This window comes from Lactuca saligna, chromosome 2, assembly GCF_052625555.1.
Source record: "Lactuca saligna cultivar CGN05327 chromosome 2, ASM5262555v1, whole genome shotgun sequence".
NCBI classification, from domain to species: domain Eukaryota; kingdom Viridiplantae; phylum Streptophyta; class Magnoliopsida; order Asterales; family Asteraceae; genus Lactuca; species Lactuca saligna.
The window spans coordinates 93,146,858-93,218,946 of record NC_136418.1 but is presented as its reverse complement, the minus strand read 5'-3'; the positions used below and the strand labels follow the sequence as shown (position 1 = coordinate 93,218,946).

Here is a 72,089-nt window from a genome sequence, read left to right as displayed (position 1 = left end):
ACTCGCCAAGTTACTACATGAGTGAGTCTGGCTTCCGACCCACTGAGTCACACCCTATGACTCACTACTCCAACCCGCAAACACAAAAAGGGGAAACACTTGGGGACTCGCGACTCGACTCGCTAAGTCTGCGGCATGCAAATACTATACACGCAATTCTGCTTGAATCCAGCTCATGCCATTCATAGATCTGGGTTTCTAGGGCATGGTTTACACGTAAAGTTTCCAACTTTACGTGTAAATAAACACCCATGAGGGTTTAGGGCTCAAAATGCACCAAAAGATTATATTTAGGGCTTTCATGCACTATGGCTCCATAATGGCAGTAGATCCAAGCTCCTGGAGCTCAATCATGCCTACATCTAGAGGCTAAACAACTTATTATCAACTCTAATACACAAACAAGCTTGGGGAAAATCTCAATAAGGAATTTCATGGAGATACAAGGGACAATAAGCATGAAAACAAAGGGAAACTGAGTTATACCTCAAGGAAATCACTAAGATAACACAAGGATGCCTGGCCTCCTTCTTCTCTTCTTGATCTACTCTCTTTCCCCCTCCAAATCTTCAAGAAAACACACCAAAAATGCTTCAATCTCACAAGGAACAAGGCTTAAACAAAGTAGAGAGCTCTGAGGGTGAAGGGGGTGAGCTTGGGGGTGGACAAGAGGGTTTAAATAGGGTGCAAACCCTTGAAATTTAGGGTTTTATCAGACAGCGGGGACTTGCTGAGTCAAGAATATCGACTCGTAGAGTCGCCAACTTAAACGTGTTCTGGATCCTGTCTCTACTCGGCGAGTCGGACCTATAACTCGCCGAGTCCAGGGCTAAAAATGAAAAGTACTAAGATAAATTTTACGTACCAGGAACCAGGTGCTACAAGAGAGTTTTCCATAAACTACTTTTTAGCCTTAGTGATCTAAATGAAAGTTGTAGTATTCCTAAAACCAAGAATTTTCATAAAGAGAACGTCCAAATCTAACTTCGTATGAGGAAGTTATGATTTTTCTATGTTTCGGAATAGTAGTAGACAGCTAAAAACTCGAAATAAAGACCGAGTGATTTTAGCCGACACAACCTAAATGAGAATCGAAGGTCTCATCAATAGTAGTACAATGGTAAAAAGACAGACGAAAACGAACATCAGATGAAGAAGTTATCAATTTTTCACAGACTTTTCCTATCTCGACCTGTTAAAAATAGAATAATAAAAATAAAGTCAAAATTAGCCAATAGAGTCTAAACGAAAGTTGTAGAGCATAATTTCACATACACGTATATATAAAGAACGTCTAAAATGGAGCTCGTATACGAAAGTTATGGATTTTTAAAGTTTGGGACACAAAAACCGAGAAAATGACAAAATCTAAGGAATTTCGCATGGCCAATGTTCAGCCACGTACCCTCACATGCAGATGCCCCATGTCCGACTGGTGTCGCACCTTCCTCGGATCGAAGGCGCGGTACAGCAGGCTTCCGACACGTGTGTTGCGTTGGAAGCGTCCAAAGCAAGACGCGTATGCGGCCACGCATCCGATGTCTAGCCCTCGCATCTAATGTCGTGTGTCTTCTTTTCGGCCATAGATCCAAACCTCGCACCCTATAAAACGGTGGTGCGAGATCTCCTGGCTAAGGTTAGAAATTCTCACATTTTTCACCCTTATGCCCTCTTTTAAGCTACTTAGCATCCCCCAAAGCCCCGGGATCATACCCAACACCCGAAATACGTTCCAAAGTGCCCGAAGAGCCTAAAAATTTCATCTTTTCGGTTTGATACTCAACCCTCGCAATGCTAAATTTTCAATAAAGCTCTCGGTTTTCATCGAAGAAAGTTAATTATAGTAACGAAGTCCTGCCAAAATTACTATTTTAACCTCAAGTTAATTCACGATGAGTTCAATATATAGGAACAGTTGTATGTTACGTGTTATATGTGCTATGTGCTCTTCCATGTTATTATCTCGTGTTATTATTTAATGATATTCTGGTAGCAAAGTTGTACCCTTTCTATGTGATCTGTGAAAGGACTAGTATCACAGTAGTATTGGTATGTAGCCTCTGGCCATGTAGAGCATGTCTCATAAGAGAATGACTTCTACCCTATGGCATTGGCAGAAGGTTAGATTGGGCTGAAAGCCTAAAATCTACCAAAACTTTTAATCAGAAAATGTTTGTCTTCTATGCCATTTTGGCTGAAGCTTTATTGATGTATATCAAGTATTGAAATTGTTATGTCTCATTGATTGTATATCTTTGAATCAAATCATTGATTGATATGGAAAGCTTGTCACATGATTCGCATATGTCTTTGTTGTTCCTTGTTCCTCTTTGCTTCTTCCTTATTGAAGTATATATATATATATATATATATATATATATATATATATATATGACATAACGTTATATTATATCTATTAATGAACATAGTAAGCGTGACCACTTATCCATCTTAGTGTTTAACTGTTGCAGGTAATAAGGATCCAGTATAGTCATTTAGTGTTGGAAGATTTAGAATAGTTTATATTATTACTTTGGTATTTAGTGATCGTGTATGTATAAAAATTATAACACCCTGGGTAGTTTTGTAATATATATAAAAACTTAGTCGGTTTTAACCAGTCTTTTGTAATCAAATTATCAATGTAAAATATTATTCATAAATATGCATGTAGCATGTTTCGGAGTAATATGATGTAGTTTTAAGTATTAATGAAAGTGGTTCTCTCAATCATATGAAAGTGTGGGTCTTTCATGTTAAATGTTCTTTCAAGCTTTTTTAACTTTCCTACAAGTAAGGAGAGGAGAGATATACGCATATGAGTGCCATAAATTCGAGTTGAAGCTACAACTATTCATTATCATTGCATCAAAAATTAGGCTCCCTCACCCAAGAATTGAAAAATCAAAATGGAGATGGCCCAAAGTCAAAATGATTGGAAGATATAATTACAGAATAGTTATATGAATGTAACCGTGGGAGAGCAGTGACGTTTAGGTGTGGCCAGAAATTGAGAAAATTTCGAGACATTAGATATATGTCAAGCTTGCTATGATTATTACCAGAAAAGCTCATGTAAGTAAAACGACGTCCACCCATTTTTAGGTCCAATAAATCAACAGAATGAATGAACTTATTAAAATATTAGTATGTGCTGGGATGGAAATTAGAACCTAGTCTTTCTTCTGGAAAAGGATCAACATTGAAATCTCCAACAACGAACTGATGGTAATCACGATCAGAGGTTATAGGATCATACAAATTATTCTAGAGAATGCTTTTCTTAGATGGGTCCTGTGGTTCATACATTAACCAGACATGATGTTTTATTTAGCCTCAGCCACATACTTGTAATGGCAAGAAAACCAACACCTTTAATTGGATCAAAAACTCTAAAAAGGGTAGGATCCCATAAGTAGGCAATAATAACCCTAAGGGACCGAGAGCTTCACATTGAAAACACGTAGAACCCCAAATGTACTTATCTAGACCTCCCTTAACATCCGTTGATTTGGCATCCTACAAACCAACAAAGAAAGAACGATTCTGAAAGCATAAAATTAAAAATTATAATGTAGTCATTGCTTGTCTAAAAATGTAAGACCTCTTGGGTAATGTAAAAAGTTTAAGAAAGGCTTTCATGACTTCTCATTTGTGATGGTAAAAAAATGTAAGATGCATGGTGCATCTTATATATCTCTTTTTTTATTCATCACTCAAAGAAGAACACTTGCTTATGCTCTCCTAGATCAAATACTTTGGTATTTGCTTCAAGCTTAAGATTTAAGTGTTTTATACAAAAGAACTAGCATTCTACATCAAGTTGAATCATTGTTGGTGTCTCTAAAGTTCATCATTCTTCATCAACTTCCAAACCTCCAAACAGGACTTAAAGACCAAAAAAGGTTGTGATTCTTTTATCATTTCCTTGGTTGGTGTTTAATATTTCTACAAATTACAAGATGATCCTTGTTCAGTATAAACTTGTTTTATGTTATTTATAATTTCTAAGTAGTCTGCTTCCAAATCTTCTTTTTTTAAAACTAACTTTTGAATAAAACCCATCAAATGATATTAAGAGCCACCTTGCAAGTTTGGTTAGGTTTTTTGATTTTTGGAAATCTTAGTTTTCGGAGAATATGGATAACTTGGTTTTGTATAAAAACAAGTTCATATATATTTTCGATGACAACTTTATAACTTGTATTTTTTTGTGCCAAAAGTTTCATGTATCTTTTTTCATTTCAAGTTGTCTTAGAAAAACAAAGGTTGCTTAATGTGCATGTTGATATGTATGATGTACATAAACTAGTTAACGACTATTGTGTTTGTTGTGTTGTTTTGTTTGTTGTTTTTATTATAAGAATGTTGTAATAATTAATTTATTCATATGGTATGTAATAAATTAAATAGATTAGTTTCTTGGTTAATCTTTGTAAATAATAGATTAGTTGTTAAAAATAATTTATTTGTATCAAAATGTAACAAGAAATGAATTTGGAGCCATTTTTTGAAGACCGAAAAGCAATTTTTGAAATTAAGAAGCATGGTGAGACTTAGTGACAGTTTTTGAAAAATGTCACTAATGCTATTTCTTAAGAGATTTTGGACTTTTAGCAATAGTTGCTGAAAAATTTCTTTCGATAAGCTTTTCCAATCTTTTGCAAAAATGGGTGGTTCCTCAAGTGAGAGCTTCTACAACAATCTTACAAGAATATTTTTTGGTCCCTTAAAATGTCCCTTTAATAATGGACTTGACATTTTGTGTGTTGGTTCACAAAAAATGTCATTAGTTGGTTATGTTTATGCACATATATTTTTATGCATGTTTGTGTTGTTTATTTTATGCAATTACTACGTGTGGTTGATAAATTAGTATTTCACATGCTAAAATAATTTTGAACAAAATAAAAATCACATGGAGTTTGGTTTTCAAAATTTATATGTGTGATGAAATATAATGATGAGAGGCGTCGATGTTGACGATGTTCCAGTCATCTAGTAGAGTATAGATGACGACCACAGACTTTTCTAGACAGTCCAGTGGAATGCTAGTAGGCTCGAAACCTGTAGGTGTTTGTGAACGATGTTTTCAGGGGTGTACTCCATACCCCTCATGGTTGCCTTACGGGCATATATGGCTGAGGAATCCCCTTAGCAGTAGTGTCCACCCCAATGAAATTCTTTAGGATAGATCCCTTACAATAGATGCTTTAGGGACGTAAAAGGAGGATAACGAGAAAGGTTAATCGGTTTGAAAGATTGTTGAAAGTAATAAACATATTTATTGTGGGTTAAAAGACCTATATACTCACTAGGCTCCCCAGCCTTACCCACTCAATTTCTTGTATTACAGGTAGTGGCAAAGGCATTGTTGGATGATCTAACGCAAGATTATGGATTATAGGCCAGTAGAAAATAAATAATATGTTATAAGGCATATGTGGTTTTTTTAGGCCAATTTAGATTAGTGGCCTATGATGTTTTGTTTATGCTTTTGATCTGTATTGACAATGACTTCCCAAAGTTTGTAATGTAATGAAAATACGTTTCCTCGGAAATTCATTGGTAAAACTTTATCATATTTTCTTTTGGTAACAAATTCCGCAACACTTTCTTTAAAAAAAGTTACTCGCATTTTATTTTAAAGCATAAACGAAATTGGTCTTTTATGGCCGTGAAATTGGGGATGTCACAGTTGGTATCAGAGCATTAGTTTAAGCGAACTAGGAATTTGTAGGATTTCAATACTTAAACATAGAATGCTAAGTGATGATTGTAAGATGAGTGTCTACTATATTTTAGACACGAGCACTAGTTTATTTTAGGAAAGATTCCTAAAATGCTTTTATGTGCTAAATGCATTATATTTTCGCATTTTCTATTATTTGTTCGGATCTAAGGTTTGGTGTCGACTGGATCTGGAAACCTTATGTGTTTAGGATTCTAAGCTTACGACTACAATACTAGAACTAGCATGTAACGTTTCGGAGTGATAATTTGTCACACCCCGAAAATCAAAGGCGGAAACATTTCCGGGGTGGACTCCACGTTGTGTATCAAGTCCAATCTACATAGTAATCACAGTAAACAACCATTACATTACATGTATATGAAAGTTTACATTTGTTTAAAAAGTAAAGTTATACAAGATATACATATGCATCATATTAACAAAAGTTGAGACGAGTCTTCTGAGCACTCCGTCTTCACCAAAAGATATCACCGGGTACCTGTCTAACTTGGACCTGAGAATACAAGCGGTTTGAAAATCAGCATAAAGCTGGTGAGTTCATAAGATGTTTGTTATTCTAAAAATGTACGAATTTCCTTTAGTTTTCCGAAAAGGTTTGTTATCCAATAAAATCCCATATTTTCTTACGTAAAGTTAGTTTAGTTATCATTTGTTACCAATTTGATTACGTGTTGTATTTTACCCCAGGAAAATCCCATATTTTCCTAATTGTAAGACCAGTTGTATATCACAAAGTATAGTTTAATACACAAAAGTATATGTTGAAAATCATGGGATTACTATCCCGAAAGAGATATAAGATAGTTTGATACATATGGAAATACAGATTTAAGACCATGGGACTACTATCCCGGACTAGACACAAGATAATTTGATGTATATGAAAATATAGATTGGGAACCATGGGATTACTATCCCGGACAAGATATAGATTGAAAACCATGGGGTCACTATCCCGGACAAGATATGGGTATAAACCATGGGATTACTATCCCGTAATAGTTATAGATCCAAAACCATGGGATTACTATCCCGTATAAGATATAGTTAAAAAACATGGGACAAACATCCCGTACAAGTTATAGATACCATGTAAAAAGTAGATACGGAATCGAAACAAAGTCAAAACCAAACCCAAAACAATGCTGTCAATAAACTTATATTAATACATATTGTGAGTCGGGTAACCATGCTAATACGACAACGAGACCTCCTTGACGCTTGTCAGACGTCGAATGATATCCAGAAATTTGTCACCCCAGGCGTGCCCGCCTAACTGTGGCTAGCAGTTAAGGTGTGGGATTGTCAGTCCTGAATATATCTATTCACAAATTCCTCGCTCTCCCTCCAGGAGACTCTGGTTACACTTCCGGGGAGGATTTACTGATCATCCATAAAGGGTAGTGACTAACTCACAGACTAGTACTAAACTATTCACAGGGTTCTCATACAATATCAAACATACAAAATATTATGAAACATAATAGAGCGAATATAGATATATACAATGAAACTATCTGGAAATACATTCAAATGATACGGAGATAAACTGAATTAGACATAGTTTATCTAATAACTTTATATACATATTAGTACATGATAAAACGAACAATAAAGAACCCCAAATTATTCCTATAATAATTTGATTAGTTTGGTTATTTTCTTAACTAAAATCCATTTAGTTGTAGTTGATAAATCATCCCTTATGCTCAACATAATACATAAGGGGTAAAAGTGTTTATAAATTTGCCAGATATTATTTGAAACACATCAATGTTAAGTTTTGAAAACAGTTATAGTTTGCTTGTATTCCCCCCCTGAAAACATTGAAAAACACGGAAAAAGCGTAGGGGTATGAACTCACCGAACGAGAAACGTGACGATTTCGGATACTAAACGTTGGTCCGGGGCTTGCAAATGCACGAGGTTCCTAAGTATAATGTAAAGATACACATTTGCATTTAATTAGGACTTAGATTGATTATTTGATAGGGACAATTACGTCTAGTCACGAAAACACCCCGATACAAGTGTTTGGAGGGACTCGGGTGACATTTGGGGACACATATAGCTAGGATATTGAAATGGGACTCCAAAAGTAAACTCCTTAGGGAGTTTACGGCCCTAATGACCCCCTCCCCATGAGTTTACAGCCGTAAACTCATGGTGGGGTAGTTTATGGTGCAAAATGGCTTCAAACACTTAGGGAATAATTTCTAGGTTTGGTTTAAGGGCTTGGAATAATTTTTAAACACCAAATAGACACATTTAAGGGAGTTTACGGCCTAGCATAGGACTCATGGCCGTAAACTCTCAAATCCCCATGAATGAGTGTGTTATTGGTTCCAAACAAATCACATGTGATTGCTAAAATTGTTCCAAGGCCTTTCATGAATTTTTATGGGACTTTTGAGGGGTTTTTGGAGTTTACGGCCCATGATACCCCCCTCATGGCCATAAACTCTCCTAGGGTAAGTTTGGCTGTGTTTAAAGCCCCTAAACTATTTTTGGTTGGTTGTATGATTTATTCCAAGGCTTTTCGTGGTGTTGGATGGCTTTCTAACACCTTAGATGTGAGTTTAAACCATGTTCCAAGGAGTTTACAGCCCAAGCACAAGCCTTGGCTGTAAACTCATATAAATCCCTCAAAATTGATGTTTAAAGTGTTCTAAGGCTAAAGCAATTATTCTAGAATTCATATCCATGTCTTGTTAAGGTTTTGGAAGGGTTTAAGGTCATAAAAACCCCATATACATGAGTTTACGGCCCAAGCATGTGCCTTGGCCATAAACTCCTTCAAATCACTCAAAATCCATGTTTAAAATGTTATAAGTCCATTCCATGAAGTCATTTAGCTATATCTAAAGTCTAGTTGTGATTTGGAAGGGTTTTAGGGCTTAAAAACCCCTTAACTATGTGTTTACGGCCTAAGCTTCAACCAAGGCCGTAAAATCACATTCAAGACCTTAAATCATGTTTAAATCCCGAATTTGGAAGCCAAATATGCTATACATTAAGGTTAGGAAGGTACCTTAGGGATTTGAGGCCTTAAAATTGAGTTATGGACCCTTAAAATTTGGATTTAGGAGAGAGGTTAGAGAGAGAGTAGAGAGAGGAAGAAAAAGCTTCAAATGAATGTTTAAACATGTTTATATAGATCCTAAAACTTGGACACGGAGGAATTCTACCCGATACCGACATTAAACGAGGCTTTAGGTCGCACCCGATTAAGTTTCCGTCACCCGGCGGGGACGTTTCTAAACTTTTTGGAATAAACATTTTGGGCTAAATTCATGAGTTCCTAAGAGGTTTGGACACTCATTATCATTAATTAAACACATATGTTTGATTAACTAAACCCAAAAACGACATTGGAACATTTCGATATACGGTGAGTTATACGGGTAGAATGGGTTTTCGGCGATGAACAACTTCGGGTTGTTACATAAGTAGGATTTAAACATCTATCATAAATAAAGATCTAAATTGACCTACTTTGGTGTATAGATCAACATGGTGGGAACCCAAAGTGGAGCTGGAAACGCGAATGAAAACAGGAATCAGCGGCCTCATCCCCAAGTGATTAAGCAGGTGCCAATAGTAGAAGTTGCATCGGAGCCAGTCACGATGGTTGGAATACAAGCCATGAATTAGGCTATGACAGCTGAAGAGGGGGAAGAAATAGTGCAACTATTCTGAATAATAGGGATGAACCTGCGATTCATGTTGAACAGCTAGAACTTAATGATAAATAGTTAGAGGAAGGGAATACAGCCGCACTATCAGTCAAGTGGAACCCCCAGTGGCAGAAAGGAATGACCCGGAGAGGGGAAAGGATAGAGATAGACATATGTATAAGAACTTCTTGGGCGCCAAACCACCAAGTCTTTCTCAAAGCCCAAAGCCAATAGAGATTATAGACTTGATCTCCGAAATGGAGATGGTATTTTAAAGTTGCAACTGTAGCGACAAGCAGAAAACTGTCTTTGCGGTCAGACAACTGAAGAACGGAGTTTTAAGCTGGTGGAAGTTATTAGTGGATACGATGCCACGAGGAGGAGCTCTAAATATGTCTTGGGAAGCGTTCATAGAGTAGTTGAAAATGCAGTTTTACTCCGAAATAGATCAGATAGATCTAAACAATGAGTTCCATATATTGAAGAAGGGGAAAATAAGCATTGATGACTATGCTACTGCATTCATCGAGAAGATGAAGTTATTTCGATAACTGGTGCTGACTGAACTCGCCAAGATAGAGAAATTTGCTAATGGATTGCCATCAGACTTTGGCCCAATAGTCAAAATGGAAAGCACGTTGAAGGCAGTCGTCAGAACAGCCAATAATGTTGAGACTCAGTTAAGAGAAAGGGGTCTAGAGAGAACTGAGGTTGATGAGAATAGAAAGTTCAATGGATCTTCAAGATCTAAGAAGAAAAGTAAATCCTCGAAGTCTAGTTCGAGAGGAGGATAAGGCAAAACGAAATGGTGTGAAAAGTGAAAAAAGAAGCTCCATGGGAAATGTGATGGGGGGTCACTTGTTTTAAGCATGGAAAGCCTGGGCATTATGCCAATGAGTGCACCTTTAACAAAAAAAAATTTTGTTATGGGTGAAATAAGGAAAGGCACATCTCGAGGGACTGTTCGAAGAAGAAAGAGCCCCAATATCCCACCGAAGTTGAAGGCGAGAGATTTCCAGATGACCCTGGAAGTCGTGAAATAAGGAAAGGCACATCTCGAGCGGACGTTGCTTCAGGTACCTTTCTTGTAAATGGATTGCCTGCCAATATATTGTTTGATTCCGGAGAAAACTACTCCTTTATGTCACATAAATTTGGTGGAAGACTAGCATTTCCTATAGAAAAACTTGATAATACCCTATTTGTAGAAGTTGCCGGTGGTAAATTCATACCTATGAGCGATTGCATTAAGAATATCGTCATCAACTTGAACGGAAAAGAATTCCACGAGGAGCTGTTACCCATTGAGTTGAATGGTTTTGACACCGTACTAGGAATGGATTGGCTTAGCGCTAATGATGCTGAGATATTGTGCAAGAAGAAAATAGTGATGGTAAACCCTCCTAGAAAAGAGTCATTTATGGTGTATGGGAACAAGCACATAGTAAATTCTAGAATCATTCTCCTGATGAAGGCCATGAAATGTTTGTCTAAAGGATGCACATCGTACTTGGCATTCATAATCGATGCTAAGAAGGAGAAGAATGAGATGTAAAGTATACCAAAGGTGTGTGACTATCCGAAAGTCTTTCCTGAAGATCTTCCCAGATTACCCCTTGATAGACAAGTAGAGTTTCGAATAGACTTGTAACCTGGAATGACACCAATAGCAAAAGCACCATATTGACTAGAATGAACAGAGATGAAGGAGCTTATGATGCAACCTCATGAATTGTTGGATGTGCATAGATGAAGGAGCTCTGGTGTTATTCGTGAAAAAAAGGATGGAAGCATGAGGATGTGCAAAGACTACAGAGAGCTGAATAAGGAAACAATGAAGAACAAGTACCCATTGTCAATGATTGACGACCTATTCGATCAACTGCAAGGTTCGAGCTATTTGTCAAAGATCAATCTTAGGTGAGGATATCATCAGCTGAAGCTGAGAGAGCATGATATTGAGAAAACCGCATTCAAAACAAGATACGGAAACTATGACTTCTTGGTTATATCATTTGGACTAATCAATTCCCCAGCAGCATTCATAGATTTGATGAACAAGGTTTCTAAAGCATTCCTCGATAAATCCATGATAGTGTTCATAGATGACATTCTAGTTTACTCAAAGAGCCAGCAGGAGCATGGCAAGCACCTGCGAGAAGTGTTGGAAGTATTGAAAAAGGAGAAGTTGTACACAAAGTTTTCCAAATGTGATTTCTGGATTTGAGAATTCAAATTTTCGAGTCATGTGGTTAACCAAGAAGGTATCACGGTTGACTCAGCTAAGATTGAAGTTGTGATGAAGTAGGAACGACCAAAGAGTCCCTCGGAGATTCGAAGCTTTCTGGGATTGGCCAGATATTACTGAAGGTTTATCCAAGACTTTTCTTCGATAGCTTCTCCATTGACATCTTTGACATAAACGAGCTACTTATACTTGGAGTGAGAAACATAAAGAAACATTCGAGAAACTAAAGAAGAAGTTGTCTGAAGCACCAATTCTTCCTTTACCTGATGGAGTTAAAGACTTTGCGGTTTATAGCAATGCATCTGGAATTGGGTTAGGTTGTGCTCTGACCTAAAGGGATAAGGTGATAGCATATGAAATGAGAAAATTGAAAGAACATGAAAAGAGCTACCCCATTCAAGATTTAGAGTTGGTAGCAGTAGTATTCGCACTTAAGATATGGAGGCATTATCTTTACGGCACAAAGTGCAAACTCTTCACTGGTCAAAAAAGTCTTCAATATCTCCTTGATAAAAAAGAATTTAATATGAGGCAATGATGTTGGCTAGAGTTGCTTAAGGATTACGACTGTGAGATACTTTACCACCCTGGTAAAGCAAATGTTGTAGCTGATGCTTTAAGCCGAAAAGTGAGCCTTGAAAGGAGAAGGCCAAGATCGTTAAGGATTGAAGTTGTCTTAATGATTTTGGAAAGCATCAAGAAAGCTCAGTAAGAAGCTTTAGAGAAAAATTACTGAAAAGGAAGAACGTTTGGACAAAACGTTAGTGTTCGGTACAAACAATCAAGGGTTAAAGGTATTCCAAGATAAGATTTAGATACCTAAGACAGGAGGGATAAGATATCTTCTGGTGGAAGAAGCTCACAAGACCATGTACTCAATTCATCCTGGTAGCACAAAAATGTATAGGGATATGAAAACCTACTACTGGTGGCCGACGATGAAGCTCGATGTCGCAAAGTATGTGGCCGAGTATGTGACCTGTGCGAGAGTTAAGGCACAACATCAGAAAGCATAGGGGAGTTTAGAACCTTTACCTGTACCCATGGGTAAATAGAAAGACATCACCATGGATTTTGTCACTAAACTGCCCAGAACGAAGGATGATCATTACATGATTTTAGTGGTCGTTGATCGGTTCACTAAAAGTGCACACTTCATAGCAGCCAATGAAAGATGGTCTATGAATAAGCATGAAAATGCTTACGTGAAGGAAGTAGTAAGACTTTATGGTGTTCCTTTAACGATTGTATCAGATTGTGATAGTCGTTTCATGTCAAGGTTGTGGAGGAGTCTACAAGAGGTATTGGGTACAAAGTTTTGTTTAAGTACAACCTACCATCCGCAAACCGATGGTCAGAGAGAAAGGACGATTCAAACACTAGATGATATGCTAAGAGCGTGTACCCTGGAATTCCAAGGTAACTGGGATGAACACTTACCTCTGGTAGAGTTTTTGTATAATAATACTTTCCACTCGAGCATCAAGATGGCACCTTATCAAACTTTATACGGACATAAGTGTCGTACGAATAAACATGTAATTATATATATAAAAACCATAATTTTTTGGAAAAACACGTCATTATACAATTAAAAAAGAAGAATACGAGATGATAGTATTGGTACTTGGAAACACGATGATAAAAGAATTAAAAAGGCTTTGTTAAACTTATTTGTATTGAGTGAACTATCCTTTAAGTTTGTAGAGAATTAAGCTTTTGTTGAGTACATTAACACATTAAACGAGAAGTTGGTTTTTCCAAGTAGAACTATAATTTCAAAAATTGTTGTCGATTATTTTCTTGAAGAAATGACTTAGTTTATTAAAATTGTATTTAATACCTTAAATATGATACATTTAAGCATTGACACTTGGACAAGCTCATGACAAAGCGTGAGTTATATGGTGATCATGACACACTTTATTGACTAGGGTTGGGTTTATACAAAAGGATAATTAACTTTAGACCATTGGATAATTATGAGGTAGATAACAATGCAAGTTATTAAATTGCATTAAAGGGTGGGGTACTAATAATGTCATGAGCATAACGATACATAATCTAAGTGCAAAGGACAAAACAATAGGTTTTTTTAATAAAATAACTACAAAGTTCGTACATCGGGGGAAAACACTTACACATAGGGTGTATGGCCCACAAACTACATATTATTGTTAGAGATGGGTTAGATCAACACTAAAGTAGTGTTAAATCCATGCAAAGGGTCATATGCTACATTAGAAACACGACTCAACGTGTTCCAAGCTTTAAAGACTGCATAAACGAACTTAAAGTGGAATCAAAGAAGTTTATGTGCAATGATTGCCCCATGTAATGGAACATGAAATACACATTATCGAATTGTGGTGGAATTGGAACCTATGACAACATTGAAGTTAAAGGTAATTCTCGGTTTTATTCCATTGTTTTTTTTAATCATTGGGTGGAATTATCACTCCACCTTAAACTACCATAGCATCTTTGTTATTAGTCTAATCAACCATTAATGCTTTTCATAATCTAGTTCATTGTCTTATCTAACTTTGAAATTCTTTAAACTTTTTTTTATATATTCATTGAGTTCCAAGCCCCTAAAAAAGGATTATTAAAGTTTTTTTTTGTTTCAGTATTTAGAACAATATCACTCCAATTTAAAATCGCGATAACTTCTTTTTTATTGTTCTGATTAACCTAGATTTTTTTCCGTAGTTCACTATTTAATGTACATTTTAGATTGTGTAAATGTCTTTTGTTTATATAGTAACTAAGTCGCATGCCCTTAAACTTAGGTATTAAATCTATTTTTAAACAAACATTTTGTTTATCTTGCTAGATGATACCTTTTCACAAGATGTTATTCCTCCTGCAGGAATAAGATTTCAAAGTTTGAGAGGTTATAATTGGGTTTCTTGAGAACTTCAAGGTGAAAACTGACCTAGTATCAATGACAACAAAACCAATCACTCATCAGTTTTTTGGGGAAATACATGATGTGTATAAACATATAAGGGAATAGTCGGTAAGTCTCCTATTTTGTGTTGTATGGGACGATATGATAAGCTAATACGACAAATAGAGGGGAAACATAAAAAAACTGAACGTCTTTATGTACTTTAAGAATGTGTTGCATATGGAGCTGAAATTTGAAAGGTTGGTTAGGTTCAAGATAACATAAAATAATCACATGTCCAACTCGGATGTCACTTTGAAGGTTATGTCTTAAATACACAGTCTTGAAAGGATATTTGAGATTTTTTTTAATGGGTACAAAATTACAAATAAAGAATCCTCTCAATGTAGTGTATGTTGATGATGAGAGTGACCTCATGGGAGATTTCTTAGTAGAAGCAAAGAACCCAAAGACTTCAACGGAAGTAGAGTTGATGCGATACTTAAACAAGCAGACAATTCAATACAATAAGGAGTTTGATATTCTACTTTGGTGAAAACAAAACACATTCTGTTACATGATTATATCTCTAATGGTATAAATTATAATTTTAAATATTTATTTAATTTTTATTGCATTTATTATATTTTAACACTTTGTTGTTTATGCTGGTAGATGTTTCGGTAATTCAAATTTCTATTGTGGCGTCTAAGGCAGATTTTTGTATAAGCAGTCAAATATTAGATGGGTGCCAAACAAACTTGCCCACAAACATAATAGAGGTTTTCGTTTGCACCAATGATTGAGCAATAAAATCAAAAATTCCGATTGTACATTGAAGACGTTTTTTAAGATGATGTTACCAAAGGTAACAATTTTTTGTTATTACTTAATTACCAAATCTATGATTATGTACTAGCTTCCTACTTCTTTTTATTTATGGTTTATATTAGAATTGGAAGATGCGATTAACAATGGATGTGGAAATGTGGTAGAGTTGATAGATATTATCGAGTAGTTATTTGGTATTTGCTTTTATTGGTTAATGGTTATGACTTATAAGTGAAGGTCGAAACTGAACTTGGTTATGGTTAATGTCTAGTTGGCATTTATACTTGGAAATTGGAATTATATGAAAATCATCTTGATATGATTAACGTTTAGTTGGTATTGTGTAGCACCCGATTCCTAGTATGTATCTTATTCAAGTATTTTTCACATTTTGGAATGCACTCGGCGAGTTAAAGGCCCAACTCATCGACTAGAAGTGACTAGGACCCGGGGGATAAGTGGCGGACTCATCGAATCGGCAGCAAGATTCGATGAGTAGACCCTGTCTGGACAAAACCCTATTCCAAGGGTTTGCACCCTATTTAAACATCTTATTCAGCCTCCTTCGTCCCCTATGCTCTCAGAACACCTCACATTAAACCCTAATTGTCTTTGATGAAAATATAAGGCCTCTTTGGTGGATTTTGGTGATTGGTGATCATAAGAAGGAAAGAAAAGCTTGAAGAACCAAGAGGAATTCAGAAGATCCCGAGTTTATGTTGCATCTACAGGTCTTTGGAGGTATAAAGTTTATACCTTGCTCATTCATGTTATAGATCCCTTTTTGGAGTAAATTAGGGCTTTAAGGAGCAATTTTTGGTGACCATTTATGAGTGCAACCATGGTTGAGGCAAAGACTCCAGATCCAAGGTCCTTAGGGGACTACAAGGCATAAACTGGCTGACTTTGGGGCCTTAGAAAGCCCCATGCATTTTAAGAGTTTATTTTAGAACCTTTTGAGCTTATTCTCCCATGCATGCGCGTAAAGTTTGTAACTTTACGTGCTAGATCGATCTTAGGAGCCTAGATCTATCTTTTGGACAAGAATTGTACATCAGAAATCGAGAAACAAAACTTGAACAACCTCGACTCTCCGAGTTGTTCTTGGGACTCGACGAGTCCGAGGCCTGACTCCCCTTTTCTGTTAGGGTTCAAAGGAACCCAGTAAGTCTTAGAATGGCCTTAGAGGGTCCATCGGAGTGACCCAACGCATTGGAATTAGCCATAAACCTGGAGTTCATAGGACTCGACGAGTGCTTGAGTAGACTCGGCGAGTCCAAGGAAATCTCTCAACTTTTAAAGATGAACTTAACGAGTTGTTCATACAACTCGGTGAGTCAAGGATACGACTTGTTTGTAGGATGACGATGAACTCGATGAGTTGTTCATACAACTCGGTGAGTCGGATGAAGGTTCATTGAGGTTGTTTTAGAAGAACTCGTCAAGTCATTGCTAAAATCGATGAGTAGAAGCGTGAAGAAGAACATATGAAGGGTAGTGACTTGACGAGTTAGAGGCCCAACTTAGCAAGTCAGGTTAACTGGAAGTTGACTTCGACTTTGACTTGGTCAGGGGTAAAATGGTCATGTTACCCTACGAGTAGTTATCAGTTTCTGACTAAGTGTATTATGTGAATTATATAGACGAAGGACCACTGGAGCAACAGTCTGACATCTGCAGATCAACTTTTCAGCAGTCAGCCTTAAGAGGTGAGTTACCTTCCAGTAACGGTGGGTCTACGGCCACAATGCCAGCCCACCAGTAGGAGTTGTATGTTAGATGATTGTCTTTGTGATATCATCTAGGTTTGATACTACCTAATATGTTATATGCTGGCATGATATGTTATATGTGATAGTAGTAGAGTTCGGTTGTTATAACCGAACGGTAGGTCAGGCACCCCAAATACGTCTGAGGGTATGTGATGATGTGTTTATATGCTAGCATGATATGTTATATGTGATAGTGGTAGTAGGAAGGGAATAGTCCCCCTATTCGGTTGTTAGGACCGAAGGGTAGTTCGGACACCCCATATATGTCTGATTGTATGTTTATGTTATGATATATGTGATAGTAGCAGTAGGGGTGGAATAGTCCCCGAGGATCGGTTGTTAGGACCGACGGGTAGGTCAACACCCCAGAATGGCTTGACACGGGTAGGTCGGCACCCCAGAATGGCCGTACCGGGTAGGTCGGCACCCCAGAATGGTCGGACCGGGTAGGTCGAGCACCACAGAATTGGCCGGCAGTATGTATGCTATGTGATTGTATGGTATGTGGTATAAAAGGGGAATTCACTAAGCTTCATGCTTACAGTTTTTCAATTTTGTTTCAGGTACCTCTTCAGCGAAGGGGAAGGAGTCAGCGCGGCAGCTGCACATAATACATACACACGTTGGATTTCCGTATTATGAGATTATTGGGAATGTACTCTGATTCATTTTACTTTTGAAAAAAGTGGTTTTTATGGTGGCATGTTTTAGATTATTGACATATTGGTTGTGGCATGAGTTATCATTATGAATGTTTATATCTATGGTTTTTATGTTATAATTTATTTAAAAAAAATGGCTTTGAATTTTGGGATGTTACAAGTTGGTATCAGAGCCATGGTTTAAGGGATTCAGACACACCGTCGGGGATGTCTGGACTCAAACCGAGGGATTAAAAGATTTTTACAAGGAAAATGGTTTTATAAAAGTTAAGTTCAAAAGTTTTAAGAAAGAACAACGTATGATGTGCGCAACCGGCCGAGCTCAAGTAAATTTTTCCCCAAAGTACCCATACAATTTTATGTTATGATTATCAGTTTCAGTAGAAAAACATGCTAGATTATGACTAAGGATTGTGGAAGGATACCTTATGTGCCTGCTATATGTGCTTTTGAGCTGCATGATAGTGTTGACTAGACAGAGATAGGATAGCCTGCTTAGGTTATGCCTGATTACATGAGCTTATATCGCATGCTAGTACAGATTCCTGTTATATGGATATAATTTCTTGAGCTTGATCCTTTTTGTCTGAATGATGCTTGCTTTGTGCTATGTGGGGCTCAGAGTGATGGGAGTTAGCTATTAGGTGGGTACGTTAGGTCACATGCTACTAGGGTCGAATAACCTTAGAGTGTTGGACTTGACCCTACAGTTTAGCTCTTGTTTGAGTCCTAACCATTGTTGGGATGAGCCCCTTACTCGAAGGATTATCTGAGCCTCGCGGCATGTGACTGTATCCATATGGTGGCTAATTGGCATTGCAAAGAGCCCTTCAGCAGCTAAGTACTGGCTTCGATGGAGTTAGAGGTACCCCAGGGCAAGTCTGGAATGAGAGTAGCAGAGAACAGCAGTAGTAGAAGGGACTTGGTGGAGTCGAGGCAGTTCTTGAGGAACATATGGATAGATGTGGAAGGTACTATGGGCCCGTACTACTGAAAGCAGAGGATCTGTACTTGAGTCGAGGAAGGCTGAGACGAGACCGGGAAACTTGAAATAGATATGATCCCTCTAGATGTATTGCAGAATGGTGGTACTACATCCGAGGCAAGCAGTTGGTAGTTCAGGAGAGGGATTGGGTTCGGGTTCAGGTTCAGGTTCCGAGACAGTGGATGAGAGGCTGCACGAGTTCATCGCGTCCAAGATCACTAGAGGCATCCTTGATGCGACCCTAGTCATCTTTGGGTCGATCAAGGAAGGGATTATCAAGCTGATGGAGGATCGCCTCAGGGCGTTCAGGAGTGACATGGTGACCAGCCAGCCAGGATCACACATGCTATCCTTCAAGGACTTCATGGGCAGTGGTGCGCCGGATTTCCATGCAGCGAAGACCCCATTGTGGCCAGGCGGTGGATTGTAGACATTGAGTCTGCACAGTTGACCAGCTTCTACCCTGAGGGGTTGAAGGTGAGATATGCATTAGGGTGATTGAGAGACGGGGCAAAGATTGGTGGGAGTCAGTTGGTGACTCTTTGGGAGCCTCGGCTATTGAGGCTATGACATGGCCAAATTTTGTGACCCAGTTCAGGGCTAAGTTCGCACCTGCGATGGAACTCCAGCAGTTGGCCCGGGAGTTCCTTTATATGAGGCAGACGACTGAGATAGTAGCGGAGATCACCACCAAGTTCCGAGAGAGGGTGTTACTGGTGCCCCAGTATGTGGGAGATAAGGAGATACGGAGGACCCGCTATCATGACATGTTGCAAGCCGACATTCGGAAGCATGTTAGTTTTTTAGCTTGCCCTACCCTGGATTCCATGATTGCCAGACCAAGGGAGGGGGAGATTGATCTAGAGCACATCCGGAAGAGGAAGATGGAGGAGGGGCAGATGACTGGGGCTTCAGGAAAGAAGCCAAAGGGATCAAATGGTAGGACGAAAGGCCAGTCAGGATAGGGCCGCTGCAGGAAATGTGGTAGGCCGCACGAGGGAGCGTGTAGGTTGGGATCATCGGGCTACTACAAGTGCGGCAAGATGGGGCATTTCATCAGGGATTGTACCACCCCTGCACCAACTATTCAGACATCCGAGTTGTTGTGTTTCCACTGCAACCATAAGGGCCATAAGAAGGCCAATTGCCCCCAGTTGACAACAGCAGCGCCAGTGAAAGCGCTAGCTCCAGCGACCCTATGGATTACTAATGGCCAGCAAGGCAAGGTAGAGGCTCCAGTGCTGAGGACTCGGGCCTTCTAGTTGACTACCGAGGAGGTACGTGTTGCACCCAATGTGGTGACGGGTATGATTCTTCCCCTCTGAACTATTTATATGATGTTCATGATATTGATATATATATATATATATATATATATATATATATATATATATATATATTTGTGTGTGTGTGTGTGTTTAGGATCGTTCCATGTGAGCGGTATACCGGTTCAGGTGTTGTTTGATTCGGGCGATACTCGATCATTTGTTTCTCTTATGCTTAGCAAGAAGTTTCTTGAGACTTCGGGCATGTTGGATTCCCCTCTAGAGGTCGAGATTGCGGACGATCGGTCTGTGCGAGCATCAGAGGTCTTCCGAGATTGTGTTTTGAGGTTGTTCGAAGAGCGTTATCTAGTGGATTTTGTTCCTATATCGTTGAGGGGGAACAAAGTTATTATTGATATGGATTGACTAAGCCCCAATGGGGCGGTGATTGACTACACGCGGCAGTTGGTGCGGATCAGGACCCCAAGGGGGGGAGAGCTGGTGATCCAGGGCGAGAGGCGACAACGAGGACCATCTTTATGTTCAACAGTGAGAGCGAGTTGCTACCTTCAGCAGGGTTGCACAGGATTTGTTGCCTATGTTACGGATACACGGGAGGCGGGTAAGGAGACGGTGGGCGATGTGCCCGTGGTACGAGAATTTGCGGATGTATTCCCCAAGGAGTTGCTTGGGATACCTCTGGAGAGGCAGGTGGAGTTCAGGATCGACCTCGTCCCTGGTGTGCCTCTGATAGCCAAGACACCATATCGGTTGGCTCCTCCTAAGATTTAGGAGTTGTCTACACAGTTGTAGGAGCTGTTAGACTAGGGATTCATCAGACCGAGCAGTTCACCCTCGGGAGCCCTGATTCTATTTGTGAAAAAGAAGGATGGGTCGTATCGGATGTGTATAGCTTATCGGGAGGTAAATAAGGTAACGGTGAAGAACCATTACCCACTCCCAAGGATTGATGACCTCTTTGACCAGCTACAGGGAGTATCTTGGTTCTCCAAGATTGATTTGCGTTCGGGGTATCATCAGATGAGGGTCAGAGAGGAAGATGTGCAGAAGACTGCTTTTTGGACGCGTTATGGTCACTATCAGTTTGCGGTGATGCCTTTTAGGCTCACCAATGCCCTTGTCGCGTTCATGGATCTCATGAACCGCGTGTGCAGACCGATGTTGGATCGGTCTATTATAGTTTTCATCGATGACATCTTGGTTTATTCCAAGACTCGAGAGCTACACGATGAGCACTTGCGAGAGGTTTTGGATACTTTAAGGAGGGAGAGCTTGTATGCTAAGTTCTCTAAGTGTGAGTTCTGGTTGCGCAAGGTACAGTTTCTTGGGCACCTTGTCATCCAGAATGGGATATCAGTTGATCCGGCCAAGTTGGAGGCCGTGATGAGGTGGGACGTCCCGAGTTCTCTATCTAAGATTCGGAGCTTCCTGGGACTAGCAGGCTACTATCGGAGATTCATTCAGGACTTCTCCAAGATAGACGTACCTTTGAACAGGCTGACAAGGAAAGTCGTGGTCTTTTGCTGGGTGCCTAAGCAGCAGGCTGCGTTTGAGACGTTGAGACAGAGATTGTGCGAGGCGCCAATCTTAGCCCTTCCAGAGGGCATGGAGGATTTTATGGTGTACTGCGATGTGTCCATCTCGGGTTTGGGCACGGTATTGATGCAGAGAGGGCATGTTATTGCTTATGCTTCAAGGCAGCTGAAGCCTCACGAGCCGAACTACCCGATGCATGATTTAGAGCTGGGGGTGGTTGTTTTTGCACTCAAGATTTGGCGTCATTAACTCTATGGGGTTCTTTGTACTGTCTACACGGACCACAAAAGCCTGAGGTATCTCATGGACCAACCAAACCTGAACATGAGGCAGCGTTGGTTGTTAGATGTGGTGAAGGATTATGATTGTGAGATCCTTTACCACCCGGGGAAGGCTAATATGGTGATCGATGCGCTTAACCGCAAGGCAGCGCCGATCAGGGATATCTGCATCCAGATGACCGTGGTGACTCCGCTATTGGAGTAGATCCGATGGGCCCAACAGGAGGCTATGAGGGTGGAACATCGGAAGAGCGATCGTATTGTGGGTCAGGTTTCCTCCTTCGACTGTGATAGCCGAGGATTATTGACCCTTCACCATAGGGTGTGGTTCCCCTATCATAGACGTGTGCGTCAGACATTGATAGAGGAGGCGCACAAATCCAGGTTTTCTATCCATCTCGGGGCGATAAAGATGCATAGGGATCTTCGTCTTGACTATTGGTGGCCCTGTATGAAGCGGGACGTAGCATGGTATGTGGAGTGGTGCTTGACCTACAAGAAGGTCAAAGCTGAACATCAGAGGCCACAGGGCAAGATGCAGTCGTTGGATATTCCCATGTGGAAATAGGAAGATATCACCATGGACTTCATCACCAAACTTCCCAGGACCACACGGGGAGTGGATTCTATATGGGTTATTGTGGATCGGTTGACCAAGAGCGCCCATTTTATACTGATCCAGGAGAGTATATCGGCCGAAAAGTTGGCCGACATTTACATTCGAGAGGTGGTGGCTCGGCGTGGAGTCCCGTTCTCCGTGATTTTCGACAGATATTACGGTTTACTTCCAGGTTTTGGAAGAAATTCCATGACGAGTTGGGTACTCATCTGTACTTTAGCATTGCATTTCACCCACAGACGGATGGGCAGAGCGAGCGGACCATCCAGACTTTGGAGGAAATGATGTGGGCGTGCGTGGTAGACTTCGGTGGTAGCTGGGACACTTACCTCTCATTGGCTGAATTCTCCTACAACAACAGCTACCACACGAGTATCGATCATCCTCCCTTTAAGATGTTATACGGGAGGAAGCGCAAGACCCCGATATGTTGGGGTGAAGTTGGATAGAGGGTCATGGGAAGCACCGAAATGGTGCTCAAGATGTCAGAAAGGATTTAGCAGGTGAGGCGCAGGCTCCAGACTGCACAAAGTCGGAAGAAAAGCTATGCCCACAAACGCCGTTCAGACCTGGAGTTTCAGGTCGGGGACATGGTTTTCCTGAAAGTGTCACCTTGGAAAGGCGTCATCCGATTCAGGAAGCGAGGCAAGCTGGGCCTTAGGTATATCAAGCCTTTCAGGGTTTTATCCCGGGTGGGCAAGGTAGCATGTCGGCTGGATCTGCCCGCCGAACTCAGTCAGATCCACAATACTTTCCACGTCTCCCAGTTGTAGAAGTGTCTGGTGGACGACTCGTTGGTGGTGCCCCTAGAGGATATTCAGGATGATGACAGCCTGAACAACATTGAGTGGCCTGTGGCGATCCTCGACCGAAAGTCGAAGGATCTGAGGAACAAGAAGGTCGAGCTAGTGAAGGTGCAATGGTAGTACCGGAAGGGCTCGGAGTAGACGTGGGAGCCGGTGGAAGAGATGATGGAGCACTATCCGGAGCTTTTTCAGGGTTGAGCAGCAGACTTCAAGGACGGAGTCTAAAATAAGTGGGGTAGATTTGTAGCACCCGATTCCTAGTATGTATTTTATTCAAGTATTTTTCACATTTTGGAATGGACTCAGTGAGTTGAAGGCCCAATTCGTCGAGTAGAAACGAATTGGACCCGGGGGATAAGTGGAAGACTCGTCGAGTCGGCAGTAGGACTCGACGAGTAGACCCTGTCTGGACAAAACACTAATCCAAGGGTTTTTACCCTATTTAAACATCTTATTCAGCCTCCCTCGTCCCCTATGCTCTCAGAACACTGCACATTAAACCTTAATCGTCTTTGGTGAAGATCTGAGGCCTCTTTGGTGGATTTTGGTGGTTGGTGATCATAAGAAGGAAGGAAAAGCTTGAAGAACCAAGAGGAAATCAGAAGATCCTGAGTTTGTGTTGCATCTATAGTTATTTGGAGGTATAAAGTTTATACCTTGCTCATTCATGTTATAGATCCCTTTTTGGAGTAAATTAGGGCTTTAAGGAGCCATTTTTGGTGACCAACTATGAGTGCAACCACGATAGAGGCTAAGACTCTAGATCCAAGGTCCTTAGGGGACTACAAGGCATAAAGTGGCTGACTTTGGGGCCTTAGAAAGCCCCATGCATTTTAAGAGTTTCTTTTAGAAACTTTTGAGCTTATTCTCCCATGCATGCACGTAAAGTTTGTAACTTTACGTGCTAGATCGATCTTAGGAGCCTAGATCTATCTTTTGGACAAGAATTGTACATCAGAAATCGAGAAACAAAACTTGAACAGCCCGACTCGGTGAGTTGTTCTTGGGACTTGACGATTCCGAGGCTTGACTCCCCTTTTCTGTTAGGATTCAAAGGAACCCAGTAAGTCTTAGAATGCCTTAGAGGGGTCCGGGGGAGTTACCTAACGCATTGGACTTAGCCATAGACCTGGAGTTCATAGGACTCGACGAGTGCTTGAGCAGAATCGGCGAGTCCAAGGCAATCTCCCAACTTTTAAATATAAACTCGATGAGTTGTTCATACAACTTGGTGAGTCAAGGATAGGACTTGTTTGTAGGACGAGGATGAACTCGACAAGTTGTTCATACAACTCGGCTAGTCGGATGAAGGTTCATTGAGGTTGTTTTAGAAGGAGAACTCGTCAAGTCATAGCTAAACTCGACGAGTAGATGCATGAAGAATGATAGATGAAGGGTAGGAACTTGATGAGTTGGAGGCGCAACTCGGAAAGTCAAGTCAACTGGAAGTTGACTTTGACTTTGACTTTGACTTGGTCAGGGGTAAAATAGTCATTTTACCCTAAATACAGTTATCAATGTCTGACTAAGTGTTTTATGAGAGTTATAGCCGGAGGACCACGAGAGCAGTAATCCGACATCTGCAGATCAGCTTTTCAGCAGTCAGCCTTATGAGGTGAGTTACCTTCCAGTAGCGGTGGGACTACGGCCACAATGCCGACCCATCAGTAGGAGTTGTATGTTAGATGATTGTTTTTGTGATGTCATCTAGGTTTTTTACGACCTGATATGTTATATGCTGGCATGATATGTTATATGTGATAGTAGTAGAGTTCGATTGTTAGGACCGAAGGGTAGGTCAGGCACCCCAGATACGTCTGACACTAGGTGATGATGTGTTTATATGTTGGCATGATATGTTATATGTGATAGTGGTAGTAGGAAGGGAATAGTCCCCAAGTTCGGTTGTTAGGACCGAATGGTAGTTCGGACACCCCAGATATGTCTGATAGTATGTTTATGTTATGATATTCGTGATAGTAGCAGTAGGGGTGGAATAGTCCCCGAGGGTCGGTTGTTAAGACTGACGGGTAGGTCAGCACCCCAGAATGGCTTGACACGGGTAGGTCGGCACCCTAGAATGGCCGTACCGGGTAGGTCGGGCACCTCAGAATTGCCCGACAGTATATATGCTATGTGATTGTATGGTATGTGGTATGAAGGGGGAACTCACTAAGCTTCGTGCTTACAGTTTTCCATTTTGTTTTAGGTACCTCTTCAGCGAAAGGGAAGGAATCGACGCGGTAGCTTCACATCATACACACACGTTGGATTTCCGTATTATGAGATTCTTAGGAATGTACTCTGATTCATTTTACTTTTGACAAAAATGGTTTTTATGGTGGCATGTTTTAGATTATTGACATATTGGTTGTTATATGAGTTATCATTATGAATGTTTATATCGATGGTTTTAGATTATTGACATATTGGTTGTTATATGAGTTTCCAAAACACGCTTTTTTCGGGTCATTACGGTCCAATTTCACATTCTCCCCATTGACCAGAGACAAATCTAGATCAACAATTGGACATTAGCAAACATCCAGTGGTTCATATTCAATGAATTGAGCTTGGGACTAATTACATTTGATTAATACCCAAACTTTTTTGCATCACATGGACTTTCTCTCAATCTCTCATCTATGTAAGACAAATACTCCTCTCATCCTTGTTATCGAAAATAACCTAAAAATTTGTTGTCATGTTCATTGTAGTAAAGTGCCATATGTAACAAACACATCATAAAGAACTTTTTACAATTTAAGTTAAATGCAGTCAAGTGCCATATGTAACAAGCACATCATAAAGCACTTTTTACGCTTCAAATATATAGACTTCTTTTCTAATCTTGATGGGGATTTGGATAGTTAAATAGTTACTCTTCCCGCTAAAAAAAAAAGAAAGAAAAAAAAAACCTAATCTCATAGAACAAATTAATAAAGTTACCATGGGTCAAAATGCATCACTCCCCTTCTATACTCTACCTGAAAAGACCTACGGATTTTACAGATCTAACCTAAAATTAAGGATGCTTTACACCCAGGGCAGTGGATGCTTAAACAATAAAGAATAATCTACCTACATCTATGAAAAAAAAAATTGAGCAATAGGTGGATGTACATTATGGCAGCATTACTCCACTAAAAATTTGAATTCTGGATTTTCTACGAGGGGAATAGTAGGTTTAATCTCTGCAAAATCCTTCTCATGGAAGAAGCCCATAAGATCATCAACTGAAAACGGTATGCTGCATACATGAAAAACAGCAGTTCAATCATACTTGTTAAACATTATCATATAAAATTTTCCATAAAATCCCAGTGCACATATCCTAATGCACATTGGAATTGGAATTCGAATTAGGTCCCAATCTATATTTGAATTGAAACTCCAGAACCCTCCTTTGTTTTTTAACCCTTGCTGCATAATGTGTTCAACAATATGAGTATCTACAGTTTAGTGTGTTTTATTGCTTACCTGGGATCATCATTCAGCAAAAAGGAGTTATGTTCATTTGAGTCATCATAGGAGTTACTTTTATCATGTGACATTTTCTTTTGCTTTTCCTCTTCCTCTTCTATTTTATTATGTAAGGCAGTAATAACCTGTATACAGGTAACAGGGTGATAAAGGGTCATCAAGAACAAAACATAAAAGCAAAATGATAAGCGAGTTTTATAGTTTTGTTCTTACTGAGGCATCTACGCCTGGAGTATGGTAATTGTCATCCCAGTAGTGTGTGCAAATTCTGTGAATTTGATAAATATTTAAAACCTGAAACAAAATGCGTCACTTGTTTATTCCCGAAAAATAAAGAAAATGTCATATAGATACTGAGTCAACTCATACATGAACATATAATCAGCAACAAGATCAAGGGGAGACTTACAGAGCATAGATCATTTGTGAGGTCATTGTAGGTAATTCTGGACTTTTGGTGTATGACCTGCACAATGTAAATGGTAAACTTCCAAATACAATGATAAGTTGCGTAAACATCAAAGACGATGTTTTTCATATTCACTATGCCAGAATTTTGATACGTCGTACTGGACTCAGTCTTGTACTGATTTTGGCATGCATTGGACTAGGACTAAAATTAATGTCAATAGGACAAAAGATACAACTATTTTTCCCACCCAAAAAGATAAGGTGGGATAGGGACTCTCGTTTGTGAAAATGACATGAATGTCCTCCTCATCCTCATCATGAAAAATAGACCTAGAAAACTTTTCCAATCCCGTCATGTACTTATTATGGCAATTTTCCATGACGAAGATGATGAGGGCATTCACGTCATTTGCACAAACGAGAGACCAACAGAGAGTCCCTATCAAACCAAAAAAGTTGCAGTTTTTGTCCCTTTGACACCAATCGCAGACTCAGTTCAATGTACATTGAACACAGGACAACTTTTTGTTATGTCCTCTAGTTACAAATGGGGCCTAAAGGAATTTATACGACCTATCATAATAAGGATTAAAAAGCATACCGATAATAAGAAAGTTTAAATTCACAGAATTATGATAGGAAGGAAATTTAAATTTAGAAAAGGTGTACATATCATTAAGGTTGCATTTGTAGTAGTTTCTAAGAAACAATATATAGAAAGTTAGAAACATACCAAGAATCCAACTGCCTGCCTTACATGCTTAAGTTCATCCCATGCCGAGTCTGAGTACTGATTTAGTGGAATTAGTTAGTTAGGACCACGAACTCTATATTCAACAAATATAGAAAGTGTCTAAACTAATGAATACCTCTTCTGTGACATGATTACACCAAAGCTCTAACTCAGCTAACCCTGCTTTCACATATTCCCCATGACTGAAGGTGCATTTTTCTTTACGTAGAAGAAGGCTAAGGTTCCATAGAAAAAACAATTATAAACTACTAGTTGATAAAATAGGTTAACTTGGATACTTAGATTCATAGTATTCATAGATGACAGAATTTTAAAGATAATAAAATTGGAAGATGAACGAGTTGCTATCAAGAGCAGGTAAACTATCAGCTCTACCTGTTGAATAGTTGTACATTGATGTAAAAGAAAACTTGAGCGAAGATCTTCTGATCAAGAACACTTGGAACCTGAGATAATCATGTTTGATGGGATCAAAACATGAATAATAACATTATTAAAAAAAAAAAAAGAAATAAGATCACATACGTTGTATTCTTCCAAAGTATGTAACATGCCATTTAGGCATTCAATGATGTTTTGCCAACGAAGAGATGGAGGAATGTGTTCATCTGACGATTTTCCTGTCTGTTATGTTAGAAACATATAAAATCAGCACTATCACTTGCCATTTAATACAAAAACGCATTATAATTTCAAACAATTGATCCACAATTTAAACAAAAAAAAAAAACTAAGTTTACCTCGATAAAATATCTGAGATGAGTTGACAATTCCTTCTTCAGATTATCACGAACTATTCCATATATTTTTTCAACATAAGCAGTTAGTTGCTGCTTGAAAAGTAAAGCTGGGTACTTTGCATCTACATGGCGCACTATTTCAAGGTCCGAATATGATGGGGATTTGCGAAAACTCTAGAAAATATCAATTACAAAATAGTTCATAACCACCATATTACAATTATTAAAAAGTTCATAAATAAAAAATCATTTATGAATAAAATGGTTAAGTATAACTCAGTACTTGTGCCATTCTTCCAAATATTGATGTTGGCTGAGGAGGCCTATGAGCACCTGCTCCAGAACTTAAAGTCTTCTGAAGCAAAAACAGCAATGAAGATGTGGCAGAGAGCCAATAAGACATATGCTTATTGTCTTCCTCTTTCTGGGAAAGACAATGCACACACAACATGGAAGTTTATTCAGTAACAGTTAGAAATAATAAGTAAATACACTTGGAGTATTTGATTTTTTTTCTTTTCTTCTTTTGTTTTAGAATGTAGAAAAGTGTGAGTTAAATGTTCGGAGAGTGTGGGTGTAATTAGAGGGATTGGCTTGAGAGATTTGTCTATGTGATTGTAATGATTTATAGTATAGTGAATTGTTCTCTTTGAAGGCTTGTGGTTTGTCTCATGTTTTGGAGTTTTCAACGTATGTTATTCTTTTCGAATTTTCTCTATTATTTGTCATTGGGTGGGTTGTTTGGAATCTTTGAGACCAATTTCCCAACAGGGACCCCAATATATAAGTATAAAAGCAATGGCAACAACTGTTGAAACTTCTGCATTTTGGAGAAACATGCTTATGTGTTCCTTGTAACATCTCACCTGTATTGCAGAACCAAAGACTGTGATAAGTCGGTCAAATACATTAGTTTTTTCTTGTTCAAAAAGTTTCCAGTGGATAAGACTTTTGTATATGATATATGTGACAACTGGTTTTCCATTACTGAACCCAAGATCTTCTGTAGATACTTTGATAAGAATATCAACGTTTTCCTGTACCATAGACATATAGAAATATAAAAATTTAGTCATGTTGTTTTATAAAAAAAATATCGGTTATGTTATGTTACTGAGACACATACACGCTGCTTGTCAATAACTGATTGCCTCAGTGAACTATCAAATCTCTTCATAGGTGTTCCACTTTCCTGTAAATTATGGAATTTGTCTTTTAAATTATCTAAGTAATGTATATAAGACACCTTTTGGAAAGTTATAAGGATTGGATCTTCCGACTTACAATGTTACCATTCTCTGGACCCTGAAAGGTTATGATAAATAAAATAAGGTAAATATTTTTACAAAAAGTATATATAAGGTTGTTATATTATACATTGTCGCATGTTAATTAACCTTAGATGAGAATGAAAAACGTCCCGACATCCTTTTCGAATTTGATGAATTCATGAGTCTTCGTCTCATAATCTGCTCCTCAGCCTCCATCTCGATTATTTTTTCTTGAAGACTAAAGCAAGAAATTAGTTACTACTTTAGCTTCAGATAGTCAAACATAGTCAAAGTATATTGCTTTAATAACCTTTGCACTGTGAGTTTCATCTCAATTATCCTTTCTTCTGCTTCTGTTGCCTGCTTTAATCTCTCTTCACTTAATTTGTTGCTCTCTTCATACTTCTTTTCTATTTCATCAACTTTCTGTTCCAGTGAACTTACTGTGCCCTGCATTTTTCCCAAACAAGAAATCAAGAATTTCTGGTGATCAGGGCACATTTATAAAACTAGAAAATTAATTTGTATGACTTGATAAAAATCTACCTTGAGTTCTTGATTTTCAGTAGTGAGCTTATCGACTATCTCCTTGTTTGAAGCTCCATCAACTTCACGAAATTTTTCAAGTTCCAACTTTGCAGCTTCTCGTTCCTTCGAAAGCAGTTCTTGTGTTTGTTGAGATTGAGCTTCCATTTCTTTTAAAGCATTCTCAAATTTCGCATGTTCCTGATTTTTACTTTCCTCCAAATCGGACTACAAAAAAAAAGTATATGAAATGATAAGAAAAACAACATATAAGTTCATCCCATATTTTCTGTAATCTACTCAAAATGGTAGTTACTCTAATGCGCTTCTCCACTTGTAATCGCCAGGTCAGCTCTTCAACTTCCTTTTCGAGTTTAGTTTTGGCTTCTTGTAGAGCACCAGTTTCCTTTGCAGCCTGCAGAGGAGAAAGTATTCTTAAGCTTGCAAAAAATAAATTAAATTAGGATTTAGAAAAATGAAAGATGGTTACCATTTTAAGTTTCCTTAGTTCTTTCCGTGCGAGTCTTGATCTCCAGAAAGACTGAGTCTTTATTGCTGCTTTCCTCAGTTTACAATAACGGATGCGGGCCACATATTGTCGACATTGTCTCTGAAAGTTACCATAGATTTGGTATCATTTAAATGAAAAATTATCATAAAAAAAAATTTGTATCATATACTTCAATAATAATTCTGACACACATAGTTGAGGTGATCGCAAATAAAAGTCTATTGTAGCGATAATTAATTACAAGTGTTAAAAGCAAGAAATAGCAACATACTTTTATTTAATTGTTTATAATAACACCCTACTGTTAGTATAGTTTAGTTATGTTTATATTTATCCTAATCTAGAAGGTACCTATGTGTAATATTTATCTCTATATATAGAGATATCTATGTACATCATATCATACAATCAACATACAAGATACCGTGGGTTCATTATGGTTCATGCCAACACCTTTCATCGTATTGTTCATCAATCTTTTACCAATAGTCATGGCCTACTCGACAATTTCAGCATAACAAAGAAAACCTCCCAAAACTCCCACAAGTTTTGCCTTGACACTTGGCCCAGCCAACTATGGTTACTGGAAGGCCATGATTCACCCATTCCTCCTTACACTCTTACACCTACGGATTCCATTGTTATCCCAAATCATATCCAATGATGCACATGTTCATATGTTGACTATTTCAACGAAGCCTCCTTCCATCATGTCAATAGTGTAGCTGCTCGAGATCTTTGGTTATCCTTAAAACAAACACATGAACCTCACTCATCTTCTAGAGAATATACCTTGAGATGAAAGGGGAATTAAAAATCGACGTCTATTTGAATCATGTACTAGAATATGTTGTTGTACTTGTTGCCATTGGTGGACCTATTTTAAAGCATAAGATCTAGTTGTGCTTACCATCTCTCGTCTTCAAGAAGAATACAACGGTCTAAAATCCACCAACATTGTGCGGCAATTCCCTATTGCATTTAGTGAACTACAAGCCCTATTCAACAATCATGATTACATATTTAGGAAAACTTGTGCTTCCTCCCCATCTACCCATGCAAGCTTTTCATACCACTAGCAACAATCTTGGTGACTCTCTTGGATCCTTCCTCTTTATGGCTTCTCAACTAGGTCTTATTGCCTCCGTCCTTGGTTTTCATTTGGTGCCTACCCTGCCTTCCGGATTTGCACCCTCCACCCTTCAAGCTTCCTACGGCTATCAACAACCCAGCAACAACAAATATGGTAATCACAGATGTGGAAACTATCGAGGAAAAAAATCAAGGTCGAGGTGATGATCGACAATTCAATTGGGTCTCTATTCAAAACACAGTTTATCGTACTTGCAATATTTATTCGTACCAAGCCCACTTCCATTGTTGATAGCCATGCCTTCTCTTTTTCCTCCCGGACTTGGTTTCCGGACACCAAAGCAAACAGCCATGTCATGCTTGACTTTGGGCATTCACAATCCATTGATCTCTAAGGAGTTCAATGGATTGCCACATCACTGCCACATTAGCATTTCACTTTTTATTTAACTATACTCTTTAACATCCACACACCATTGAACCCTACAAAGTTTAATGGATTTCTATATTTGGTTTGAAATTTAATTGAAAAGGAAAAGATTAAATCCATTGAAGCACTCAATGATCATGCAACTCTCTCATTCAACTCTCATCTATGTCATCACTCACACTCCATTAAACTTCTGTTCAATCCTAATCATCATCTATTCAACTCTTATTAAACTCCCATTGTGGATGCTCTTAGAAAGCATTGATCACTTGCAAGCCAAAGATGGTAATGTCGCTCTCCATGTTGGTGATGGTAAGGGACTTATATTTTATACTGGTTCCTTAAAATTTCACTCACCACACAAAATCTTTTTTTTGTTCAAACAAAAGTTCTTGTTAATCATGACTTTTTTGAAGTCCATTTAACTTTTTTTGTTTTGAAGGGTGATTCTACATGTTCTCCCTTACTCGTGGGCCCGGCGAACATTGTTTCTATTCAATTTATCTTCCTTGGCTTCATTCGATCCACAAAGTCATTTTTCTGTTGTTCATGCATCATGTACTCTCTGCCACATGCATCTTGGCATACGTTTTTTATACCTCTTGTCAAATAAGAAAATTGTGAACCTCCTTAACCTGTTTCTTCTTTTCGAAGCAATAAATTTTAAATTTGACGTATTGTGACGTTTGAGACCATGCACCTACTTTATCTTTTGATGGTCAGCTATGTTTTTATGTTATGTGTTGATCATCATTCTCAATACATGTGAATTTTTCCAATCGCTTAACAATGAGATGTCTGTAACACTTTCAAACTCTTTATTACCATGGTTGAATGCCAATTCATAACCAAATGTAAAAAAGTTCAAACTGATTTGGGCGGGGGTTAAATTTCGCAATCCCCCTCTTTTTTCTCATCTCTTGGAATTGTTCACCGTAGATCTTGTCCTCATACCAATGAGAAAAACGGATTTGTTGAATATTGTCATTGATACGTCGTTGAAACAAGCCTCACACTACTCATTGAATGTCCCTCTGCGTTTTTGGCATCATGTCTTTCATACAACCGTCTTTCTAAATTACATGTCGTCTCATACATAGACACCCAAGTCACCCTTTAAACATCTCTTTAAGTGGCCCAGTCTACTCATTTCTTTGGTTATTCAGATGTCACTGCTTCCCCATCTTCGGTCATACAATCGCCACAAGATGGATTTTTGATCTGCTCATCTATCTTTCTCGGGTATAGTCCTTCACATCATGGCTAGCATTGTTTTGACTTATCTACGAAGCAACTTTACATTGTTTTCCATATCACTTTGTTGAAGACAATTCCCACTTTATAATTAATCAAGCACAATCTTCACCCTTACCTACAACCTACAAACTCCCTTACATCTCCTTGAAAACACCTCACATTTTGCCTTTACCAGATTCCCCCAAACCTAATCCTCAAAACTAGCCTATTGTGGGTCTTCATCGTCTATCTTTATTCCGCTGAGCACAATAATGCCCTCAAGTATCGTTTCTGCATTACTGACTTCCATAACTCAACCCTTATCCTCACTACCACTACCCTTATTTTTGTTGAACACGACTCTTTTATATGGGAAACAACAAGACTTTTATTATGACACTTAAGAAGAACTTACACTTTGTGAGACTACTACACACTTTGCTTTCTTTGAGGCTTTCTTGGATGGTTTGGAGCAAATGAGCTCCATACCTATTTATAGGCCTCTTAGGAAGGTTCTAGATACTAGTATACACTTACTACATACTAGATAACTCTAGAACTATCTAACATACTCTATATGCTTCCATATGTTTCTAGAATATTCTACCATGTTCTGGAGAGGTCTAGGTTGCTCCAGTGTCTTCTAGAATGATCCATATCCTTCCAGGGTCTTCCATGTCGTTCTAGAGTATTCTAGACTCTTCCGGTATATTCCAGAGTCTTCCATAGTCTTCCATAGTCTTCCATAATGTTCTAGAATCTTCTAGAGCATTCTAGAACAAGCTAAAGTCTTCTAAATAATATTTGTTTTATTGGGCTAGTGATGATCTTTAACACTCCCCCTCAACACTAGCCCTCATTCTTCGTACCATGTTAAGCTGACAGCGAAAACCTTCACATTTTCCAGTACTCAGCCCTTTGGTGAACAAGTCTGCTATTTGATTATCGGTCTTGATCTGCCGCATCTCAATTTCTTCCATCAAGACTTTCTCTCTGATAAAGTGATAATGCACTTCCACATGCTTTGTTCTAGCATGAAATACTGGATTTTCTGCCAGCCGAATTGCAGACTGGTTGTCACAGTGAAGTGGTACTGCATAGTCAACTTTTTGATGTAAGTCCTCCATTAGGAGTACCAACCATGTACTTTCTTGAGCTGCTACGGCCGCTGCTTTGTACTCCGCTTCCGTGGTTGACAATGATACTGTTGGTTGTCTTTTACTACACCATGATATTGGTCCCGACCCAAGCTTGAACACATACCCAGTGGTTAATCTTCGGGTATCATGGTCTCCTTTGACATATCTCAAGATCCGTCGGGCAGCATCCAAATGAGGTTTCTTCGGACTTTGCATGTATCGACTCATAACTCCAACTGCATAAGCAATGTCAGGCCGAGATAAAGTTAGGTAGATAAGACTACCTACTAGTTGTCGATACATCGTTCCATCGTCCAACTCTTTTCCTTCATGAGCACATATCTTGGCATTTGGCTCTATTGGTGTTGATATTGGCTTACACTCCAACATGCCAAACTTTTGAAGTATATCTCTTGTATACTTTTGTTGGCAGAGAAACAACCCTTCTTTTGTACGATCAACTTCTAACCCCAAGAAGTGTTTAAGCTCCCCCAGCTCTTTCATTTGGAATCGTACCAATAGATTTTCTCTTCTTTGATGGATTTCTCTTTCGTCATCCCCGGTGATGATCAAGTCATCCACATAAACCAACACAATTTCCAACTTCCCTTCTTTTTCTTTGATGAACAGGCTTGAGTCTGCATGTGCAACTAAATAATCACTTCGGGTAAGAAATTCAGCAATCTTACCATACCAGGCTCTTGGTGCCTGCTTCAATCCGTAAAGAGCTTTTCTCAACTTGCACACATGATTGGGATTAACTTCATCCTCAAATCCCTTTGGTTGGTTCATGTAGATCTCCCGATCTAATTCTCCATGCAAGAAAGCATTCTTCACATCCATCTGCCATAATTTCCAGTCTTTACTAGCCGCAAGAGCTAGCAGCACCCGTACAGTAGTTATCTTCGCCACTAGACTAAATGTTTCATCATAGTCCAATCCATATTGTTGTGAGAACCCTCGAGCCACCAGACGAGCCTTGTATCTCTCAATTGATCCATCTGGGCGACGCTTTATTTTATAAACCCACTTGCAGGAAATGGGTTTTAAATCTCTTGGTCTTGGTACTAGTTCCCAAGTTTGATTCTGCTCTAAGGCTGTAACTTCTTCTTCCATCGCCTTCTGCCAAGCTTTATTCTTAATTGCTTCTTCATATGTCTCCGGCTCTTTAACACCGTCTTCTAAAATGGCCGCATTAGCATACTTGGGATTAGGCTTTCGGATTCTTTCCGTCCTTCGAAGTTGTGGAGGCGGCGGCTCCCTTTCACCGGCATCACTTGTTTGAGAGACTTCTTGCTCAATGACATCAGTGTCGCTCGGATCATCAGGTGTATCAACACTTGACCAAATATGTGCAGTTTGCTCCCCCATCTTTTGTTTTAAAACTTCTTCAATATTTTCCGAGTCTGGTAGTACTTTCTTCTCTGAGGACCACCATGAAGATGCTTCATCGAACACCACATCTCTTGAAGTGTAGCATCTTCCACTTGTTGGATCACAACATCTCCACCCTTTTCTTTGATTGTCGTATCCAACAAATATACACCTGACTGCTTTCTTGTCAAACTTGCTACGTAAATGACTAGGCACAAATACGTAGCAAACGCAGCCAAATACTCGGAAGTAGCTAACAGTAGGTTTCATGTTCCATAGTGTCTCAAATGGTGAGATGAAACCTAACCTTGGTTGGGGAAGTTTATTGATCACATGGGCAGCAGTTTGCATTGCTTCAGCCCAAAATCTTCCTGGGACATTCTTCGCGTGTAGCATGCTTCGACAAATTTCTGCAAGATGTCGATTCTTTCTCTCAGCTACACCATTTTGTTGAGGTGTGTTGGCACATGTGAATTGATGACGTATACCACATTCTTTTAGATAGCGATTGAATTCTTCTGAGGTGTATTCTCCTCCATTGTCTGAGCGTAGACACTGAATCTTCTTTCTCACTTCTCCTTCGACCGTTGTCTTGAATTCTAGAAACTTTGAGAATGTTTCAGATTTTTCTTTCATGAAGAAAACCCACACATATCTCGAATAATCATCAATGAACGTCACCATGTACCGCATCCCGCTAACTGATGTCTGCTTGACTGGACCGAACACATCTGAGTGAATTAACTCTAGTGGCTTCTTTGCTCTAAAATTTGACTCCTTGTATGACATCCAACACAAACAACATCTGTTTTAACTTCAAGTTGAGGTAAGCCATTGAGCATGGATTTCTCCATTATTACCTTCAACTTGTGATAACCAACATGTCCCAGCCGTGCATGCCATAGATCTGCTGTCTCATTCTTACGAGTCTTATCTACATAGGCAGACTCTGCGGAGAGCACATAAACAGACTCCACTCTTCGTCCTTCCATTGTTGGCGTTTCTGATATTTTAAGATCTCGATAGACCTTCACATCTTGTGGGCCAAACAAGACGTAGTTTCCTGACGATGTTAGTTGCGATACCGACAACAAGTTCTTCTTCATACCTGGCACGTGATACACATTATGTAGTGACACCATGTCAGATTTATTACCAGGCATGATCGTCGTTTTTCCAATCTGAGCAATTGGAAGTCGTGCATTGTTGGCTGTAAGTACCATGCGACCCCCTTTGTACTCCTTCACGTCTTGTAGTTTGTTCTGATCGCCAGTCATGTGATTGGAGCATCCTGAATCAATGATCCAGTCATTTTCATAGTTAATACGCTCTCCCATCATTGTCATGAGTGCCAACTCGTTTTCTTCAATGGCACATAATGCCTCAGCATCCCATTCATCCTCTATTTCCTTTTTGGAAGTTACTACATTGCTTTCCACAGACTTTTTCTTTGACCAACAATCCTTGGACATGTGACCCCACTTTCCACAGTTGTTGCAGTTGCCTTCGAACCTCCTCCCCCGAGAACTCTTATTGTCGGTCTTTTGAGATCTCCATGGTTTTGAGGTTCCTTGCTGACTCTTCCCTTTGTCAGCATTTTTGTATCCTTCTTTAGAAGGTGGTTTGAAATTCCTCCGACTTTTACTTGTGTAGAGTGCTTCTTCTTCACTCTTCAGCGTGATGCCTCCCATTTGCTTAGCCATAGCTTCTTGGCTGGCCAACAAATTCTCAAACTCTACAAGTGATGGTTGAGCGGGCCATCCTTGTACAGCAGTAACAAAGCTTCTATATTCCGGCCTCAGTCCGTGGATAATGATTCTCTTCATTCGAGCTTCTACAATGATGGATTGCGGATCTAGTTCAGTAATCTCCCGACATATCGACTTGACCTTGTGGAAATATTGAGCAATCGTCATGTCACGTTGTGAGATTGATAATAGCTCGTTCTCCAAAAGTTGTAGTCTCGTATCATTCTTCTTTGAGAAAAGCGTCACAAACGTGTCCCAAGCTTCTTTCGGGGTGTTCTCATCCCGAATATGCTCCAACATCTCTTCTTCGATTGTGGTCTTCAAGGCAAACATTGCTTTGCCTGCTTTGATTTTCCATTTGCGCAAAGCACCATTAACGTCTTCCTCTGGTGGCGTAGTTTCGCTTCCACCAACGACCTCCCATAGATCTTGTCCTTGTAAGTAGGACTTCATACATGTTTCCCACGTTTTGTAGTTGTTGTTGTTGAGTTTCTTGATTCCTCCGACGACTTGGAGATCACCCATCGTGTTGGCAGTACCTCGGTAATACCAAACAAGCTAGTTTCGACACTAAACTTGCAGAGTCACAAACTACTCACGATACAACGAGAATCACTCGTTCTCACTATCAAGAAACCTTGCTCTGATACCAGATTGTTGAACACGACTCTTTTATATGGGAAACAACAAGACTTTTATTATGACACTTAAGAAGAACTTACACTTTGTGAGACTACTACACACTTTGCTTTCTTTGAGGCTTTCTTGGATGGTTTGGAGCAAATGAGCTCCATACCTATTTATAGGCCTCTTAGGAAGGTTCTAGATACTAGTATACACTTACTACATACTAGATAACTCTAGAACTATCTAACATACTCTATATGCTTCCATATGTTTCTAGAATATTCTACCATGTTCTGGAGAGGTCTAGGTTGCTCCAGTGTCTTCTAGAATGATCCATATCCTTCCAGGGTCTTCCATGTCGTTCTAGAGTATTCTAGACTCTTCCGGTATATTCCAGAGTCTTCCATAGTCTTCCATAGTCTTCCATAATGTTCTAGAATCTTCTAGAGCATTCTAGAACAAGCTAAAGTCTTCTAAATAATATTTGTTTTATTGGGCTAGTGATGATCTTTAACAATTTTGACGTCCTTCTCATCTTTGACAAAATCCCAAACAACATGTTCCTTTCAACCAATCCTCTCATCATGTCAGTATCTCTCCCACTCCACTCACAGAGCCTACTTCATTTATGATCACCAACAAATACCCCGAGTAGCGCAAGATAGCCAAAAAGTATTTTGTTCTCATTACAAATGGCACCTATTCTCTACTCTCTAGTTCCCCATGTCCTTAACACTAATGTTGTTGATTGCAAGTGGGTTACAGGACAAAACGATGATTTTACTTGGTACAAATCCAAGTTCGTTGCCAAGGATTCAGATAAAAAGACTGATCCTTCATTCTTTAATTTCCAATGTAAAGGAACCCTCCTATTTATGTTGGTATATGTTGATGACATCACACCAACATCATCGTTAATAGCATGGCGGCTATCAACCACATTGTTCATCAACTCATCAAGGCCTTTTCCATTAAAGACTTCAGGTCACTTAACTACTTATTGGGTCTTAAAACTGTTCTTTACAGCTCAAATGTCATACTTTCCTAAAGGAAATACATCTTGGAACTTTTACAATATGTTGGCCTTTCTCAGTCCAAACCCATATAAATTAGGTAGATCTTTCAAAGTACAATGTCCTAATAATAAAAATTACAATGTTATAATTGGGTAGATTTTTCAATGTACAAGGCCTTAATAAGAATAATGTTGTATGTAATAGAAATAAATTACATTAGGATGCTATAATAGACAGATAAACTAAAGTATGTTGCTATTCATACATTTTTTAGCTAATTAGACTTTTCTGACTTTAATCCAAGCTTATATTATTTCCTAATATAAAGATTATATATCCCAGTAAATTAGAATAGAGATTGTAAATCCTTCTAGATTAGGTAATGGTTATTTAATATCTTGATTTCACGTACATGAATGTATATTAGAGTCACAATATTGTTTCCTTATTTGTTGATCATGTGGCCAAATATAGATGATGCTATAAAACACTTGGGTTAGTATGCATTTATAATTTTAACAAGCCTCATTTTAAGCCTAATACAAAAGAAAAGTGAAGAAAAAAAAAACTAAAGATTTGATAGTCATGGTACGAATTCCAAAATACCTGAAGAATAATCGCTGCGTCTTCTGTCTTTTTATTTCGATATTCATTACGTGCAGCCATTCCACGTATTGCACTTTGAATATTAATAGCTGAAGCAGATAAAGTTTTGTAAGCTTTCCTCTTAATAAACATGCGTCCATCTTTCTGAAGTTTAACAGAAGCAACGTCTCTCCTTCTGTTCTCATAACGGTTGCGTCCAATTTGTCCTGAAGTTATTTATTAAAACATTTACTTTATTAAGGTTAAACATTCAAGTTCTTATTTTAACATATACGGATGATACACCGGTTTATACCTCTACACACAGCTTGTATATGTATTGATGATTGTTTTAATGAGTTGTACTTCTTTTGTGCAGAATGGGTTAAAAATTTTCTCTGGACTTTGCTTGCAGATCTTCCCAAAACCTCACTTCTTCGAGCATCTAGTTCTGCCATTTGACCAGCTCTCAGAAATACTTTTGTTTTACCAATCTGCAAAAATATTGTCATGTCATGTCATATTAAGCACACATAAACTATAACATTGGCCATAAATATTTTAAAAGTTTATAAATAGGTCCCAACTAGCTTTATTTATTTATTTAATCTATACATTTTTAAATTATTTCATGAAACAACATTAAAAAAAAAAAATTTTTAAAAAAAAAAAATACCTATACCTAATTATAACAATTAGTTTTTTTATACTAGTACATGCGGCCAGTTTTATATTTTTCATTTTATAATAAAAGTTTCACAAAACATCTTTGCTTTTTTTTATAAAATTAAAAATGAAATTAATATGGGAAAATTGCAGGAAATAGCAAGGTACTTTATTTTCATTATCAATATAGGCAATGTACCTTATTTTTATCCATAGTAGCAATATACTTACATTTCTAAGCCAGTAATAGCAATATGTAATATGAAACTTATAAAATTACGTTATTTATGTAATAGCAGCATACTTCTATTCCTATTCTTGTAATAGCAATGTGCTTAAACTTCATTACCAATATTAACGATAAAATATAGTATGTAGTCTAACAACGATAAGCTATTTAAAAGTGTCAAGTTACATATTGCTACTTTGGGTAAATAAATGAAAGTACAGTGATATTATTGATAAATATATGAAAGTGTATTACTATTATGGTTAAGGAAATGTAAGTACATTGCTATTATCGGTAAAAATTAAATATATTCTCGACATTCATAATGATAGTAAATTACATTGCTCTTTTCTGCAATTTTCCCAATTAATCTCAATAATATTCAATATTGATCTCATTTCAAACATATTAACAAGACATTTTTAATGGCCTAATTCGTTGTATACTATGTTGTGTATTATTACGTAACTAAAAACTTTTAAATAACACAAGATAGGTAAAATGAATGATGATTAACTCATTTGTTCTCATATGTGGGCCTCATGAAAAAGGAGGGTAAGGTACCTGATAACCTTGAAGATTTGCCTTCTCTATAAGCAACTTTGAAGTCTTGATATCATCATCGCTATAGGATGACATGCAAATTAATACAATAGATACTAAAAAAGGAATAGTATTTAGAAAAAAAGTTTATACAACTATACAAGTACCTTTTTTTTGCAATTTCAGGTGCAAATATTTTGAAGCGGCTAATAAATTCTTTAAAAGGTTTGCGAGTAGGAAATCCAGCCATACTGATCCTAATTGCCTCCATAACTCCCTGTAATGACATAAATGATCACTTTATGAACATGTATATGCATATGATAGATTATAGATCGGAGGTGTTAACTTACACCACAACGTAGTTGTTGAAGTATGTTTTGATTCTCGAAGATAGAAGGCTTTAAAAGATTGTTGGGTTTCACACAACGAATGTAATGTGGCTCCGTGTGACTCAGTGTCTCAAGCAATTGTGTTAATTGTGACTGCAAATGTTTCACATTAGAAATTAAACTGAACAGAAAGAAGTAGATTGGTGTATTAAGTAAATTAAATAGGGTTGTTCAGTATTTGGATAAAAAGGAATTGGACAATTGGACAATTTGGATTAGACTCTATGGTTCGGATATTTAGATTTCTGGATTAGTTTGGACCAAAACCTACTAAACACTTTGGATTTCAGATTGCTTTTGGTTACCAAAATGAGAACCGAAGAGTCCAAAAAACTGAATATCATATTTATTTATATAAATATATTTTAATTATGTATAATTTCAAAAACCAAATAATCATTTGTTTGAATATTTGGTAATTTTTTATTATTCAGGAAGTTACTAGATAAATAAACAGAAAAAGTAAGAGATATTTTTAAAGTAAATATAAGTATACAAAAAAATTATGCTACCATTGTTTGGAATGTCTCTTAATTAGTCTTCAAAACGGAATCTGTGAAAAATAATTCAATTTAATTGTAATTTGGTTGGTTCATATCATATTTTAATTTAGTTTTAACTATTCGGATCCAATTTTTGAAAACCGAAATCAATTCGATTCACTTGATTGGATCAGTTTAAACTGATCCATTGAAACAAACACCCCTAAAATTAAGAAAACTATACCTTAAACCGTGAACCTATTGATGAAAACTTTGATGTTTTGGATGACTCTTCTGCTAGAGGTGGGAATAAATTTGACACAAAGGTGCACTTTGAAGCACTTAAAAGTGCTTGTTGTTCTGCAACTACATAGTCCTTGTTTTTATCCAAGAAAAACTCGGTTTGATATGTGACCTGAATTCAGAAATTTTTTAAAAATATATATATAAGAGACACTTATTAATTATTGATATCACCATGTTGAATATAGGGAAGTAAAAATACATACCTCACCAGCATAATGGTCAATGGTAAATGCTGAATTAGAAAGCTTTGGCTTTTGAAAACGTTTATTATCCTTGAATGTTTGGTAAAGCTTTTCAGCAAATGTTTCATGTGTAGATCTTGGAAACATGCTGCATATAAATTATACATTTTAAAGGTTAATTCTAGAAATGAAAAGACTACAGAAACATATAAAAATTAGAAAAATGTCTACATACCAAGCCTCATCCAAAAGAGCAAGGATTCCTCCAGGTTTCTAAAGCAATCAAAAACTCAGTTAGAATAACAGTAACATTCTCAAAGCACAATCCAATATTAAAGATCTTCTAAATTAGACCTTCTCAATGAGATCTAGAATATCTTGATTGTCCACAAACTCTATGTAACTCCAATCGATTTGCTCTTTGGTATATTCTTCTTGCTCCATCTTAAAAACATGCTGATGAAATGAAATTGATACACCCAAAATCATATCAGATTATTATGGTTGCTTCATAAACTAACATCTCCATTGAATAATTAGTAGTTTTTATTTTATTTGACAAACCTGATTAAAATGTTGCTGAAGTTTCTCATTAGTCAGATTGATACAAAATTGCTCAAAACTGCATTGGGTCGTTATTAATTGAGTTAAAATAGTATTCAAAAATATCAAGATGATAAATCCAGCAAGAAAATATTACATCAAAAAAATGTTTGTTATGCTCTGCCACAAATACAGTCAGCAGGATATATAACATGATAGATCAGAAATAAACTTAGGAGTTGTTAAATAAAAAGAAATATGAGTTCCATGTAAGAATTTATTAATGAATAATATTTATTATGCTCTACCACAGATACACAGTTAGGGTTCTGTATTTTCTAAATACAAAATTATTTATATGATACATTAGGAGGTTATCTATTTATAGCTACTAAACTCCTAATTAAAAAACAAGGACTTATCTTAATGCTATGTTTATGTCTAAAGATCAAACCTAGTTAATAAAACTACTCCGAACTAGCTGGATAAAACTCAAATTACTCAAAACATAATTCTATAAATGATCCTACACTCCCCCTCAAGATGGATATATAGATCAAACATATCCAGCTTGCTCTTCATTGTGTTGAACTTGATTCTTGATAGAGATTTAGTGAGTATATTGGCCACATGAAAATTTGTTGACAATGCCCATTATAAAATCATTATCCGGCCTTATATGGGACAAATGGATTAAGTTGTTGACCAGTCGTTGGTATCTCCCTTTATCCACAAATAAGTCAAACATGTATTTCCTTTGGGATTTCTGCAGGTTTACATCTTAGTAGGCTGGTTTCTCTCAATAAGTCAAACATGTATTTCCTTAGTGATGATAACATTCCATGCCTAGACCTTGCAATCTCCATCCTGAGAAAATACCTTAACCGACTAAGATCTATAACTTTGAATTCCTTTCCTAAGATGGCTTTTAACTTATCGAGTTCTTATAAGTAGTTGTCGGTCAGGATGATGTCATCAACATAGACAACCATAATTGCCTTATGTCCATCATATGAGTGTTATAAAATTGGGTAGAGAAATTGACAGGATTAAAGACAAACTTCTCGAGCATGTATCTTCCAAGATTTATACCATACACTTTCTTGAAGTATTTGAATATTAATCTTCATATTTAAAAGGATTAACTTGGGGTCAAATCATTACTGTGTATGACTCGTTAGACTCTATTGAGGAGCTCCACAACATCTGGCTCAAGGAAACCGAAAGTATCAAATGCAAAAGGTATAAACGTGAGTGTTGATTTTTCATGCACGCTTTTTCATGTTTTGCCACTTTGCAAGAGGCAGATTTTAAAGCAACTTGTCCATAGTGAAAATCCCACTCTCCAAGCTCACAAGATAGGAAACCCCTGTTAGATCCACACATGTGTGCTTCCCTCCAGCACCCAAAAACTAAAACATCAGTTGGTGTAAGTGTTGATCTTCCTTCCAACGGGTCAGTCAGAAAGTTCACAAGTGCTTCTTTCTTGGCAAAAACCAAGACACATCTAAATATGTCGAAAAGAACATCACTAACAAGATCGTGTCGGTACTTAAAACCTGGGAGCTCTTTACAATGAACTACAAGCTCCCTAAAGGAGTCCAAGCATGCCTTGCGACAAACAAGGCATGTCTCATCAACTGGAAATAAAGGGACCAGAAGGTGATACTTGAGGATAGCACGATACTTTCTTCTCATCTTACTTCAGAGGATATGTATGCTGAAGGCTTGAAAGTTGTTTGGTGCCAAGATTCTCCCTCAAATCATTCGATTCTCCTAGATGAAGATCTTGTAGCAGACTTTAAGACTCAAAGATGGTGAGTTGTTGTCTATGTTTGAGAAGATCTTGTTACTAAACTAACCCTAAGCCTATTCTTATCTCTAAAGATAAACCTGACTAATAAAATGACCGCTAACTAACTGGATGATAATCAAATTACTCAACACGAGTTATCTATAAACTTCTATGAAAACCAAAGGCTTTCAAGCAGTGGTCTGCAAGAAATAACCTGTTCATATGATGAAAACAAAAGCGTACCAGTTAAGCACCTGTTTGTCTTGAAACTTTCGAATCCATAGATGTCCAGAACTCCAATCAAGGATTTTGACTCGGGATCTTGACCAATTGACTCATTAATCCTTCCTACAATCCTGATTCACACAATATATACATGTGCTATAAACCAGACCAAAAAAAATTAAAGAACATGATTATTATACAATAACAATTGTCCATTCAGAATAAGCATACCAGTCAAATAGCCTTGAATAAACAATTTTTGCCAAAGCATCTCTATTCACAGCTGCAGCAATTGGATCAAGAGACTTTTTTATGCTCTCATCACGTGTTACAATTACACGCTTGCAGAAGGAATCTTCAAGAGCCTCTAAATCACACCTATTAGGACATACAATGAGATATATAATGAACACATTTTGTATGGAACTAAAATAAACTAAATAAGGAAAGAAAAAAGAAAAGGAAAAACTAGTTACTTGAAAAGTTCGGCTGCAGTTTTCATATGAAGCTTAGATTGATCGTCTTTAGGTTTAGATGAATCTGGTTCATTGCCTTTAGTAAACTCAATATTTCCTAAATGGAGAATTGCAGCCACAATACGGAATATCGCCTCCTATAAGAAGAAAGAAATATTTACTTAATGTATTTTAATCGGGTGACTTTATGAATATTAAACAAAATATATTAGTACCTGTTCATCATGAGTGATACCAACAACATCCATAGCCTTTCTTGTAGCAATATACTCTTTAGCCTCATCCACTCCAGTCAATTCAAAACAATTTGTTTGATTAAGGTAATGAAATGACTTAGCCTTTCCCAATTTATACTTTTCAGTCACCTGAAATGATGGAATAACAAACCGATTACAAATGGAGCAAATTAATTCCTAAACATCAAAACAACAATTAAACTAACTACATTTACCTCAGTAGGTGCAGCACAGATCATGTAAAAACAATGGTAATTTCTCTCAGGATCCGAAACTTGACAAACACGTGATCTTTCCAGCAAATATGTTCTTATTGCAGCTCCAGATATTTTCCCACGTTCATTAAATTGAATCTCCACAAACTTACCAAAACGACTCGAATTATTGTTTCTAACAGTTTTTGCATTCCCAAATGCTTCTAAAACAGGATTTGATTCAAGAACTTGTTGTTCCACACTCCTTTGTCCTGGAGCTGGAGGGCGACCTCCCATATATGCAAGATACTGCATAAGATTTTTTGTGCTTTCTGTTTTTCCTGCTCCACTTTCTCCACTAACAAGAATGGATTGACTTATTCCCTCATTAACCATTTGTCTGCATTCATACAAGACATTCATCATTCATTCATGAATACAACATTTTTTGGGCATCAGTAATACATAATTATGTAATTATGAAGAAAACATATGCTACTACATGCCTGTATGAAGAATCGGCAATAGCATAAGGATGTGGACTAAGTTCCCCAAGACCTGCCCCTTTGTATTGTTCCATCATATGTTTGTCATATAAATGAGGTAATCTTTTGAAAGGGTTCACAGCTATCAATATATTGCCTGTGTAAGTCTGGAAAACAAGAACATAGGTAAATTTTATATACAAGTTTTAAAGGGTTGTTTATAACGAAATTGACACATATATATACTTACGTAAATTTCATCCATATTGTATCGACTTTTTAAATTCTGAAGAACACCAGGCTCATGGAGATAAGCAAGTTTTGTCATATCATCTACTCCACATGGAGGAGCTTCAGGATCTTTAGGGTGTACATGGGCTGAAGTAGTGACAACCTACAAGATATAAATGTGTCAAAAAACCATGAAAAAATACTCTAATTATTTTGTTTTTATATATAAAAGTGATTGTTATAACAATGTGAGAACACATGTTGCAAGAAAAAAAAAAAAAAACGTACGTCTTTTCCTGATGAAAGCTTTATCTTAATATCTGCACCTTTGATTTCCACAACATCACCATCAATCCAAGCTATCTCAGGATCCTCAACCCAAACTTGAGATCCAACTATAATATTGGATGCAACAGCCTGCATGATAAATGCTTTCTGATAAGGGAATCATATTCTTTTTATCTAGTTGAGTAGATTAACTGTTCATATATATTTCGTGAGCATTAGGTAATAATGTGTGTATAGCCTGGAGAAGGGAATGCATTATGCATATAGTAACAAACACAAGTATCAATTAGAAGAATAGTGATTAGCACATCAGTGAGTTCTATACGATGCAATGCAAACTTGTGGAATGTCATTACGCTTCCATAGTCATGATTGATGATTCAAAAGCTTAAAACGCCATGGGGAACATGAACATTGGATTAAGCAATAATGATGGTGACGATGATGAATAAAAACCCTTACCATTTCGGAAAATGACAAGAATCCAAAGCAGAAAAACCCTAATCTTCCTTCTTCAAAGCAGCAAGGTCGGCAAAAACCACCCTAGGTTTCCTTGCTTGGATAATTTGACAATGTACGTAAATGTACAAAGATCTAATAATATCCGGATAGCTCAAAGTCTGCTTAGTGTTAATCAAATCCTAATTGAATCAATAAAAACGTAGAAATCATGGGAAAGGGGATGTTAATGGAGAATAGTGTATAAAGATTAGGGAAATGTTGCAGAGGCTAAGAACAGTGATGAGACCAAGATTATTGGAAAAAAGACCTCCGGCAACGTTTCCGGCGATCCCTACATTAAGATTGTCGGTTCTTGTGCTACGTAATTCTCTGAATCTCACTCCGACGTCTTTGGGGTTTCTTTTCTCTTTTCTGTCGAACGACGAGGAGCAACCAAAACGAAGGTGCTAACGACTTCCTATTTCTTTTTGCCCCATTATGCCCTTCTCGTGGGGATTCTGTTTTCACTTGCTTCTGCTTCCTATCACCACAATTTACAGCAAGACCCCCTCGTCTTATGTTTTTTATAGTTTTCCCTCATAACTTCCAACATAACATGCATTCCTCATCTTATGTTTTTTATAGTTTTCCCTCATAACTTCCAACTTAACATGCATTAGTCTCCTGTGATATCAAGATTCCAAAGTCTCAAAGACTTAGCCTTTGATATTATAGAATATCCCATTGGAATTTTGTTACTAGAAACAATTCCATAGTAATGAAGGTTCAAATTTAAGGTACACTACTTGAACACTTCTCTTGCATTAAAGTTTCCAACTCATACTTTTCAACCATTTCTCATTATGAAAACATTTTCATATTTTCATATGACTATCAATTCTGATCAAGAACCATCTGAGTCCAGAATCATGTCACTATGGTCCACCTAAATTAATATTACACTTCTAATTGTCTACAAGCAAACACTCTTTTAGTATAACTTAGAATGTTCTTGACAGTTATTTAACAACTATAGTCACACAAAATTCTAGTCCTTTTTCTCACAATGCTCTAAGCATTTGAAAAATTAGAATAAGTGAATATTATAACATATATAATCAATCATATTCGACTCATTATATCTTATATAGGGATTTGATATATGTTCAATCTCTTGCTATAATATTTCCACATATTGAATTTCCTTGAACCATTTCAACATGATATTCATATAGGATTATGACTAAGTTCTATTAAACTATACAATCTAAACCTTTATATTCAAAAAGAAGTAGGAGATCATGACTCCAAGTTTATGTCCAATTTGGAACTTGGTGATGAGAATTCTTTTCGCTTGGTTAATCATGAAAATACCATAAGCGATATCATAAGAATCAAATCCACAATTAATATTGCTAATATTAGAAATGTAACGAACACTTTCATAAATGTCATTGCAAGGAAATAAAATATATGGAAACAAGATAAACCAAAATGTCATTTTTATTGAAAATAAACGAAAAGGTGGAACTTGTCCTTACAATGCATAATATGGAAACTATGTTTATAGGCATCTCCGAAGAGTAATAGCAATCTATTAAATTATCCTAACTCCTTAGTAGTATCTCTAGATTCTTATCTTCGAACCATATGACCAAAGTCCATTTCTCATGATCGATTTAGCTCACATTGGTCAAGCTTCCTTTTTTCTCTTAGCTCCTTTAATACTATCAAAATGTGATCATCACATCATCTATTAAGAGACTATGAATATGAACTTATATAACAATGGAGTCAAATAATGGATGTACCTGAAGTATAGTCACACAACTTGACCTTAATATCTCTAAGATCTTTTAGGTATTTTAGGTAGCTTTGTTTCCAATGTCCCCTCAATTGGTAGTAGAAAACAAATGGACTCTTTAGGATTATCACATGGAATGATCCTAAAACTAGATTTTCCTTTTACCATGCGATCAAACGATTTGATCTTAGACGACCCCTTTCCATTAGGAAGAGAAATCTTTTCTGGACCACCATTGTCACCATTTCCAATGTCCATGGAAACCTTGGAATTAGACCCAATAAGCATTTATGCATTAGATATGCTCTTAAGCATTTCTACTTCAACAACAATCAACATTTAGGTCAAATCAATTAGGTTCATGTCGATATTCCTCATACAAAAGTTCTGAACTGATCATATGACTTTGGAAGCGATAGCAGAAACAATTCAATGTCTTGCTCCCTTAGGAAAATGACACACAATCTATCCAACTTGTCAATGTACAATTTCATTTTCAGAAAGATGTGCACACACAAAGTTTCCATCTTGATGTTTACATGTCAATAGGGATTGAGTGGTCTCATATCTTTCAACTTAAGGAAAAACATGATGTTAGGAGAGTTATATAAGGAAGAGGTGGAAGAGTTAAAGAAGCATGATTTCCAGTTCCACCAATTCCCAAAGAATGGAAAACATTTTCATCTTGATTAGAATGTAGAAGATCATCTCCAGAAGGAATAGGAAAACTATTTCCAAAAGAACAAGGAAGATCATTTCTATCTTCATAAGACATCTAAAATTAAGAGAAAAAAGAATTCAAGTTAGTTGATTTCAATCTTTAATTATTAACCCAAAATTTAAATTAATGTTTGGATCCATATTTTCGATTCGAACTTTGAAGTTGGATGTTGTAATCAAATTCGAATCTATTTTAGGGAGGTAAGTCTTTTACCAATTCCAATCTTAAAAAACTCCTAGATCTTTTCAAATTCATTGAATCTTATCAATGGAATGTTTAATCTAGGATTATGCTCTCACTTTCATCTCACAGTGATGTGCTGGTTAACCACACATGCTCCATCAACAATTATAATTTTTAAGATGCTCGTTATATCTCTTTATAGCCCCTATTAGTGTGTCGGTTAGCCACACACGCTCCACTAACAACATATAAAGTATGATGTGCATTTCATGGATTAGCATACTTTTTACATTTTTCCTAAAGTAACTAGAATTGGGATTTTTAAAGAAGATTTTAGTACTTTTATATCATTATACATTTAATGAGATTATGTCCTATCAAATCTGTTTGGCTAACAACCCTCGACCATATAAGGGAGTGGTGGGTAAGAATGGACACCTAATGTTGGTCATTTTATAGGCCACTTCCTTATACCCCTCTTATAGTATGTCTTCGTAAATGAGGTGTACTAGCGATTTAACTGACAATATATATATATATATATATAAGGTATATTTTAAAACATTTTAAAATATAAAGTTCAAATATTAATTATTTAAATTAATCTTTTTAATTAATAAATATTAACCAGTTATGATTTATCGGTTGGATTAGGTGACTAAGCTCATAATTATATTTGGTATGTACTTGACCCGATAGTAGCATAGTGATTTTGGGTTGCCTTCACCAAAACAACTTGACCGGATGAATAATGAAGAAAGAGGATAAATGTGATTTATTAATATATTATATGAGTAATATATTAAAAAAGAAATCATATTGTTTAATTAACATTGGTCAAGAATTAATTTTATGGTCAAAAGAGGTTAATTGAATTAAGAGGAATGATATTGTAATTGCATAATGGGTTGAGGACATTTTGGATTAGAGGTAGACGAAATCTTATGGAAGCCCATAAGGATTTCGTCCAAGGCTAGAGTTCTAGAAGGTTCATATGCGCTTCTTAGGGCTTAAGCAACCATATTAGGTATTTGACTAAAACCCTAATCCCTCACCTATATAAAGACCTTCTTGGTATCCAATTTTCAGCCACATTGAACCCTAAGGATCCCTAGAGCCGATTTTAGCCTTCCTCCTCTCTCTCTCTCTCTCTCTAACATTCTCCAATTACTTATGATGTTTGTGATCGATTAGAGGTATTACATTTGTGATACTAAGCTCTCAAATGCAAAGATCTTCAAGCTACAATTGAAATGTAACATTCTTACTTGTTTATTTATGTTGATTTCAATTTTTGTATGCTAGATTTAGGGTTTACAAGCTTTGGATGATTATTTCATGTACAATTAGAAAAACCTAGATCCAAAGCTTTAGGGTTTACATGTGTACCATAGGATTGCTGTTTTGCTCATAACCCAACAGTGGTATCAGAGTCAATGTCATTTTTCTATTGTATTTGATGCATAAGTAAATTGTTCAAAGCTGAAAATTCGAAAAATCTGCATCTAATTGATGAAGTCGTCAAGTTCCCTGATGAACTCGATGAGTCCATTTTATAACTCGGCGAGTCGGCTCGTCTGTTAGCAGATTTTTTTGGGATTTTGACTAGAATTGGGTTGGGATAATTACCATAAACATTTTTAACTGATAAAATTTGATTTTTTTCAATATTGTGTTAATTATCCTCATCCAATTAGAAGATAATTGTTAAATAATTAGATAATCCTTGTTTATATGATAAAATGGATTATTTGTATTATTTAATATGAATTATCTTGCCATAAATCGAATTAGGTCAAATTTAGATAATCATAAATTATTTGATTAATTAAATTATTTGAAATTTAATCTAGAAGGTTTTGAAAAGTTTCAAAATTTTCCCTCAAGTTTTGGAATTTAAAGTTTTGATTAATAATTTTAATTTTGAAATATTTAAAATCTAAACCCTAGAATTTTTCAAGTTTAAAATTCAACCCTTATACTATTATAATATTATAAGTTTAATATATATATATATATATATATATATATATATATATATATATATATATATATAAGATAAGCTAGTCTTACCGTTAGTAGGCCTCATTCACGAAGCTATGCTATAAGGGGTGTTTAAGGAAGCGGCCTATAAAATGACTATCATTGGGTATCCACTCTTACCCACCGCACTCTTGACTAGCGGAGAGTCGTTAGCCGAACGGGTAGGATAGGGTAAATAATTCCTCATTAATATGTATAATGATCTATAAAGTGACTCAATGTTTTTATAAATTCTCAATCTTAGTTACTTTAGGAAAAATATAGAAATGATGCTATTCCATGAAATTAGACTTTGCACCTTGCCAAGTCGTTAATGGAGCGTGTGTGGATAACCGAAACACTAATTTGGGACTAAGAAGGGTGGGAAAGGGTAGCTCGATTTTTATCATAGATCAATGGAGCGTGTGTGGCTAACCGACACATTAATTAGGTGGTAAATGACATCGAGAGTACCAAGTATATTTGCATCGCTATTCACACCTTGTTTGTGATCATTGTTGGATAAGGTGTCTAAGTCCATAACTATTTCTGGTATGTACTTGACCCGACCCGGCATGGTCCATTTGGGTTGCATGGCACCATGCAATTGGATAGACTAAATGAGAGAAATAACACTTGGAGATTATTAATATATTATAAGTTCTAATATATTAATAATATTATTTGATTAGTTTGATCAAGAATTAATTTAGAATTAATTATGTGATCAAAAGATAACTAATTAAATATATGGGTTGATTATGTAAATCATCCATATCTTGTATAGTGGGCTAAGAGGCTCCATGGATTATCAAGTTGGGTTCCACCCATAGGATGCTCCATGGGAGTTACAAACCCATGGATCATGGAAATGAAGAGTCATGACACATTAGGGTTTAACCCTAGATGTGTCAACACTATATAAGAAACATGTTCTCCACCAAAATCGGACACACTAAGGAAACAAGAGGGCTTGGCTGATTTCAAGAAGTGTATGTTCTCTCATAAGTTCTTCCAAGAGCATTTGGTGTTGTGTGAAGCATTTGAGGCATCACACTTGGGGTGCTAGGCTCACAAGGTTTCAAGGAACACAAACAACAACAAGGTAAGTTATTCTATCTATTATTCAAGTTAAAATTTTTCCCCATGTATGCTAGATAGGAATATAACCTTGGAATTCAACTTTGCATGATAATTAGACAAACATAGATCCAAGGTTATTAGGGTTGCATGTACACTTAGGAAGTGTTAGAATGCTCAAAACCCGTCAGTGGTATCAGAGCCTAGGCTTGTTTGCTTTTTATTTGTGCTTAAAAGTTGAAAAAAGTCGAAAATCTTGCTGTCTACGAGTGGACTCGTCGAGTCTATAGGGGGGACTCGGCGAGTTCACGTGTATCTTCAACCAACTCGGCGAGTGAATTCATGCACTCGGCGAGTAGGATCGACTGATTGCAGAATTTCGATTTTAGTTGCTGGAAATGGACTAGAAACATTACCCTAAACAGTTTTGGTACTTGAAAACTTGTTTTGATGGTGTAATGTTCTTTCTAATTCATTCACAACAACTAGTTATCAAAATTACAAAGTTAAATGTAATTTTTGATTGTGTTCATATTCATGTTCTTGTTCTTATGATGTTTTAGATGATCATAGGAATTATTTGTAACCTATGTGGTAGATTAATTCTTGATCATAATGTGTTTTAATGGAGTCCATAACTTGTCCTCAAGTTATGGAAAACCAAGAGTCACACTTGAATTAAAACCATTAAAAGAACACAAGAGTTAGAAAAATGAAGAGTCTTCATTTTATTACTCTATTAAACTCATAAGTTACAAGAAATGAAAAGTTTTGAAAGTTACAAAACTTGCCCTCAAGTTTTGGAACAAGTAAAGTTAAGTTAAAACTTTAGTTCCAACCCCTAGAATTTTAAAAGTTAAAATTCAACCCTTATACTTATATTATGATGATTTAATAATTATATATATATATGTATAAGAATAAAGTCGTCTTACCGCTAGTACACCTCATTCACGAAGCCGGTCTATAAGGTGGGTATAAGGTTGTTGCCTATAAAATGGTGACTTAATGGGTGTCCACTCTCACCCACCGCTTGCTTGACTGGTGGAGGGTCGTTAGCCGATCGGGTAAGACAAGGACTTATAAATTCTCATTCAAAGTATGATGAATATTATAAAGTAACTAAATGTTTTATCAAATTCCCAATCTTAGTTACTTTAGGAAAATGTTAATAAGGTGCTAATCCATGGAATTACACTTTACACTTTGTCTAAGTCGTTGGTGGAGCGTGTGTGGTTAACCGGCACACTAACTTGGACTTAACAAGGTAGGCAAAGGGTGACTTAAGGTTTATTATAGTATCAGTGGAGTGTGTGTGGTTTACCCGCACATCGATTGAGTGATAAACTTTAAGGGTACCAAGTGATTTGCATGGTTACTTCACACCTCGTTTTGTAATCCTCGGTATCCCAGTCACAAAACTTGGAGGGCACTCTCGAGATTGAAACATGCCTTTGAAAAGTTCATTGGATCTCAAAGAATCTAGGAATTTCTAAAACCAATAAAAACTAAATATTTAATATTTCGGTTTTCGTGGTGGAAATTGGTGAATCATCATTCACCTACCTTTCAAATATGGTATAGCTTAGATTACGGCATACCTCTTCTAAGTTATTATATTGTGATTGGATCCTAACCTTAATATTACATTTGGGTGTTCTATTAAGGACTCTCTTAAATCTATACTAAACTTGTTCTCCTCTTTCAGATGTCTTCAAATAATGCTTCTGGCTCGAATCCTAATGGCTCCTTTACTCTTATGAGTTTGTGTGGGAAAGTCACCTTTGATGGATCCAACTTCAATGAATGGTTCAGAAACATCAGGATGATTACCCGCTACGAGGACAAAGAATATGTCCTTGAAAAGGAGCTTAAGGAGATTGATGAGACCACTGCAACCCCTCAGGAGATCGCTGACTTTCAGGCACATGAAAGGGATGCTACGAAAGTAGCATGCATCATGATGGCCACAATGACAGCAGAACTCCAAAAGTCCTATGAGGATTTCTACCCTTATGAAATGCACCAAGATTTGATGGAAAGATACCATCAAAGTGCACGACAAGAGAGGTACGAAATCATCTGCTCCATGATAACAACCATGATGAAGGACAGGGATTTCGTCACGAGCCACATGCAGAAAATGCAAAGGTATGTGGATCGATTGCTGAAGCTTAATGTGAACTTCCCGGAGGAGCTTGCAATAGATATAATTTTGCGCTCCTTACCATCATGCTATGATCAATTCCGCATGACATATCACATGAATAAGGAAGAGGTCACACTCAGCAAACTTCAGGGACTTCTCAAGACTGCAGAATCAGGTCTTAAGGGGAAGTCGGTTGCTATCACTCCTACTCCAAACTCAACTCCGGTTTTGGCAATCGGGAAAAGTCGAGGGAGGAAGAGAAAGAGATCTTCGAAGGGTACCAAGGCTCAGACCCTTGATGGCTCTTCTTCAAGTTGAACCAAGAAAGGTTTCATTACTCCTTCTTCTGACCCAAAAGAGGCTGAATGCTTCTATTGCCATGAAAAAGCTCATTGGAAGCGAAACTGCCCAAAGTACCAGCAGGATGTGAAGGATGGGAAAGTCAAACCCAACCATGCAGGTATTTACACTATCATTTCTAATAACTCACCCCATTCTAATTCTTGGGTCCTTGATACCGGTTGTGGTATTCATATTTTTTATGACTTGCAGGGACTAAGAAGAAGTGAGAATGTGGAGCAAGGAAGAATAAACTTGATCATGGGGAACAGGAAAGCTTCACATGTCACCAAGATTGGAGTTTATACTTTATCGCTAAGTAGTGGGTTAAATTTAGATTTGAATAAATGTTGTTATTCGCCAGAAATGGCAAGAAATATTATTTCCTTTCATGCATTGTACAAACAAGGTTTCACCTTTTCATTTGATAATGAAGTTGGTTCGATTAATGCTTTCTTTAATAATGTTCTTTATTTTAAAGCATTACCTTGTGATGGTGTGTATGAAGCTGTATCTGTTGTAGATAACTCAGGAAATAATGTTTTGTGTATTGATTCTCCTAATAATAATAAAGTGGATAAAGCATCATTATGGCATTGTCGTCTTGGACATATAAGCAAGAAACGCATAGGCCAACTCCAAAAGGATGGAGTCTTGGAACCGTTTGACCTAAAGTCAGATGATAGTTGCGAATCATGCTTACTTGGAAAAATGACAAAGTCACCCTTCACAGGCTTGTGTGAAAGAGGTGAAGGTTTGTTGGACCTTATACACACGGATGTGTGTGGACCATTTAAACATGCCACAAGGGGTGCTAATCGTTATTATTTGACTTTTACTGATGATTACAGTAGATATGGATATGTCTACTTAATCAAGCATAAGTCAGAGACTTTCGAGAAGTTTAAGGAATTTAAACAAGAAGTCGAGAATCAATTGGGCAGGAACATTAAGATGCTTCGATCCGATCGAGGTGGTGAGTATCTTAGTTCAAAGTTCCTCAACTATCTAAGGGAATGTGGGATTATCTCACAATTGACACCTCCCAGGACACCACAGTTGAATGGTGTGGCTGAGAGGCGTAATCGAACCTTGTTGGACATGGTTCGTTCCATGATGAGTTGAGCTTCACTACCAATCTCATTCTGGGGGTATGCCTTAGAGACTGCCGCCCATATCCTTAATCTAGTCCCTACAAAGAAAGTTGCCAAAACTCCTCACGAGATGTGGACTGGTAAAGTACCTAAACTAGACCACATCAAGATTTGGGGTTGCGAGGCTTTCGTGAGACGCGAGACTCATGATAAGATCGAACCTCGAAGCGAGAGGTGTATTTTCATTGGCTACCCACAACAATCCTTTGGTTACCTCTTATACAGACCTAGTTTCAATGTGGTCTTTGTAGCAAGAAGAGGAGTCTTTCGAGAAAGAGAGTTTATAAGCCAAGGAGACAGTGGGAGGCAAATTGATCTTGAAGAAATTCAAGAGTCAAGTGGTGATGGAACTTCAAACTCTAGCCCTCAACTTGAGGAGGAAACTCCTGTTGAGCCAATTGACGAATTTGTGCCTCTGAGGCGTTCCACGAGAGTTAGGAGTGCACCTGAGCATTACTATGGATTCCATATTACTGCAGAAGGTAAGACACTTATTAGTGATGGGACACTAGTAAGTCAAGATGACCCTAACAGCTACGAGGAAGCCATGGTAAGCCCCGAGTCTGCTAAATGGAAAGAGGCTATAGATAGCGAGATACAATCCATGTATGACAATCAAGTTTGGAACTTGGTTGAGAATGTACCAGGTCGTAAGACTGTAGGGTGCAAATGGGTCTTCAAGAAGAAGACCGACATGGATGGTAAAGTACACACTTATAAGGCTAGACTGGTTACAAAGGGCTTCTCTCAAATTCCTGGAGTGGATTATGATGAGACCTTTTCTCCGGTAGCCAAGATTAAGTCTATTCGGGTTCTGTTAGCCATAGCCGCATTTCATGACTATGAAATTTGGCAAATGGATGTCAAAACAGCTTTCCTTAATGGAAAGTTGGCTGAAGATGTTTACATGAGTCAGCCAGAGGGTTTTGTCAGCAACGAGTACCCTAATAGAGTGTGTAAGCTTGAGAAATCCATCTATGGATTAAAGCAAGCACCTCGCAGATGGAATCTTTGCTTTGATGAAAAGGTCAAGGAATTTGGCTTTTCTAGGAGTGAAGATGAATCTTGTGTGTATGTCAAGGCTAGTGGGAGTATAGTTAGCTTTTTGGTATTGTATGTGGATGACATACTACTCATAGGAAACGATATTCCAACTCTGCAGGAAGTAAAGTCCTGGCTTGGAAAGTTTTTCGCTATGAAGGACCTTGGTGAAGCTGCCTATCTTTTAGGGATAAGAATCTTGAGAGATCGGAATAAAAGACTAATTGGACTTAGTCAGAGTACCTACTTGGATAAGGTGCTGAAAAGATTCAGCATGCAAGACTCCAAGAAAGGAGAGTTTCCCATCCAGAGTAACGCCAAACTGAGTAAGACACAAAGCCCTAGCACTGAGGCTGAGATAGAACAAATGAGTCGAGTACCTTATGCTTCGGCTGTAGGATCGATCATGTATGCTCTGACGTGTACTCGACCTGATGTAGCTTTTGCCCTGAGCATGGTTAGCAGGTTTCAGGGGAACCCTGGCAAGGCACACTGGACTACGGTAAAGAATATTCTCAAGTACCTACGAAGGACTAAGGACTGGGTCCTTACCCTCGGTGGGAGTGATGACTTGAGAGTTGTAGGGTATAGTGATGCTAGCTTCCAGACTGATAGGGATAACTTCCGCTCTCAGTCGGGCTGGGTCTTTACCCTAAATGGAGGAGCAATTTCTTCGAAGAGTTCCAAGCAAGAGACAGTGGCAGATTCTACTTGTGAATCAGAGTATATTGCAGCTAGCGAGGCGGTAAAGGAGGCGTTATGGCTGAGGAACTTCATTGGAGACCTTGGAGTTGTACCAGCCATTAAAGAGCCAATGGAAATTTTCTGTGATAGTGAAAGTGTTGTTGCCTTAACCAAGGAACCAAGGGATCACGGGAGATCCAGACACATCAACAGAAAATAACATTTTATCAGACATTGAATAGAAGAAGGACTCCTCGTGGCAAAGAGGGTATCATCGGATGAGAACCCAGCAGATCCCCCCACGAAGGGATTGACTCAGGTTAAGCATCTCCAACATGCTCGGAGCATAGGACTGAAGGATGATATTAGATTTAGTAGTTAGATAACCTCGAAATTTGTAAAGTGTAATTGACATTAGATGATGAATAAAAGGTGTTTTATTTATGAGTAAAGTGTTGCTATATCTTGTCGATCGTTTACTATATTTCTTTTGCATGTTTTGACTTCCAGAATAATTTTTGTTTGGTATAACATATTATTCAAACCTCCACAGTCGGTCATATGTTGGAAGTAGGTATGAATCAAGACTGTCATGTTTGGTTGTAGAGGTATTGGACAAGGCTACAGCAATCATGAGTGCTCATAAGTTCTGAGCATTGGACTCAACCCACGCTCACTGGAATCACTTCATGGAATTCTATCTTGAGTGATCGTGAGACGGTAATATCGTATAAGTCTTCAAACCTAGCGATATGATTTGTTACTTACAAGTTGGTTATGCATTGATTGTACGAAAAACGCATTGGTAACTCGATGTTATAAATCGTGCTCTTGTGAGTAATTCAATGAGTGGTAGAACAAACATATGAGTCGAAGTTTATCTGTTCCTTCTTGGATTAGAAGCTGATATCTGGCCCCCTCGATGATTTTGTTTTGATCTATGTGTCGGGCCCGGTCAGAACTAAGTTGATGTGTTCAATGAAGTTCTTTGTCAAACAAATCGGAAATCGGGAAACAAACTGTTGGACAATAAGACATTGTTCCGTGTATTTGTCCGACTGATATCAAAGAACAGAGGTTTATATGATCACTTATCTTAAATGTCGTATCATCATCTTCTCAGTTCCGAGAAACCTTGAAAAGAGCTACGATTGCCGATCGGTTCCTGAAGTCATACTTGCAGTAATAGTTATTAGACTTATCCAAGTGGGAGACTGTTGGATAAGGTGTCTAAGTCCATAACTATTTCTGGTATGTACTTGACCCGACCCGTCATGGTCCATTTGGGTTGCATGGCACCATGCAATTGGATAGACTAAATGAGAGAAATAACACTTGGAGATTATTAATATATTATAAGTTCTAATATATTAATAATATTATTTGATTAGTTTGATCAAGAATTAATTTAGAATTAATTATGTGATCAAAAGATAACTAATTAAATATATGGGTTGATTATGTAAATCATCCATATCTTGTATAGTGGGCTAAGAGGCTCCATGGATTATCAAGTTGGGTTCCACCCATAGGATGCTCCATGGGAGTTACAAACCCATGGATCATGGAAATGAAGAGTCATGACACATTAGGGTTTAACCCTAGATGTGTCAACACTATATAAGAAACATGTTCTCCACCAAAATCGGACACACTAAGGAAACAAGAGGGCTTGGCCGATTTCAAGAAGTGTATGTTCTCTCATAAGTTCTTCCAAGAGCATTTGGTGTTGTGTGAAGCATTTGAGGCATCACACTTGGGGTGCTAGGCTCACAAGGTTTCAAGGAACACAAACAACAACAAGGTAAGTTATTCTATCTATTATTCAAGTTAAAATTGTTCCCCATGTATGCTAGATAGGAATATAACCTTGGAATTCAACTTTGCATGATAATTAGACAAACATAGATCCAAGGTTATTAGGGTTGCATGTACACTTAGAAGTGTTAGAATGCTCAAAACCCATCAATCATCGGTATCCCAGTCACAAACTTGAAGGGCATATTGAGATTTAAACATGTCATTGAAAAGTTCAATGAATCTTAAAAGAATCTAGGAATTTCGATTCATTTAAAACTTAATTGTCTTTATCGTTTTTCATGGTGGAAATTGGTAAATAGTCATTTACCTACCTTCAAATTATTTGCAGTTAGAGTACGACATCCCTATTCTGAATTGTAAATAATTGTGTTGGGTCCTAGCCCTAATTTGGGTGTTAAAATGGGGATTCTTATCTAATCTAAACTTTGTCTCTTTTATTTTTCAGATGTCTACTCCAAACAACAATGCTTCTGGATCAACCCCTTCTGGCTCATTCTGACTCATGAACTTGTATGGGAGGGTGATATTTTATGGATCCAACTTTAGCGATTGGATCCGCAGCATTCGCACGGTCACCCGCTACGAGGACAAAGAGTATGTTCTCGACAAGGAGCTGAAGGAGATTTACACCAACACTGCTACTCCCGAAGAAATTGTTGCATACGAGACTCATGAGAGAGATGCTATGAAGGTTCATTGCATCATGCTCAGAACAATGACTTTTGAACTCCAAAAGTCCTATGAGAACTACTGCCATTCGAGATGCACCAAGATTTGATGGAAATGTACCATCAAAGTGATAGGCAGCAGAGGTATGAGATCATTGCTACGATGATCACTACCAAAATGAAGGAATGAGAGTCCATCATGACCCACTTGCAGAAATGCAAAGATACGTGGACTGAATGTCAACTTCGATGTGAAGATGGCCATAGATATCATTCTACACTCGTTGCCTCCTTGTTATGACCAGTTTCGTATGACCTACCATATGAACAAGGAGGATGGCACTCTAAGCAAGCTTCAAGGCTTGCTAAGGACTGCTGAGAGTAGCCTAAAAGGAAAATATATTGCATCTACTCCTACTACTGCTGCCCCCGTCTTGGCTATTGGGCAAGGAAAAGGAAAGAACAGGAAGCCTCCTTCTAAGAGCCACAAGGGAAAGTCGCATGATGTTTCTTTTACTGGAACCAAAGATGGTCCTGTTGTTCCCTCTCCCAACCTGAATGATGCAAAGTGCTTATACTGCCATGACAAAGGGCATTGGAAACAAAACTGCCCGAAGTACCTACACGACATCAAGGATGGGAAGATAAAGCCCACCTTCCTAGGTGTTTATACAATTCATTCTAATAACTCATCACATGCTATGTCTTGGGTCCTCGATACAGGATGTGGTTTTCACATTTGTTCTGATTTGCAGGGTCTAAGAAGAAGTAGGGATGTGGAGCATGGGAAGATAAACTTGATCATGGGGAATAGGAAAGCGTCGCTTGTCACCAAGATTGGATTTTACTTTTTAGTTATTAGTAGTGGGTTAGGTTTAGATTTGAATAATTGTTGCTACTCGTTAGAAATGACACGAAACATTATTTCTTTTCATGGTTTATATAAACAAGGTTTTAGATTTTCGTTTAATAATGAAACTGGTTCTGTTAATGCTTTCTTTAATTGTATTTTCTATTTTGAAGCATTGCCTTGTAATGGAATATATGAATTTGTGATGCTTGTAGACAACTTAGGAAATGATGTGTTGCATATCGATTCTTCCAATGGTTTGGACAAAGCATGTTTGTGACATTGTACTCTTAGACATGTTAACAAGAAGCGTATAGCCCAACTTAAAAAGGATGGAGTGTTGTAGTCATTCGACCTTAAGGACGTTGACACATGCAAGTCTTATTTACTTGGAAAGATGACCAAGTCACTCTTCACTGGTACTTGTGAAAGGGGTAATGTTTTTTGGATCTCATACATACTGATGTATGTGGGCCCTTTAGATCCCCCACAAGGGATGCGAACCGCTTCTATTTGACTTTTACCGGTGACTATAGCAGATATGGATATATCTACTTAATCAGACACAAGTTAGAAACCTTTAAAAAGCTCAAAGAGTTTAAAAAAGAAGTGGAGAATCGGCCGGGCAGGAAGATAAAGATGCTCCGATCCAATCGAGGTGGTAAGTATCTTAGTATCGAGTTCCACGACTACCTCAAGGAATGAGGAATTATTTCGCAATTGATGCAACCTAGGACACCGAGGCTAAATGGTGTGGTTGAGAGGCGCAATCAAACCTTGTTGGACATGGATCGTTCCATGATGAGTCGAGCTTTGTTACCTATCTCATTTGGGCGGTACGCCTTAGAGACTGCCACCCATATCCTTAATCTAGTCCTGACTAAAAAGGTTGCCAAAACACCTCACGAGATGTAGACAGGGAAAGCTCCCTCGTTGGTACATATCAAGGTTTGGAGTTGCGATGATTTCATAATATGAGAGACTCACGACAAGCTCGAACCTCATAGTGAGCGGTGTATTTTCATCGGCTATCCACAAAAGTCCTTTAGATATCTCTTCTATAGACCGAGCGACAATGTTGTCTTCATTGCGAGGATAGGGGTTTTTAGAGAGAGAGAGAACTCATATTCCAAGAGGAAAGTAGGAGTTAAATTGATCTTGAAGAGCTTCAAGAATCAAGCGATGAAGGAACCTCTAACAATGGTGCTCAACCAGAGGAGAAAACTCTTGTTGAACCGATTGACGAGTCCTTACCTCTTAGACGTTCTAGTAGAGTTAGTGTTCCACCCGAATTATATGGTTTTCATAAAACTGCTGAGGGTGATATGTTTATTAGTGATAGTACACCAATAAATTTGGATGAGCCTAACAACTACAAGGAAGCCATGGCAGGCTTGGAGTCTGCAAAATGGAAAAATGCTATGGACAATGAGATTCAGTACATGTATGACAACCAAGTTTGGAACTTGGTTGACAATGTACCAAGTAGTAAAATGGTCGGGTGCAAATGGATCTTCAAGAAGAAGAGCGACATAGATGGGAAAGTACACACATATAAGGCGCGATTGCTTGCGAAGGGCATTACTCAAACTCAAAGAGTTGACTATGATAGGTCCTTCTCACCATTAGAGAAGATTGAATCTGTAAGGGTTACGCTAGCCATAACTACATTTGATGACTATGAAATATGGCAAATAGATGTCAAAACCGCTTTCCTTAATGAGAAGTTGGTTGAAGATGTTTACATGAGTCAGCCATAGGGTTTTGTTAATGCAGAGCACCCTAATAGAGTGTATAAACTTGATAAATCCATCTATGGATTGAAACAAGAATCTCATAGATGGAATCTTTGTTTTGATGAGAAAGTCAAAGAGTTTGGTTTTTCCAGAAGCCAAGATGAGTCTTGTGTATATGTCAAAGCCAGTGGGATTATAGTTAGCTTTCTCGTTTTGTATGTGGATGACATACTGCTCATAGGAAATGACATCCCAACCCTACGGGAAGTTAAGTCTTCGCTTGGGAAGTGCTTCACTATGAAGGATCTTAGAGAAGCTGGTTATATTATTGGGATAAGGATATTGAGAAATAGGAGTAAAAGACTAATAGGACTTAGTCAGAGTACTTACTTGGGTAAAGTGTTAAAACATTTTAGCATGGAGAATTCCAAGAAACGGGAGTTGCCAATCCAAAGCAATACCAAGTAGAGTAAGACTCAAAGACCGAGTACTAAAGCCGAAAGAGTAGAGATGATCTGAGTACCTTATACTTCCGCAATTCGCTCAATCATGTATGCTATGATGTGTACTCGCCCTGATGTGGCCTTTTCTTTGAGTACGATCCGTAGATATCAAGGGAACCCTAGTAGAGCACATTGGACCACAGTAAATAATATTCTCAAGTACCTACGAAGGACTAAGGAATGGTTCCTTATCCTCGGTGGGAGTGATGATTTCAAGAGTATGAGGGTATAGTGATGCCAATTTTTAGACTGATCGAGATAATTTCCGCTCTCATTCAGGCTGGGTCTTTACCCTGAATGGAGGAGCAGTGACTTGGAAAAGTTCCATGCAGGAGACCGTAGCTGATTCAACATGTGAATCAGGGTACATGACAATGAGCGAAGTGTCAAAGGAGGCAATATGGCTAAAGAACTTCATCGGGGACCTTGGAGTTGTACCGACCATAAAGGAGCCTATGAAGATTTTCAGCGATAACGTAGGTACAGTTGCCTTGACCAAGGAACCAAGGGATCATGGCAAATCCAGGTATATCGGCAGAAAATATATTTTCATTATACATCTGGCGGAAGAGGGACTCCTCATAGTAAAGAGGGTATTGTCAGAAGAGAACCCAACAGATCTCCTTATGAAGGGACTTAGTAGGGTTAAGCACTTGCAGCATGGTAGGATCATTGGGCTGAAGGACGATATTAGTTTTAGTCATTAGATAGCTTTTAGAATCTTGTAATAGATAAACTGTAATTAACATTTGATGATTAAATAAAGAATTTTTATTTATAATTAAAGTTACTATCTTTTGTTAATTGTTTACTATGGTTTCACTTTGCATGTTTTGACTTCCTAAATAATAAGATTATTCAAACTATCCACAGTCGATCATATGTTGGAAGTAAGTATGAATCAAGACTGTCATGAATTGGCTTGTAGACTGTCTAAAACATTTAGACATAACAAAAGTTTGTTGCAGCATTCATGAGTGCTTCTAAAATAAGATTTTAGTATTGGATTAAACACGTGCTTACATGAATCATTTCATCGAATTTAATCATGAGTGATTGTGAGACAATAATATCATATAATCTTTAAACCTAGATATATGAGTTGTTGTTTACGAGTTGGTTGTGCATTGATAATGCATAAACACATCAGTAACTTGATGTTATAAAATGTATTGTTGTGTACGATTTGATGACTAAATAGCATCATCATATAAGTCAAAGTTTATCCGTTCCTTTTATCTTACGAAGGTAAAAGCAATATCTTGGGCCCCTCGATGATTTTGTTTTGACTTATGTGTCGGACCCGTTCAGGACTGAATTAATGTGTTAAATTAAGTTATATGTCAGAAAAATCAGAGATCGAGAAACAAATTGTTGAACAATAAGTATGACTATGTTCCATGTAATTGTCCACATGATATCTTGAGAACGGAGGACTATACGATCACTTATCTAAAGGATGTGTCAGAGTTCGACGACAGGTTTTGAGAGCTATGATTGCTAATTGGATTTTGAAGTCATACTTGCATTTATAGTTATTAGACTTATCCAAGTGGGAGATTGTTGGATTAGGTGTCTAAGCCCATAACTATATTTCGTATGTACTTGACCCGATAATAGCATGGTCCTTTTGGGTTGTCTTCACCAAAGCAACTTGACTGGATAAAAAATGGAGAAAGAGGATAAATATGATTTATTAATCTATTATATGAGTAATATATTAAAAGAGAAATCATATTATTTAATTAAAATTGGTCAAGAATTAATTTTTTGATCAAAAAATGTTAATTGAATTAAGGGGACTGATATTGTAATAGCATAATGGCCTGAGGACCTCTTGGATAAGAGGTGGACGAAATCTTTTGGAAGTCCATAAGGATTTCGTCCAAGGCTAGGGTTCTGGAAGGTTCCAATGGGTTCCTTAGGGCTTAAGCAACCAGATTAGGTATTTGACGGAAACCCTAATCCCTCACCTATATAAAGACCACCTTGACATCCAATTTTCGGCTACATTGAACCCTAAGGATCCATAAAGTTGATTTTAGCATTCCTCCTCTCTATCTAACATTCTCCGATTGCTTGTGGTGTTTGTGATCGACTAGAGGTATTACATTTATGATACTAAGCTCTTAAAGGCAAGGATCTTCAAGTTACAACTGAAAGGTAACATTATTAGTTGTTTATTTAAGTTGATTTTGATTTTTGTATGCTAGATTTAGGGCTTACAAGCTTTGGATGATTATTGCATGTACAATTAGAAAAACCTAAATCCAAAGCTTTAGGGTTTGCATGTGCACCATAGGATTCTTGTTTAACTCACAACCCAACATTATCTTTATCTTTATTTAAACAATTAATTAAATTAATTAAATCATTATGGATTAAAACACGATTTACAACTAATCAATTAATAAAATAATTCAAATTTAATCCTAATCCAAAGCCCCTTAATTTTCAAAAATAGGTGTAACATCTCGTTTCGAAAATAAACCCTAAACTTCGAGATGTAATTGATTATTATTTCTTTTGACCGAAATTTAAAGATAATTTAGCAGAGCTTTGGTTTCGGGGAACTAAATGTCATAATTTTGGATATTGGGGGTTAAAGTGTAATTTTCGGGGTGGTTTTGTAACGAATTTCAGAAGGCAGTGGGTGTTTGGTAAATTTTGGAGTTTAGGTAAAAAATATTTTGTGGAGGAGGACCAAACTTGCAAAAAGGGAATTATGTTTGAAAGTTAGTCATAGGATTAAACCCAGCACCCCTTACCCCTAATATTGCTAATAATAATCTCATACAAACCCTAACCTTAAACTCATTCTTATAGCCGCTACCTTACTTCCGGGTTTTCAAGTCGCCGCCACCATCCACTCTCTGCTGCGCCGAACAACAACCAATACTGCTACTATTACTAGAGAAATCAAGAATCGTGAAGCACACGTCAATCCATGGGCACTTGAAAGGTAGCATTAGCATGGTAGATTATTGTTGTTTTTAGTGACAGACAACCACCAACTTCCCACCGTAATTGATCCTTCTCCCTCCATTTTTGTTTAGACCCGACAAATACCGCCACCGCTCGCATGACTCTTCTTCCACTACTTCGGTCAGCATTCACCACTCTGAGGGAGGCTGTTGTGTGCATTTTGGCATGTATGTCATGTATGTGTGTAATGTTGTGTTGTTGTTCGTTTTGGGCGTGCTTGTTTGGCCAGAAAACCCGAGTGGCATGTGTTTGGATTGGAAACCCTAATTAGGATTTAGAAAACCCTAATTCCAAGAAAATCCTATTTTTAGGATTGGGAGGCCCGATATACTCAGTCAGGGAGGATTTTACATGTTGGGCTTCTGTTGGGCCATGATGTTTTAAAATGATACTTATTTTGAGAAGACCTACAATGGGTTGGGGTCAAATTTAGAAACGTGGGCCATGGATTGGACTTGGATGGTTTTTGGTATTTGGAGCTTGTGGATTATTAGGTTTGGGCCTAAGTCTTGGTCCAACAGATATGAGGGGTAAATTGGTCATTTACCCTAGTAATGGATTTATGGGTATGGATTGGGACCCAAATGTTGACTGGGTGTTGTTTTGATTTTTATAATTAGGGATTGGTCAACCAGCAACCATAGATTTATCTACTGGATTTCAGCAGTATGGAGTGAGTCTCTTTGCTGTGTCTAGCGAGTCTAAGGCCCTAACACTGACCCATGATTTATATGTTAGGATGCTAGATGTCTGTGTGACTCTTGCATGTGTTGTATGATGGTATGCTTAATGGCAAGGCCCGATGCTAGGTCGGGCCTGATGGGTATATTGTATGCTAGTTATTAGTATCTATTTTTATGCTTACTAGGAAAGCCCCGATGTCGGGCGGGGCTCGATGACTGTATGGTATGCTATAGTCGTTCATGATTATTGCATGTTCTAGTAAGGTTATATCTTTATATGATTATTTGATTATGTATGTGCATCGAGCGAGGCCCAATGTCATCCAGGGCCTGGTGATTGACAGATATGTAACCCAGTCGGGACTCAATGTCAGGCGAGGCCCAAAGTCGAGCGGGGCCCGAGGCTGAGTGGGACTCGATACGGGCTAGAACCCGATGGAGGTTGGGGCCCAAAATGTGATTTGTGGATGTGTAGTATGTGGTATCTTGGGGAACTCACTAAGGTTTATGCTTACGGTTTTCAACTTGTGTTTCAGGTACTTCGATTTTCAAATGGAAGAGCTCGAGATGATTGCAGAGCACACACCACATGTTTCCACATTCTGTGATTTACTCTGATTCGATGATGTTTTGCTAAATCTTGATTACCTTGGCTTTATGGAAATAATATGTATTAACAATTTATTAATCTAAAAATGAAATTTTAATGTCATTATTTTTGGGATGTTACAACTTGGTATCAAAGCCTTGGTTTGACGGATTAGAACATACATGATGGGTTTGAGCCATAAGAACTTTCCTATGTGCACATGCAAACCCTAATGCTTGGATCTAGGTTTCTCTAATTGAACATGCTATGTATCCAAGACTTTGAATTATAGATCTAGTGTAAACAAACAATACATAACATATGAAATCAAATCTAGAAGAATACCTTGAGTTACTTGCTTGAAAACTTCTTTTCCTTGGAGCTTAGAGTCACAATTGCCACTCCTCTAATGGCTTACAAACACCTACTAGCAAGAAGATGATTTGAGAGAGGGACAGAGATGAGGAATCGGCTCTAGGGTTTCCTCATGCATAGAGTGGCCGATTTCTCCAACCCTAAGGGTCTATTTATACTATGAGCTCCTAGGGTTTTACCTTAAACCTTAATTGGATAACTTACCCTCAAAGCAATCCAAAGATCCTTCTAGATAAGGCCTTGGATGATTTCTAGGATATCCATATCCTTCAAATCGTCCCTTCCCATATCCATAAGGATTCATAGCCTAAAACACAACTATCATACATTTGACAGTTTATGCCCCTTTATTCAATTAATCTCTTTAAGTCAACAAATTAATTCCTAATTAATTTATGACTTATATCAATCATATAATATTATTATTCCTTTAACATATTATTCTTATAATACATTAATAATAATATCTCTTCTCTTTATATAAATTACCTTGTCAAGTTGCTATGGTGAAGGCAACCCAAAAGGACCATGCACAACCGGGTCAAGTACTTACCAAATATAGTTACAACCTTAGACACTAATCCAACAGTGTGACAACCCGAAATCTATTCCGTCAGTTTTAACCTTTTTCTGTTAAAAAGCTTCGTTTTATTTAACTGTCCATTAACCTTTTGGAAGAGGTTAATTATATGGGGACTATTATAATGACTTGGTAAGGGTTGAAACAAATTAGAAACACCCACAAAATTCCCTTATAAATGTCTAGTTACAACCAAGTAAAAATTTGACCGTTTAATCGGGTGCGACCAAAAAGCCCTGTTTAACGGCAGTATCGGGTAGAATTCCACTGAGCCCCAACTCCAACCCCTATATAAGGGAGAGTAAACTTCATTTCACCCTTTTTCACTCTCTCTCTATACTCTCTCTCTCTCTACAACTTAGTTTCGAGTCAAAAATCGTCCGTTTCGAGCCCCAAACGAGTAAGCCACCTACCCTAACTTGTTATATAGCCTATCTAGCATGCAAATTCTTGTTTAAACCATAAAATAGGGACAAAATGATGTGTTTACGGCCCAAGAACACTCTTGGATCGTGAACACCATTTAATGGGGGGTTTTTAAGCCCCAAAACCCCTCCAAATTTTCCCTAAGGCTTATATATGGCTTGTAGGCTTATGGAATCGGACTTAGAACACCTTGAACTAGCATTTTGGAGAGTAAACATGAATTTACTGCCCAAGAACATGCTTGGGCTGTAAACTCCTCTTCATGGGGAGTAAACTCATATTTGAGTGTTTAAAAGCCACTTAAACACACCAATGGCCTTAGATTAAATTCTAGAATCGACCACCAACAAGTTAAAGGCCTTAAACTTCAATAAAACTAAGGGAATAGGAGTTCACGGCCGTGAACTCCGGTAGAGGTGGTTCATGGGCCGTAAACTCCCATTAAGTGCCCAAATAGTGCCCTAAACTCCCCATTTGACTTGGAAAAATGCTTAGGAATTTACCCTCTATCATTTAAGACTTCAAAACACCAAAAGAATGAGTGTATAGGAGCTTACGGCCGTAAGCTCCCTTGCTTAGGGCCGTAAACTCCTCAATGGTCCATGTGAAGCCTTAAAACCACTCATACAATTTAGATTTGGACCTAGCAAAATTCCACGATCGATATTAAGCCTTTAAACATCCTAGAACACTCTCACCATGAGTTTACGGTCGTAAACTCATGGGGAGTTGTCCCAAGGCCGTAAATACCATATGGAGAGTTTACTCTTGGAGAGTAAACTCCATTCCTAATCCATTCAAGCCCTTAGATGTTACCCGGGACATCCCAAACACTTAACCAAAGTGTTTTCCGCACTTTAGGGTGCGTATACTTGTTTAATTAGTATTAAATGTACTAATTGTATGTGAACATATGTTATCATATGTTAAATAGGTCACTAAGTGTGTCCAAGTCTTTAATTGACACCGAGCACCCAACCGGCACCTTTGTCGGATCCACTTACACCAGGTGAGTTCATACCCTGAATGAACCTTTTAAATGTTTTTACATGTTTTATAGGGGGGGGGGAATACAAGTTAAACATGAGGTTATCATATCAATCATATGTGATTGATTACCCGCATGCACAAGAATTTACCACACTGTAAATTGTTTTACCGAGTAGGATACTATAAATGGTTTTCTAAAATGTTTTCATTTGTTCATAACTCTTACTTATACTGTTTTATCAAAGTTCATTTTAAACTGGTTTATGAAAGGTTTCCAAAGAATTTCTAAAGGTTTTCAAACTTAATTTACCAAAGAATACCTAGTTGTGACTTTCTTAAGTATAAAGGTTTTTCCAAGGTTTTCATCAAAGTTCTTTTTAATGTCTTATACTCTTGCTTGTTAGATGCCGCTGCTTCGCTTTTATTTAGTTTAAACTCCTACTTGATAACGTTTCCACGTTGTGATACGCTTATATTTGGTAACGCTTATACTTCACGATTCGATTATCCCACACTGTTTGTTTACACTTTACGATTTGGTTATTCCACACTATTCGTTCACACTTTATGATTCAGTTATTCCACACTATCCATTCACACTTTATGATTCAGTTATTCCACACTATTCGTTCACACTTTATGATCTAGTTATTCCACACTGTACGTTATACATCACGATTCGGTTATTCCACATTGTAC

The 72,089-nt window shown here is 37.7% G+C and overlaps 1 protein-coding gene across 1 annotated transcript; it reads right to left on the bottom strand.

Annotated features, from left to right (window-relative positions):
- Positions 1-26,257: 26,257 nt before the first annotated feature.
- LOC145031198 (myosin-6-like) lies at positions 26,258-47,701 on the bottom strand. The gene is made up of 36 exons (XM_078979713.1): positions 47,567-47,701; positions 47,298-47,441; positions 47,069-47,214; positions 46,584-46,962; positions 46,348-46,497; positions 46,133-46,269; positions 45,888-46,034; positions 45,686-45,787; positions 43,658-43,715; positions 43,448-43,549; positions 43,329-43,366; positions 43,115-43,241; positions 42,850-43,020; positions 42,085-42,216; positions 41,899-42,008; positions 41,753-41,813; positions 40,610-40,787; positions 40,315-40,520; positions 31,026-31,145; positions 30,852-30,950; positions 30,557-30,763; positions 30,321-30,460; positions 30,137-30,248; positions 30,024-30,044; positions 29,866-29,931; positions 29,606-29,776; positions 29,023-29,163; positions 28,698-28,913; positions 28,525-28,623; positions 28,375-28,445; positions 28,115-28,214; positions 27,979-28,035; positions 27,244-27,300; positions 27,048-27,128; positions 26,832-26,959; positions 26,258-26,601 (listed from the first exon to the last, which is right to left on the bottom strand). The coding sequence occupies exons 1-36, from the start codon at positions 47,699-47,701 to the stop codon at positions 26,487-26,489; spliced, it is 4,524 nt and encodes a 1,507-aa protein (XP_078835839.1). The 3' UTR covers positions 26,258-26,486.
- Positions 47,702-72,089: the final 24,388 nt, after the last annotated feature.

Bases quoted from the DNA above. Each gene is read 5' to 3' on its own strand.
- LOC145031198 (XM_078979713.1), bottom strand. From the start codon at position 47,701: ATGCAGGCTGTTGCATCCAATATTATAGTTGGATCTCAAGTTTGGGTT. The intron at 30,764-30,851 runs GTAACTACCATT...TTTTTTTTGTAG, and splicing joins AAGTGGAGAAGCGCATTAGA to TCCGATTTGGAGGAAAGTAA. The intron at 27,301-27,978 runs GTATGTTTCTAA...TACATTGTGCAG, and splicing joins GGCAGGCAGTTGGATTCTTG to GTCATACACCAAAAGTCCAG.